Genomic DNA, 72089 nt, shown 5'->3' on the forward strand with positions numbered 1-72089 from the left:
GGGAGACTGTAAACCAATTGGAACACCAATGGTTACAAATTGTAAATTGTCTAAAGAAGATGATTCTGCATCAGTTGATGAAAAGGAGTACAGGTCAATGATAGGTAAACTACATTATGTTGTCCACGACAGACCGAGCATTGCTCATGCAGTAGGATTGGTTGCCAGATTTCAGAAAAAGCCCGAAGGAGACACACATGGTTGCAGCCAAAAGAATTTTTCAGATATCTGAAAGGTACAATTGATTATGGATTATGGTATCCATATGTAGATAACTTTGATCTAAAAGTCTATACAGATGCAAATTGAGCAGGCAATGTTGATGACAGGAAGAGTACAATCGGAGGAGCATTTTCTCTTGGAGGTAGACTAGTGTCATGGAGTAGTAAGAAACAGAGTTGTATCTCTCAATCTACAACAAAAGTTGAATATGTTGCAGCATATATGAATCATACCCAAGCAATATGGATGAAACACATTTTGGAAGGTTTCAAGTTGAAGATATCAGAACCAGTAAGGATTTTCTGTGATTACACAAGTGCAATAAACATTTCAAAGAACCCGATGTTGCATGCTAGGACAAAGCACATTGAGCTGAAGTATCATTTCCTGAGAGAGAAAGTGCAAAGTAAAGATGTGTCACTGGAGCATGTATCTACTAAAGAACGACTAGCAGATATCTTTACCAAACCTCTACCTAAGGCTACATTTGAGTATCTTAGAGGTAAGTTAGGGGTTGTACTTCGACATGAAGTCAATTGCAGCAAATGGGGAAGCCATCAATCCCGAAGCCTATTGAAAATCTTGAAGCAGGATTGGTGAAGAGTGGAGCTACTCCACAGGGGGAGCAACTAGTTGCAGAGTGGTGAAGCATGAAACTGTATGGTTAACCTTCACTTTGGCATTACTGTCAAAGGGGGAGAAGAGTTGTATGATTGAATAGCCAGTTACTAGCTGAAGACATGAAGATACAGTTGAAGGAGAGTATATAGAAAAATGTAAACCAGGATTCCTATACCTGTGTATATGGTTTACTCTCAATCATCATAATCGAGGGTATTGATATTTGTATTGCCATCAATGCCAAAGGGGGAGATTATTAGCATTGCATGAAGATTGCATTGATGAAGTATAGTGTTGTCGTTGATGTTAATAGCAATCGGTAATGAAGATGTGTTGCAACCGATAATGATGCAATAATGCAATCGGTAGTAAAGCAGTGAAGGCAATCGGTATTGGTATTATTATTGAAGCAGAGTGATCAACTAGTAACCCTAACCAGTTGATAAGCAGAACCCTAACTGATGGAGCTTGGAGAATCGGTTGTGATGATCTATGATCGAATGGTGATCGAAGATGAAGATACCACGTATGTATGATGCACGTGATGAGTTTCAAAGTGGTTTTGGCACGTGAAGATAATTGTTTATTTTGAGAATGATCAAATGCATAGCATGAAGTGTAAAACATGTGATGAGTTACAGGATCCAATGTGTGGTGATCCAGGAGCGGTTCAAGTTGTCTAGAACAATGTGTAGCTGATTGCTATGTAATCTAACGGTCGTGTTGGAACCAATATGTTTGTAATCTCTATGAGATTTGTAGGTTTTGTTTTGTGTTACCAACCTATTGTATTTTCTTATATAAGGTCGATGATTTGTTTCAAAGTTGTGTTGGCAAATTTGGTTAAGTGTGATTGTTGCCAAACTAGAAGGTGTGGCAGAATGTTGTGAAGGCAAATAGGAGCAAAATAGGATCTGATTAAGCAAGGATGTGCTATTACCAGATCAACAAAGAACATGTTGTTCTCTAACCATTACAACAGTTAAATCCCCTAACCAGGTAAGCTTTAACAGGGTTCTTGTTTAAATTCTCTAACCAGGTGATCCATTAGCTTGGATTTGAAATCTTCCACAGAGGTTGCCTCTAATAGAGTATTGCCTTTAACAGGGTATTGTAGTCAATCCCTTAACCGGGTGGTCCTTAACCGGATTTGTTCTTAACATGACATTATTGTATAAGCTTCTAACGAGGCTCGACTCCTAACAGGGCGAATTTCAGAAGAGTTCAGAATACTTGTGGGTATTCATCCCCACCGTGGTTTTTCCCATTTGGGTTTCCACATGAAAAATCATAATGTCAAGTGGTGAATGATTTTGTGAATGTGTTTTTGATATGGTTGATATGAATAACTGGTTTAAAGCCACTTAGATATGTTTAGATAATCGGAAATGATCTGAAATGAGTTATTACTAATATTAGTGAAGTGGTTTAATGTTTTGGATAAATGGAATGTGAGTTTCAGATCTGTTACATTGTATCATTGATGTTTTGGTCAACCGGTAAAGTTTTACAGTGCAGTTGCAGTTTTTGATACAGTGACTAAACCGGTTAGTTTAGTGATTGGTTTCTGAGTTGGAATTAAGTTTGGTGAAATTTTAGTTTATTTTCTATCTACTGATTCACCCCCTCTCTCAGTAGTTGACCAAATCCGTATAGTTTCATCATATTATCAGATTCTATAAAAGCAAGCTTAATGGTTGAAGTTGGATAGTTATTAGCTTGGCTCTCATTGTATTGAGCCTACTCTTGAAGAGTGCATATGTAAAGCATAACATGGGACATGCATATACATGGAGGATGCATTGGAGAATCTTATTGTTTTATAAGTATTCATGGAGACTTTGTAAGTGTATTACAATATTTTAATTGTTGAATAATACATTGAATGTGGATGCTTTTGGAGGCTAGGTTTTTCCCTCTTGAGGGTTTTTCAAAGGTATGTCTTGTGTTAACATGTGGTATTTCTTTGAGCTTTGCATATGGTTATTATGTAAGCTTTCATGCATTCTTTTCTCTCATCGAGTAAAGTAGGAAATTGTTTGATCAACCTATATGATTTTTTCAATAGTTTCTTTATGTTAGCCTAACTTTTATAATCAATACAAGATAATATAAGTGGATTTTTTATGAGTCAAAGTGTTACTTAAATTGTTACCTTGTGTTATCTTGTAATTGTCACTATATGTACAAGGTTGTAAAATTTCTAAATTATTCTTAGTTTTGGGTGGGTTGGGGTGATTTCCTTATGTTCTAGATATTGTTGGAGTTTCAAACTTTTGGGTATGTCACTCCTGATATGCCATCTCATTCATATCCACTTCCCGTTTGTCTATTAGTTTGTCAACCTTCATCCTCATGACGTACCCTTCCACCCAATCCCAACAATTTGATCTAGAGCCTTATAAAATTTGTTGACCTATTGGACTTGTCAAAGTTGTCATACTCATTTTCCAAACTCTCAAATTTAATAATTCCTTAGAATATATTTGATCATAACACTTTTGGACATGGTCATCCCATTCTAATGCTTTCATTCATGCCTAAAAAGCTTGATTATTTATTGTTAAAATATTTGTTTTTCAATGACAAATTTTTATCATCCTTTAACTAGTGTACCATCTCCATTGTTCCCCGAAAACTCCAAAGTTAACTATTTGCCTAAAATTCTTTGTAGAACCAAAATGTCACACATGTCCTTCCACAATATCATATATACTCCATAATGTTGGGGCCTATAATTAATTTAAAATATAAATAATATCATAAATAAGAAATATGGGATGAGACATTGGCTTGCAACTTTATTTGAGTATTATGTCATGCAAATTTGATAAATTTGGTCATTGTGAAGAATAATCTTATTGGAGGGGATAATTTCAAGAGTGGTAAGAGAAAGATGAAGTCTACACTTGTGGATCTCCTTGTTGATATTGGTATTAAGGTATACAATTGGAAGAGCTACTAGTAATTTACCACTTTCATGGCATTGTTTAGTATGCATTTTTAATCTATACTAATCTTTGGTTTGTAGTGTAGCCAATCTCCATTGTGAGCTACAATTGTTAGAGAAACAATTATATGATGAATTTTCAAGCTCCACAATATTTCCATTCCAAGGAGATTTCAAAGATCAATGTTGTAGATGACATGGTTTCCACAACACCATTTTGTTTAGGCTTGGTGAGCACCTTGACCATTTGGTGTTCATCAAGGTAAAACTTCAACATTGACTTGCTCACTCTTTCTTAGTTTATTTGAAATTCATTTTATATGTGAAGAAATATTTCTTATTTTTATTTGAAATTATTTTCTTATAAGCTCCTTTCATTTGGGTAAACTATGTGGTTTTTTCTTGGTGATTGACTTATTGGAATACTATTTTTGGAGTTTTCCCCTTCCATTTTGATATAGTTTTAGGATATTCACTCACATCTAGGCCTGCTTAACTTGTTAGAAGTCATTTGCAAAACCTTTGTAGCAAAAATTATACTTTAATAATTATGTAAGAAATGTATTAATTATGCTTTAGGTTAGATTGCCTCTACTGTATTCTATTTATAAGGTAGTAATTGTGCTTGTTCCTCCATAGCTGAAGCTTTGGTATACACTTCTAAAATCAAGAAAGATGTAATTAAATACCAAATTTATCTTCCTCAAGGAATCTAATGTTTGTGTCTGAAATTTGTGTGAAGGGATTTTAAAAATAAAATTATATTTCATGTATAATTTAATATTTACACATGCTTGCCTTGCTCTATACCATACTTTCAAAAACATTTATAAATAATGCATTACAATTGTTGTGTTTGTAAATTTAGACAAGCAATCCTTTCTAATATGAACTTGCAGTTTGGGCACAAATCTATGTACGTTTTAGATATTTGTAGATGTTATTCTAATACACTTCTAGAGGTGATATTTTTTTACAATTATTTTACGTGCAATGCAAGTGTTTAAGATTCTTAGGTTCACCAAAATGTGGACAAGAAAAAGTGGTTTAATTTCCTTTAAATGCTTAAGAATTTAAATAAAGTAGGTATATGGTTGATCAATTAGTATAAGATATTTTGCAACATACAACTTGTCTTGTACAGTGGAAATGCATGTTTGGAAAACTTGGTTGTTTGATGGTGCCTATGGATATGAGATTCTTCATACTAAGAATAAGCAACCATATGTATCTTGGGAAGATCTTACCTTTGTGTCAAGGTAGCCTAGTCAACATCCCCTCAAACTAGCTTCCCTATATATCCTTAGACAAGTCAACCACCTTATTGATTTGCTTACTCTATTAGAATAACCAAAACAATTACTCTTAACAAATATCCTTGATACACGTAGAAGGAAAGCAAGATGATTAATTTCCTCATGTTCTAATCAAAATGGGTCCTTTGTTGAGGGTTGAGAAGGATGATAGATGCTTAGTTTCTTTATGTTACTTCCATAAGAAATGATCATGTTTCTGGATTGACAATTGATATATGCATAAGTAGTGGCAAGCCAATGTTGTAGGAGCTTAAGATTAACTCAACACTCTAAGCTCATCAGCAAAAACAATGATAGCCTTCCAAAAAGAGAGTATACAAGAAAAGAGTTTGCTTAATATTAATATCTATGAGATATGCTATAAAGTGTACAATAGCCATGATTATAAAGGCAAGGTGAGTTATAGGATCAAACAAGATGTCAAAATGTGCTTTAATCCTATAATATGAAACAACTAACTTACACATTGTAGTTACGATTCATGTATGATTTCTATAATGACATGATTGAATTATGAATTATATTTTGTTTTATGTCTAGTTGGGGACCTTTACATCATTTATTATTGTGTAGGTACCTATAGAGAATAGAGCTGGGCCCATGCAGATGTGAAAGCAAGTATGGGAGAATGTGTATTTGGCAACTCATCAAGTTGATTGTAACTTGATTTTATTTCAAATTAAAAACCAATAACTACGCATACAAACGTATATGTATAAACTACTTTGAGTTTTGAAACTTATGCAAGTGGGTGGTTATTGTAAACATAAAAGATTTAATGTAATTATAAAAGTGAAAATTTTGGGGCACCTTGTCCTATATTAGAAATGAACTTGCATGTATTTTGATAATATTTATTGATCAACTACACATCCACAAGAGAACATGTATTAATGCATATGACAATTTTTATTAGATATTGTAAAGCTTTGTATTGGTTATAATGCAAAAGTTCTTTGGTGTTCAAGTGTGGAAGGGATGAGTAGTATTGGAACATGGGTGGCTATTGGATCCTTAAAGAGAATATTATAAAATAAAAAAGATTAAAACTAGTGGTAATTTAATGATCATAATCAAATCACACATCAATTTAGCATGTGAAACCTTTCATTATAGAAGACTCAAAATAATTTATCTACGTTTTTACCTCAATTATTGTTCCTGACTATAAATATATTGACAGAAAACCTAGTAAAAAAAATGAATAATTTTTTATACTTATCATACAGATAGTAGTTCTGAAAATGCCAAAACATATATGCTTACCACTACATTTTTTTTTCAACATGAATGTCTTTCCTCCTAGATCAATGGAGCCCTTTTTATAATAACATTTTGGTTTGAATACTGCATAAGAAAACCCAATAACCCTATTTGAAATATAATACGTTTTGATCGATCTTAATTTGTAAGGATATGCCTGCCTAGAATTACATATGCTCTCAACATTTATATACATTAATATACAAAATGTCAGCTCACCCAATTGTAACCATCAGCATTAATACACATTAGCATGTAATATGTCTTTTCAAGCTTTGAAAAGGAGTTTCTACTGTAAAAGCCCCTAGTAATAATATATTTCTTGACAGTTATATACCAATTTCCAAAATAATAAAAAGAAACAAAATTACGAGTAAAAATTTAGCAGAAGCACCCTCATCCACTCTTATATTAAAATTCATTTTATATATACGCTGATGGTGGAAATCTTTGCATTTGCCGTAAATAAAAACCTAATTGGCAAATATTGTTAAGATTTATGTTATACATTTTTTTGATAAGATCTAAAGTTACCTCTCTTGCTAACTTGATGAGTTTTTTTGAGTTTCAAACATACGGTAGGTTTACAAATGTGAACTTTGTGGCACTAAGATTCAATGGGCATTCCGGACAAGTTTTGGACTTGTGTCACTGCCAGATGCAAGGGCAGCACATTACACTAGACCATGGTGACAGAACTTTACATTTATACATTTAGTTGATTGATGTGGTCACGTTGGCTTTGCTTCTAATATCAGCTTTTCTATTGTCATCCACATATATCTAAAACTTCTTGTATAGCATTTTGCTAATATCAAGATGCATCAGCTTTCAGGTCTTGTATGCTCACTCAACCACAGAAGGGGGCTTTATACGTCAACGTGGATGTAATCAACTTTTCAAACACCATTGCAACCATTGGAGCCCCAAAAAATATTGAACCCTCTATTATGTTAGGGCTTTACATGGTATTTGACGGAGGCCTCTCAAGAGCTATCCAACCGAATTTCCCTTTCCGAAAGTCATATAAGATACGGAAGGCAGCTTGAGTCACATCTCCATTGAACAAACGTTGTGCCAATGCCTTTACATATCTGTAAGAAGGCAGATAAAGAATGCGCAAAAATCAGTGGGTGACATGAAATTAAACTTTAATACATTCTGAAATAGTAATGAAAAACTCACATTTCTCCCGAGCAACAATCTGCATTTATCTTATAGCGATTTTGAAGAACTCCTCCTGCATCAATCATGAGGTTTCTGAAAGTTATTATATTTTTTGTTTCTTTGTGAATCAATAAGGAGATTTAGAGAATCAATAAAATTAGGGAGAGGTTTATTTAAGAGCCAAAAAATGTAACTGGAATGTCTAGAAATGGTACCATAAAAGGAAAATGGCATACTAAATCAGTCAAAGTATGTACATAGCACGTTGAAGAAATTTGGAACAGCTTATTGAAAACTATATGCATTACAAATTAAAGTCCGAAAAATTATTTGCCAAGAAAATTGAGAACCAATGAATGCAATGTTATAAAAATGATGGTAAGTCCGAGGCAATACCATAACCATTTACTTAATTCCTCCCCAAAACTGGGCCAGACACCTCTGAAATTGGCATGGTATCATGATTCATCACATTCCCTAGTGTTGATTGCTAGAAAGATGCAACAAGGATACTTGTGTATATTAAGGGAAAACTAAAATGGGGACTACAGTGCACCTTCAATGACGAATTCAGTTTTTTGGTTAATCGACTCATATTAGATAGAATATCTTACTTCTAGAAAAATGACATAAAATTCTCAATTAAATCCAGGATCTTCAATAATTCTGTACAGAAGCAAATGTCATCACGTGGGATTGTAAATATCAATGCAAATGTCTTTTATCATGATAAGAAACTAACAGTCCCACATGTACATCATTTTTTACGTGTATATCCCACACAGATGAAGACCAACGTCCTGTTGCACAATAGAGAGTTACATAACTGATGCCCTTGATTTGGAATACAGGGAATGAATTGTAAAAACACATTTGTACAGTATTTGGAGTAAGGGCACTTTCTACTTCGCTTGTAATTGCAGTGCGAGAAGCAAGCTTTTCTTCAACTTCTGTATTTTCTTCCTTGTAACTAGGATCCCTAATGCTTCTCCTTGCATGTTACATCTTAAATATATTGGCTTCAAATTGAACTCATTCTATTTTTGACATATTTAGCCTAGGGGTGTTTAATATATTTACTGGGACCATACATGTCACTATCAAACAAACATCTTAAAAATATGAGCAAATGTGTGTGTGAAAGAGAGAGAGAGAGATGAGAGAGAGAGAGAGAAAGAGAGAGAGAGAGACCTGCATCTGGATGCTGCTTCAGAATCTCTACGAGAATTGCAGCCACACCAGCAACAGCATATGATCTTTCTCCTATATCATCACAAATTGCCAATTTGATTGCAGGAGCCTGATCATTAAACCGCATTGGCAATATACCAGGGGAACCTAATAAATCTAGGTCTTGACCAATTCGAACCCACCTTTCAGAAAAAGCAGAGAGTAAGTGCAATGCAAAGAGATCTACTGCTTTCTTTGATAATTCTGTAATCACTTTTCTTTATATGTCATTAATTAAATATTGATTCCCTATTTCTTAGAGGTGAGAAAGGTGAGAACATGTAATATTAATGAAAAACAAAAAAATCTTGCTAATGGGCACTGGTTTAGATGATCAGACATGCATGAGAAGTAACAGAATGCCTATGTGACAAGGAAAAAGGTTAACAAAACACTGATAATGCCAGGATCAGTTAAAAGAAACGCACTTCAATTCCCTGGTAACCCCTGGTCTAGATGCTGTTGCACAGATCTTTCGCTTAAGAAGGCGGTTAATCAATGATGATTTTCCAACATTTGGATACCCAACCACTCCCGCTCGAGTCTGCTTTAATCTAAAACATAAACATGCATAAAGAAACTAATATTAGCACCCTGATTTCTCTGCTCTCCCTAAGCATAATATATTTAACTAGTGAACAAAGATTTATTATGTAACTACCTACACTATTTACAGAAAATGTCCAAGTTGTATATTACTATATTCCATTCCAGTGTTCCACGGAGACGCATCCCCCTCCCCCACCAAAAAAACCCGCAACCCCTATAGGGGGATGTTTCCGAGACTTGGGGTCTTGGGGAAACGTCCCCCACAGCACCACCACCTCTGCCACCTCTGTTGGTGATGCCACTGGGTCACTTGCTATATACTGATTGCCGAGGGTACTAGGAGATGGGTACTTGGAGACTCTGGAGACTTCTACTGATACTGGTAGGGTTAATTTTAAAAAATAGGGGACAATTTTTTCAGGGTTGCAGGGAAACGTACCCTAAACCCTTGGAGACCCGAACCGGATACTGGTTCGCATATCCCGTGTGGGAGTCGCCATTGGAGGCGTTTCCGGTTACAGGAGACGTGGGCGGGAGTCGGCAAGGCGTCTCCCGACGTCTCCAGGCCGAAAATAATAAAAAAATTAAAAAACGCAAAAAAAAAACTAAAAAAAAACCCTAAACGTCGCGCATCATAACACATACGACAACGAAAAAGTCAAAGACAACGCGAGTCGGTTTGCAGCGTCGCGCGAACATATTTCCAATTTCCGGATTTCGTCGGTTTGCAGCCACGGGTTTCATCGATTTGCAAGCAGGGTTTAGTGTTTACCACAAAAACAACAGGTTTTTTTCATTTTGCCTTCCATTTTAGCGTTAAAACATTCAATTTTTTACCCTTTTTTGTGGGTTTCGTCTGCATTTTTGGCATTTGCTAGGTTTCGTCAATTTTATATTTTTCACAGTATAGGCTAAAAAATTTCGAATTTTATTTTTCTGGTTTCAGTCTGTGTTTTTGCCATTTTTAAACTTTATATTTTTATTTTATAATATAATATTAATATATTTAATATTTATTATTTATTATTAAATTATTAATATATTATGAATTATATCAATTACATTTATATTTATAATATTAAATTATTAATAATTAAATTATTAAATTATTAATGTATTATAAATTTATAATTTTATATGCTGTGAATGTGAGTGTATTTGTGTCTGTATCGAACATTCACAGTTAATATTATTAATTTATTAACTATGAATGTCCAATCTTAATATACTGTGAGTGCAATTTTGTTTTCAATTTTACTGAATGTGAATGTGAGTCGCCATTGGATGCAGTATATTTTATTATTTTATTATTTTTCATTTTTTATTTTCAAGTATATACTGTGAGTTCAATTTTGTTTTCATTTTTTAGTGCAATAATAATATTTTTCATTTTTTATTTTCAAGTATATTAAGTATGAACATTGAGCAGTAAGAAAAAAAATTATAATCATATTATTCTTTTGTTTTAATTTTAAACTTTAATTTTCTATTTAGATTGAGCATTCAAAATGTCGGGTGGAGGAAGACAAGGGTTGTACCCGCTATGGAAGTATGTTAATCGTGTTCCGGGGCCGAAAGTGTAATGCCCCGTCAGGAAACCCCGAAGGGATAAGCTAAAATTACAAGAATGGAGTGCAATTTTTTTTTTTTTTAAAAAGTTACAATCACATAAGATGCAACAAGATATCAAAGATTCAGATTACATAGCGGGAGACATCAACTAACACCTAAAGAGTTTCCCAACGAGATTACGTAAGTTTCACGATTCACTTAGCTCACACAATTAATCCAGAAGCTGAATGTCTTAACAACGAGATAATTCATAATCAGGATAATCTCTTTCAAAGATGGGAATATAAATCACAAGCAATGACTCATCATTAAGATCCATTCATAAACTTCATTCAATCCTTTCATTTAAAATTACAAACCATACATCTAACATTCTAAATCACTAGGATTTCATCATAACATGAGAGATCTTTCCAAGCATATTTAAATTCCTTGACAACAACTGAGTATATCCATTACTCTAAGTTACGTTCTTACATATTCTAACTTATTGCATTTCAAAAGACGATTGCATATTAGCATCTACGATAATATCATCTAAACCACTTAAGTATTTGATCAACATGGCACACAAGAAAGAACTGCATAAAAGCATTTATAGTTAATTCCAATTATCCACTTAACCATTCTAACATAAGCTAATCATACATGATAAAGCTGAATAAAGGAAACATAAAAGAATGCATCACATAACACCATAATGATCTCGGAGTTCACCCCTAAAGGGCTACATCTCCGGGTCTGCTCAACTGCAAGACCCCCTCTGATAAATAATAAAGTTAAGAGTACAAGAGGTTACACCAATACAATCCAGCCATCAAGGCGATACATAAACAATATACAACGACCACATCGGTCCATTAATACATAAACGATCCTTAAAAAGAACAGGATCCAGCTGCACATAATCAAAGCTAAAACAAGAGGTCCATGAGAGCATCCATAAAACTGAGCCATCACCACCCAAGGTCTAACAGGAAACCAATACTCACAAGGGCAGCGACAAAAGGACGACTCACAACGGTACTCAAAACAGGACAAATCAACAACACACTAGCGAACGTAGGGACAAGTGTCATCACACAACCTGGTATGGATACCATGGCAAGTCTTCTTAGGCCCCGGCCCATACACTGGTAACCCTGGCAACCTAATCCGAACTTCCGGCCCATCCAAGCCTCATGTGGACCCACACATCCTCTCGTGAAGACAAGGAAGGTAGTTTGCCATTTCAGGCCTTCTCACAGCATGTCGAATCTATGATAGCACTCGTCCCATGTGTGAGGCACAATTATCTTAATTAGAGATTATATTCTAATCTACTTAGGTTATCACTTATTAGACTCACTTTCGACGGGTTATCCAGCAGCCACTTTGGGCGTGGCCCCCAATCGAAAGCCACTTTCCCATACGACACTAGACTATACTCAACGAACTCAAAACCAAGGAATACACATGGTCAGACGAACGGAGTTCAAGAAGAGAGAAACAATCATCTGGTCAAACACAACTCAAGGGTAATCACTTACTGACGGTACTCTAACTAGAGACCTGACAACTAAGGTTAACCACGAATCATCATTTGACTCTCACAAGGAGGATATGACCAAAATGACACTATCACAACCAATAGTCAACTCGGAATCGAGGACTGGAACAGGAACACCAAATCATCCATACGACAGGGTCCTATTTAAACAAAGCAAAACATGCCGTTTCATAATTAAAGGCGAATACAGAAATTAAACTCGCAAGGCAATAATCAGAAAAGACAATATTTCCTCAAATTGATTTAAACATTACAAGGCGATCAAGTTTTCTACAAGATCCAAATCAGATTACAGTTATCTACCTCAACTGGGGATAAGTTGTTCTTGGTCTTCTAACTCCTAAGGTTCAAGCATTGAACAGGCAAATTAAGCCATAAAGAGTTTTAACCAATTCATATTAATCAAATTCAGACAACCATTAAACAATTAAAATAAGATAATTAATCTCCATTCCAAAACGTCATTAACATACTGGTCTAAATTCAATCTCTACAGATTCATAATTTCAATTCTAGTTACATAATACGGATAACGAAAATAAAAATGCTGAAGGAGAATCTAAATGGAGATAGTCACTTCCAAGGCATATCGTTTAAATTCAAACACCCACGATAAATATATCACTTACTTTTCAATTACTCAACTTATATGTTCTTATATAGCATTTAACATCATCAATAGTAATTCCATCGTATTAAAACGATTTCCCAATAACAGATTGTTCTCTATTATGTTTTTAAGCAATAATACCTTAATCGTACTACAATTCTAATTATACCTAACATTAAAATAACTATCATTAAAATGATATAAAATATCATATGTTTTCTTTTTGAATGATAAAAGAAAATACATTTTTAAAAAAATCATTTTATAAACTAATTTAAAACATAAAAAAAAAACGCATTTAAAATAACGTTTAAAACTACTACGGTTTTTTTTAAACTACGTTTAAAACAAAAAATGCATTTTAACCCTTAGCGGCGAGGGCGGGCTATGCCCTAACCCTAACCGCAGGGCATTGCCCAAGCGGCGGTGCCGCTGCGGTGCCCGCAGGCCCGCGGCGCCCTGCGGCCACCGCAGTGAGCCGCGGCCGGAGGCCCTAACACCAACGGAAGGCGGGGGTAAAAACAACGGAAACGGGTGGAGGAGAAGGGGCGAGCGGGGGACGCGCGGGGGAAGGGGAGGGGAGCGGGTGGAGCTCCGCTCCCCGCTCTCCCAAACCCCGACCCACAGTGAAACATACACTCACACGCCCAGCTCGATAACAAGGCAAAAAAACCCTCTTCAAACATACAGTTCGAAATAATATAAAAAGAAAATATATGTTTTCACTTTCCATAAAAACACAGTCCGAACTAGAATGGACGCACAGTTCATAAAAAAAAACGTATAAATTTCTTTTTCCTTTGGAAACACAGTTCGAACTGCCAAAACAAAAACGCCCGAAAAGAGTTTCAAATCGAAAACTTCAGATTAAAAAGGGGCTATGTTCTGGAATAATATTAAACATCCTTCCCAATAACAAGGGTTTCAAATTGACAGCACCCAAGGGAGATTTCCACCAAACAAATTCATCAAGAACAGCCATTTTCCAATTCAAACAAAAACTACAATTGAGAGTTGGATCCTACCTTAACACGCAATCCTGGAGTAGCTGAAGGAGAGCCCCCAATCCTGCCAGGTCCAGCAAACTGCTTCTTCTCCAAAACCCCCAAAAATCTTTCCAACCAAAATCTCCTCCAACAATGTCCATCCTCTCCAAATTTCCCCAAATTTGGGTTATATGGAAGAGTTGACCCAAAATTTCTATTTTTGGAATAAAACTCTTATTTACAAAATAACTCTTCAAAAATTAATTCTTTTCAACTATACAACAATTTAACTTGTTTTTCAAATCAAAAATCGATTTCTCATATAATCAAATTCAACCTTTTTAATTTAATAATCCAACAGAATGCAATTACGTCTATTGCGATAAAATACAAAAATTTCTTTTTTCAACAGCATATATAAAATACATTAAATATTCAAGATCGATCATTTAATCGAATTTACTCCCAATTTAAAACGAGCAACCCAATATCAACGAAAATCACATAACGGAAACCAAATTAATCTAATCCATTAATCATCAATGCACAAACGCATATTTAATCAAGATAATTACTAAGGACTAAATAACCAATTTAACCAAGCACACCAAGCACGCAAATCGAGAAGGTCAACCAAACAGACGACTCGCAAACCCAAACAAAAGAGGGATTACCGACGACGACAGGCGATGCTCACTTGAGCACGACTAAGGTCAACTAGGGTCTTACGACCACCTAATCCGACTCTAAGGATTAAAAAGGTATGCTCAAACCTGCAAAACCAGGTGACGACGAACCTCGCACTCATGCGACTTCGTACCTGAAATCTCCTGCAACCAACGATCATACATGCATACATATATAATAACTTAATGAAATCATTAGTCCGATACTAACATCACGAAATGAGAACTCTGAGAATCTGCATACAACTAGTGTGAGAACCACATCAATAGCTATGCGTTAAATCAAACCTCTGATTGTAACATCGTATTACGATTAACTAATCAAGATTAAACCAAGGTTAGAAATAAACTAGGGTAGGGGTACTACATTCTCCCCCCCTAGGTTCCGACTTACTCCTGGAAGTCGTAAGGCTAGATGGAGAACATGTCGTACGCATCAGCCCTGAAACTCATTCAACAAAGATCAAATCGCACATAGAAATCCTTTCATAAATAAATGAAATATTACTGCAAAATCCTTAACAAATGCCATTATCCATTGGCAAGATACATCTAAAACCATACATTCCTTACAATATTCCAGGAATTATCCACAATCATAGCAGAGAAACAAGAATTTTCTTCCTTTCATTGCACCAAATTAAAACATTACAAGGAGGTAAACAACAATTACCATAATCATCGACCAAAAATGACAAGAAAACGTGCCATAATGATCAATTTCCTTTACCAATCCATCTTAATCATAAAATTTAATATCATAGAACCAGCTCAAAATATCAATTTCTACAGCCAAATTAACTTTCAATAATTAAGAGCAACAAAAATAACTCAATTGGTTACACTTGCCAGGCATAAGAAAACCTTTCCAATGACTATGTCCCATAACATAGCGACAAGTTAACACAATTTACTCCATGATACCAATAATAACCATCCACATAACTGGAATGCATAACACAAAAGGCCACATGTGAGCATGTCTAATGCTCGGTCGAGGATAACATGCACGATCAGCATCTCTATGCCTGATCTCATAACAACAATATGATCATAAATATCCAATATCTCACTCAAAGGCTTGATGGTGCTAGGCACACCATAGCGGTGCTACCTTCCATACAAGACCTTTGTGAATATCCCTTGTTGTGCAAGGTGTTTAGCCTCCAAGAGATAGTCACCACACATAGGTAGGTAGTGGATACTAGCTGCTCTCACAGCCTCACATACCTCCATCCTCAAGGTTCCTTGCGTCTACTTCCTCGCATACACTCATCCAAGCCCGTCTCCTACGTTCTTGGAGAGGAATTCACATTGTAACACAAGACCAGCATATGAAAACAATAATGATAAACCAGTTTAGCCACCAAAGTACCAAAGATTAAAGATAATAAATCCTCAATTCCAACAGTAAGGCAAGAAAATAATCCGGAATCTCAACACCAAATCAAAAGTGCAAAAGATCACAAGATTGTGGCTAAACCTTCACAGTCAAAGTAGAATAAATTGCTGGCCCACAAAGAAATAAAGAAATAAATAAAAGAAATTCATAAGTGCACATTACATCACTACGTGACTAGTAGCTAGCCACCAACGAGGAAGGAAGGAACAATCGTCTAGCTATCCTAGTAGCTCATCATGTGGTGTGGCCAAGTCACACATCCACATGGCATGGCAGTGTGCACCTCGACATCACCCCGCATCACGTCGTCACGTGGCATGGCTCTACCCTATACCTATCAGTAAGCCGCATGGAAATGTCTACTACATCCCGCATCGTGTCTCAGCACGGCATGGCAATACTCCAAGCGGACAAAGCACGCAATGGACGTATCCCGCATGGCAGTGTACCCCGCGGATAAGGCACGCGCTGGTCACACTCCGCATAGCGATGTTCCTAGAAGGATACTCGCCGTAAGCCAGAGGTATACATGGCTAAGGTCTACCCACAAGTCTACCAACACTGGTCAGTTGGCAACTTATGTAAGAACAATAACACGCCTCTCATGAAGACAAGGCAACAGAATCTCCAATAGAATCCAACAATATGCTCCAAAAACTGCCATCTATATGCTCAAATGAAGGATAGGAATAAGGCTGGCACTCATGAACCTTGTAAATAGGTTCATCACAAGGGAAAGTATTGAGTACACCTTGATACAGTTTAGTAGTACAACTATATCATTCCTCGAAGTAGAGAAGCTAAAGTCGCTTCGCGTCGATATTACTCGTACGCCAATCCATACTATTCAAGGAACGGTTACTTCGAATACTACCCCTTAACATACTGAGTTACCCACAACCCGAGGTTTGGTACTCAGCAGGGAAACAAATAAGCAACATCACATAAACAGTACGGTTTCCCATACTCATAAACAACATATCCTCCATGGTTGATTACTTCACCAATCCATGGGCACACATAAAAAGCACTGGTTTCTTACAATACACACAAATACACCAGTACTGGTTTAGTCACATTTACGGGGAATACTTTTCAGTACGCTAACATCTATACAAGGAAGATTCCAATTATGCTTTCTATATAAATAACTGAAATTATTAACAATTCACAATTATGTAAGGAAATAACATCATTCTTATAGCTTTATCAAATTTCACTAAGCATTCATAATTTAAATTACTAGCTACGCAAATTCATTTCTAAAACTTAAGACTTTCATCTATCACTATGAAGCCGAAAGCAAACATACAATTTCACATGTTTTATAGGCATTCTATTTAAATCAATGCACTCTTCAATATCATTTCTAAAAATCTTATGATTAGGCAAAGAGAAGGGAAAGAGAGTTTGATAACCAAACCATTTCCTACAAAACGCAAGATCAAACAAGATCACGCTCCATTAAACATTTTCTCACTATAAGCCTATCATTTCAATTACACGGTTTTCATTTCGCTACCGTTAGAAGGATGACAATCAGCCTAACAAAAACATTTCCAATAATTATGGTTGCAACAAGAGGTTCTAGTTTTCCAAACAAGCAGAGATCAAGAGAGGCAATCTTTTCGATAATGCAAGACCTCATAAGAACACTCACTTATAATAATACAATATAGACACATGTCATACTTTGCAACCTATTAGAAAGATCATATTACGATCAAAGATAAGCAAAGAGCTATTACCCAAATAACACATATTAATGCACGCACATCAAACAAGCTTTCCGTTCGCACTTTCTAAACACATTAAGGTAATTCCACATACCCAAAAGCGAGTTCAATGGAGCATTTGCTAAAATACATCTTCAGTCAAAATGGTTTAATGAGACAAATAAGACAATCTTTCGGAAAACACATTAATATTCTCTCGAAGTTACAATAACATGCTCTTTTTAATACTTCTTCTACAACCGAGCAGTTTCACATAATTCATCTATTCGCATAGAATACACCTTACTAAGGTAGAATTTAATCATGCTACTCCTACAAGATACACATGGAGAATTCTTTAAACGTACTCATACAGTTTTCTCCCATTCACCCAAGATAAATTTTAAACCCATAGCCCTTTAATAATCTAAAAGCATAAGCGACATAAGGCTCGCACAAGGGCTCAAGAAGTCACACCCTTTGCTCTCTTGCAAACAAGAAACTCAAATCAAAGATAATTACACATATCCTAATCATTTAAATTTCCAGAAAGAAGAGAGGAATGGTGATGATCATTTCATTTTCTACAAAATAAGCATTCAATAATTGCCATATCAGTCCCTCAAGTGGACAACACTAAGCTAGATCATAATCTTAAAACAAACACAATTCGCACTTTCAGATTTCAAACAAGCACGGACCAATCCAAATGGATTAGTCTAAAGAGTACAACACTCAATAAGGAAAGGTACATACGACTCTCTTTCCAAATAAGAGTAATCGTAGACCAAGACATCAATAGGCAAACCATGCACATATAAGCACTCAAACACCAACATCAAGAAGGCGAAAACAAGGTGTGAACACACACGTTACACACCCGACAAGGTCTGCTCAATCACTCACATGCAAAAGGAGGACAAGCATACACATAAGGTCGATACACCTCACACAAATAGAGGGCACACGCGACACCAGAGATCCCAATGTTTGCAACATGGGCTCTGATACCAAATGTAATGCCCCGCCAGGAAACCCCGAAGGGATAAGCTAAAATTACAAGAATGGAGTGCAATTTTTTTTTTTTAAAAAAAGTTACAATCACATAAGATGCAACAAGATATCAAAGATTCAGATTACATAGCGGGAGACATCAACTAACACCTAAAGAGTTTCCCAACGAGATTACGTAAGTTTCACGATTCACTTAGCTCACACAATTAATCCAGAAGCTGAATGTCTTAACAACGAGATAATTCATAATCAGGATAATCTCTTTCAAAGATGGGAATATAAATCACAAGCAATGACTCATCATTAAGATCCATTCATAAACTTCATTCAATCCTTTCATTTAAAATTACAAACCATACATCTAACATTCTAAATCACTAGGATTTCATCATAACATGAGAGATCTTTCCAAGCATATTTAAATTCCTTGACAACAACTGAGTATATCCACTACTCTAAGTTACGTTCTTACATATTCTAACTTATTGCATTTCAAAAGACGATTGCATATTAGCATCTACGATAATATCATCTAAACCACTTAAGCATTTGATCAACATGGCACACAAGAAAGAACTGCATAAAAGCATTTATAGTTAATTCCAATTATCCACTTAACCATTCTAACATAAGCTAATCATACATGATAAAGCTGAATAAAGGAAACATAAGAGAATGCATCACATAACACCATAATGATCTCGGAGTTCACCCCTAAAGGGCTACATCTCCGGGTCTGCTCAACTGCAAGACCCCCTCTGATAAATAATAAAGTTAAGAGTACAAGAGGTTACACCAATACAATCCAGCCATCAAGGCGATACATAAACAATATACAACGACCACATCGGTCCATTAATACATAAACGATCCTTAAAAAGAACAGGATCCAGTTGCACATAATCAAAGCTAAAACAAGAGGTCCATGAGAGCATCCATAAAACTGAGCCATCACCACCCAAGGTCTAACAGGAAACCAATACTCACAAGGGCAGCGACAAAAGGACGACTCACAACGGTACTCAAAACAAGACAAATCAACAACACACTAGCGAACGTAGGGACAAGTGTCATCACACAACCTGGTATGGATACCATGGCAAGTCTTCTTAGGCCCCGGCCCATACACTGGTAACCCTGGCAACCTAATCCGAACTTCCGGCCCATCCAAGCCTCATGTGGACCCACACATCCTCTCGTGAAGACAAGGAAGGTAGTTTGCCATTTCAGGCCTTCTCACAGCATGTCGAATCTATGATAGCACTCGTCCCATGTGTGAGGCACAATTATCTTAATTAGAGATTATATTCTAATCTACTTAGGTTATCACTTATTAGACTCACTTTCGACGGGTTATCCAGCAGCCACTTTGGGCGTGGCCCCCAATCGAAAGCCACTTTCCCATACGACACTAGACTATACTCAACGAACTCAAAACCAAGGAATACACATGGTCAGACGAACGGAGTTCAAGAAGAGAGAAACAATCATCTGGTCAAACACGACTCAAGGGTAATCACTTACTGACGGTACTCTAACTAGAGACCTGACAACTAAGGTTAACCACGAATCATCATTTGACTCTCACAAGGAGGATATGACCAAAATGACACTATCACAACCAATAGTCAACTCGGAATCGAGGACTGGAACAGGAACACCAAATCATCCATACGACAGGGTCCTATTTAAACAAAGCAAAACATGCCGTTTCATAATTAAAGGCGAATACAGAAATTAAACTCGCAAGGCAATAATCAGAAAAGACAATATTTCCTCAAATTGATTTAAACATTACAAGGCGATCAAGTTTTCTACAAGATCCAAATCAGATTACAGTTATCTACCTCAACTAGGGATAAGTTGTTCTTGGTCTTCTAACTCCTAAGGTTCAAGCATTGAACAGGCAAATTAAGCCATAAAGAGTTTTAACCAATTCATATTAATCAAATTCAGACAACCATTAAACAATTAAAATAAGATAATTAATCTCCATTCCAAAACGTCATTAACATACTGGTCTAAATTCAATCTCTACAGATTCATAATTTCAATTCCAGTTACATAATACGGATAACGAAAATAAAAATGCTGAAGGAGAATCTAAATGGAGATAGTCACTTCCAAGGCATATCGTTTAAATTCAAACACCCACGATAAATATATCACTTACTTTTCAATTACTCAACTTATATGTTCTTATATAGCATTTAACATCATCAATAGTAATTCCATTGTATTAAAACGATTTCCCAATAACAGATTGTTCTCTATTATGTTTTTAAGCAATAATACCTTAATCGTACTACAATTCTAATTATACCTAACATTAAAATAACTATCATTAAAATGATATAAAATATCATATGTTTTCTTTTTGAATGATAAAAGAAAATACATTTTTAAAAAAATCATTTTATAAACTAATTTAAAACATAAAAAAAAAACGCATTTAAAATAACGTTTAAAACTACTACATTTTTTTTTAAACTACGTTTAAAACAAAAAATGCATTTTAACCCTTAGCGGCGAGGGCGGGCTATGCCCTAACCCTAACCGCAGGGCATTGCCCAAGCGGCGGTGCCGCTGCGGTGCCCGCAGGCCCGCGGCGCCCTGCGGCCACCGCAGTGAGCCGCGGCCGGAGGCCCTAACACCAACGGAAGGCAGGGGTAAAAACAACGGAAACGGGTGGAGGAGAAGGGGCGAGCGGGGGACGCGCGGGGGAAGGGGAGGGGAGCGGGTGGAGCTCCGCTCCCCGCTCTCCCAAACCCCGACCCACAGTGAAACATACACTCACACACCCAGCTCGATAACAAGGCAAAAAAACCCTCTTCGAACATACAGTTCGAAATAATATAAAAAGAAAATATATGTTTTCACTTTCCATAAAAACACAGTCCGAACTAGAATGGACGCACAGTTCATAAAAAAAAACGTATAAATTTCTTTTTCCTTTGGAAACACAGTTCGAACTGCCAAAACAAAAACGCCCGAAAAGAGTTTCAAATCGAAAACTTCAGATTAAAAAGGGGCTATGTTCTGGAATAATATTAAACATCCTTCCCAATAACAAGGGTTTCAAATTGACAGCACCCAAGGGAGATTTCCACCAAACAAATTCATCAAGAACAGCCATTTTCCAATTCAAACAAAAACTACAATTGAGAGTTGGATCCTACCTTAACACGCAATCCTGGAGTAGCTGAAGGAGAGCCCCCAATCCTGCCAGGTCCAGCAAACTGCTTCTTCTCCAAAACCCCCAAAAATCTTTCCAACCAAAATCTCCTCCAACAATGTCCATCCTCTCCAAATTTCCCCAAATTTGGGTTATATGGAAGAGTTGACCCAAAATTTCTATTTTTGGAATAAAACTCTTATTTACAAAATAACTCTTCAAAAATTAATTCTTTTCAACTATACAACAATTTAACTTGTTTTTCAAATCAAAAATCGATTTCTCATATAATCAAATTCAACCTTTTTAATTTAATAATCCAACAGAATGCAATTACGTCTATTGCGATAAAATACAAAAATTTCTTTTTTCAACAGCATATATAAAATACATTAAATATTCAAGATCGGTCATTTAATCGAATTTACTCCCAATTTAAAACGAGCAACCCAATATCAACGAAAATCACATAACGGAAACCAAATTAATCTAATCCATTAATCATCAATGCACAAACGCATATTTAATCAAGATAATTACTAAGGACTAAATAACCAATTTAACCAAGCACACCAAGCACGCAAATCGAGAAGGTCAACCAAACAGACGACTCGCAAACCCAAACAAAAGAGGGATTACCGACGACGACAGGCGATGCTCACTTGAGCACGACTAAGGTCAACTAGGGTCTTACGACCACCTAATCCGACTCTAAGGATTAAAAAGGTATGCTCAAACCTGCAAAACCAGGTGACGACGAACCTCGCACTCATGCGACTTCGTACCTGAAATCTCCTGCAACCAACGATCATACATGCATACATATATAATAACTTAATGAAATCATTAGTCCGATACTAACATCACGAAATGAGAACTCTGAGAATCTGCATACAACTAGTGTGAGAACCACATCAATAGCTATGCGTTAAATCAAACATCTGATTGTAACATCGTATTACGATTAACTAATCAAGATTAAACCAAGGTTAGAAATAAACTAGGGTAGGGGTACTACAGAAAGGATCAGGTGGAACAGCCACTATCAAATGCAAACTTTGTAATTTGGGATGGAAAGGTACCTACACGAGGGTGAAGGCTCATTTCCTCCACTTGCCATGTAATAGTGTTGAAGGTTGTCCAAATGAGTGTGAAAGATATGATGCTGTGAGAGAACAGGAAAGGGCTGATGGGAAAGTTGTTATGCGAAGCTCTCATGCTTCAACAACAGGGGCAGCTACTACAACTTACAGTCATGATATAGAGTCAGAGGTGGATGTGACTTCTAGAGGTTTAGCAACTGAACCGGCTCCCAAAAGACCACACATTGGCAGCGCAAACCCCATTGGAAGATTGTTTGATGTGCAAGGACGAGAAGCAGTTGATGCAGCCATTGGACGATTCTTTTATGCAAATGGAATATCATTCAATGTGGCTCGCTCTCCATTCTATGAAGAGATGGTTCGTGCTATCAATAATGCACCAGCAGGCTATAAACCACCTGGGTATGAGAAGCTTCGCACTACTCTTGTTGATAAAGAAAAAAGTCGATTAGAGGAACAAACTGCACCATTGAAAAGAGTGTGGGCTTAAGAAGGATGTAGTATTGTGATGGATGGGTGGACAGATGCTAGGAATCGTCCACTACTTAATATCATGGTAACATGTAGCAAAGGGCCTTATTTTTTGAAGGCAATAGATTGTTCAGGGCAAGAAAAAAATGCAGAATTTCTTCATAGCCAGCTATGTGATAGCATTGAGGAGGTGGGGGCATCACATGTAGTCCAAGTTGTTACTGATGCTGCCCCTGTTTGTAAAGCAGCAGGCATGTTGGTGCAAAAGAGGTACAGGCAGATATTTTGGACACCATGTTGTGTACATTCATTAAATAATGCTCTCAAGGATATTGGCAAGTTCCAATGGATTTCAGATCTCATAGAGAAGGGCAGAAAGATACAAATGTTCATATGTAACTATCACCACACACAAGCCATTTATCGTAAATTTGCCAAGGTGGAACTTCTCAAACTTGCTGACACACGTTTTGCTTCTTACTTCATTCTTCTTGACCGCCTTTGTGAAGTCAAAGGAGCTTTGTGTTCCACGGTTGTTAGTGATGCATGGGCAGCTTGGAAACAATCTACATCAGATATTGCAATTGAGGTGAGAGCTATGGTCCTTGATGAGCATTTTTGGGCTAATGTTAAGTTTGTTGTGGACTTTATTAAGCCCATATGTGAGGTGATCAAATTTGCAGATTCAGATAAGGCATGTTTGGGAGAGGTTTATGAAGCAATAGATTCCATGTGTGAAAGAGTAAAGAAGATAACTGATGCAAAAGATATTTCTCTATATCCTTTGATAGAAGCAAAGTTACATGGAAGGTGGAACAAACTTAACACACCTCTTCATTGTGCTGCCTATGCCCTTAATCCTAAATGGTATGATATAGAAGTGACCAAAAAGAGAGCTCCACATCAGGATAGAGAGGTAATGAAGGGCTTTTGGGCTGCGGTTAAAAAGATTTATGGCCGAGGTGAGGAAGCTTCAGTTATGAGGACTCAATGGAATAAGTTTTCACGTGGGCAAGGTGATTTTGCTTCTGTGGAAGCTATATATGATATGAAAGTAAAGAAAGACCCTATAGAGTGGTGGTGGAATCATGGAAGTGAAGCCCCTGAATTGCAATCATTTGCAATACGATTACTCTCACAAGTGGCTAGTTCTTCATCTTGTGAGAGAAATTGGAGCACTTATGGGTTCATTCATTCACTGAAGAGGAACCGATTAGGATCAAAGAAAGCAGAGAACCTGGTGTACATTCATAGCTCACTTCGTCTTCTCTCTCATGTAGATCCTGGATACAATGAGGGTCCTTCGGCAAAATGGGATCAAATTTCACCTGATGGAGACGTTGCAGCCATTGTAGATGAAGTGGCTGAAGCAGATGGACTAGCTGATTTACCCCCTGTTATTCTACCATCAGAGGAACCTGAATTCGAGAGTGATGCCTATTTGGAGAGCCTCATAGCTGATGACCTTGATATGGATGATCATGGCGAAGAAGAGTAGATTATAAATATAAAATTTCTGATTTTTGCTTTTAGTTTTTGGTTTGCGTATCAGCTTGCTGTTTATCAAGCTATCTTCAATATGTAATCAGTATCACTAATCAGTTTGAAACCATGACACAATGATTGTATGGCATTTTGATCCTAAACTTCATAGTTAATAGTTAATACTTAATGTTATTTCTTGTTTTGAAAGTCCAATGTCATTAGATTTTCAGATTTTCTATAAATTATTAAATTATATTAAAAAAAAAAAATTGGCGTCTCCAAGTACCCACGTCTCCTATTTTGAAAAAATAGTCGTACCAGTACCAGTACCAGTACCCGACGTCTCCAAGAACCCCCGTACCCATGCAACCTTGAATTTCTTTTAATATAGTTAAACAATTTCCAGAAAATATCATGACAAATAAGCATAGTGGTAATGTTTAACTTTAAAATTGAACAAAATTTGAAATTAAAAGTGCTTACATTGCTGGTATCTGTTGTAACCTAATCACACATAACCCCATCTCAGATAGGGACCCCCTAGCTTTTAGGCCCTTTCGGTCGTTTGGTCTTGGTTTTTTGTGTGTTGGTAGCAATCTTTTCGATCTCTCCGCTTTGCAGATGTTCGGGGGTTAGTTAGAGTTAATCTGCTTCTCTGTCAAACAAATTCTATGAAGTCTAGGGCCTGTTTTGTCCTTTTTTTAGGGTTTCTGCCTTTTGTCCTAGATTTTAGGGGTTCCTGTTAGGGTTTTGGGAAAATTGAACATACAACTGGAATCAGGACCCTTCAAGGGACCTCCCAGTAAAATTTGAGCCCAAACGGAGCAACTTTCTATTTTTAGAAAGTCCCTATTTTTTAGGGATTTTTCCGAGTCCCGGAATGTCGTCATTTTGCCAAAAATCAAACTTACTATTTTTAGTAATTTCTGTTTATAGTAAGTCATTCTTGCACCATGTCTAAGGATCTAACGCTAACACCTTGAAGGTTTCTATTTTTGGAAAGTCATTACTGGCAGGGTCAGTCAGACAAGGCGACGAGGATCAGACGTTCGTAGACATTTCTAATTCCGGAAAGTCGGACAATGGACAAAGAGAGCCAGAAATGGGTCAAGTGTTGGAAATCCATTCCTCAAATGGAAAGCTTGGGAAAACACTTCAAAATCTCAGAAGGTCAAAATATTCTAAGTCTGGGAGATTAAATGATGGAGAAGCCAAGGACATAAGGAAAATCCGCGAATCCATGGCCAAGGCAAAAATCCGCCCAAATGTGGAATTGGGCGCCAAAATGGGATTTCCAAGGACAGAAGGAAAATCCGTGAATCCATGGCCAAGGCAAAAATCCGCCCAAATGTGGAATTGGGCACCAAAATGGGATTTCCAAGGACAAAAGAAAAATCCATGAATCCGTGGCATAAGCAAAAATCCGCCCAAACGTGGGGTCAAGCGCCAAAATAGGATTCCCAAGGACAGGAGGAAAATCCATGAATCTGTGGCATAAGCAAAAATCTGCCCAAATGTGGGGTCAGGCGCCAAAATGGGAGAAGCAAGGAGAGAAGGAAAATTCCATGAATCCTTCTCCTAGTCAAATTTGCGCCCAGGTATGAGCTTGGGCGCCAAAATGAAGATCCCAGGGATTCACAAAGAAATCCATGAATCCTTCACAATAGCAAAATTCCGCCCAACTATGCAGTCAGGCGCCAAATTGGAGGAGGCAAGGACAGATGAAAAATCCATGAATCCCTGGCCAGAGCAAAATTCCGCCCAAGTCTGCAGTCAGGCACCAAAATGAAGGCAAGGACAGAGGAAAAAATCCATGATTCCCTGGCATTAGCAAAATTCTGCCCAAGTCTGCAGTCAGGCGCCAAAATGAAGAAGGCAAGGACAGATGGAAAAATCCATGAATCCCTGGCCAGAGCAAAATTCCGCCCAAGTCTGCAGTTAGGCGCTAAAATGAAGAAGGCAAGGACAGAGGAAAAAATCCATGAATCCCTGACATTAGCAAAATTCCGCCCAAGTCTGCAGTCAGGCGCCAAAATGAAGAAGCCAAGGACAGAGGGAAAAATCCATGAATCCTTGGCATGGTGAAAATTCCGCCCAAGCTAAAAGTTGAAATTTTGCCTAAGGTATGGAATCCAAGGAATCAAAGAGGAATAAAAAGAAAAATTCCCCTCGGGCGATTTTTCGAATTTGCTATTTTAGACACCAAATCTCGACGAAGTGTGGAAAATTTTATAGATTCGGAATTGGGATGAAATTCCCCATCCAATGAACCTGACTCCTAAATTTTAGGAAGATCCCTAAAAAATAGGGATGTTGAGAAGGGACATGAAAATTCCTTCGAAAGCAGGAGACGACAAGTTAGAATGGAATCGAAAAAATCTTGAGAAAATCCTTCAAATTCCCTCCAAAATTGGGAAGAATGAAAATCAACGAGTTGGCAAAGAGAATCTTCCAAGTATGACGCATGACTTGGAGCATTTAAGGAAAATTCTAAATTTGAACTCATTCGAATGGGAAGTTGCCTTTGCATGGCGTAGAGATTGGGGAAAGTACGATGCATCATGAATGCAATTGCTAAATCAATGCCTTTTGAGAATTCTATATAAGTTTGGAAATGCATTTCATTTTTCACGTGCAAGATTCAGGAAAGAAGAAGTGGAAGACTGAAGAATAGTCATCCTTAGTCTTTTTTCATCATTTTCGAGGTGCTTCCAGGATGGCAGAATCAAGCAAGACAACTACTATCTCCAGGCAGGCATTGATCAAGGTGGAGATGATGAGTTTTCTTCCTCATTCTCGGTTGAATTCAAGATGGGATGAAATCAGCGATACTAATTTAGGCACATTCACCTTGGCTGCATTCAAGATCCGAATGTTCGGAATAGCAGGGCACAATCCATCCCCGACAGCTGTCTCCTCCTGCTATTCAGTGCCCAGACTTGGTCTTGGAATGTGCAACACATTACAATCTAGAGCGGAAAACAATCTCAACGTCAGATGGCAAGTTGCTGGCAACATTGACTCCGGAGTCAATTGGTGAGGCTTTCAGAATACCTTCACATTATTCCATGACGTACAGGACCAACAGCGGAGCTCAGGCAGTATATGAAGCAGGTCCTGCTAGGTGTGCTGATTTGATTAATAAGCAGTGGTTGCTGAAGCCTAGAGTGCATGCCTCCAAGATACCCAAAACTCTCACAATCTTCGAGTTCAAGCAGGAGTATGTGGACTTGATAAAGATGCTAAGCAGAGTAATGGGATGCCCACATTCGGTGAACTTTGAGGCTAGATGTTCTTCTACATAGGCGAGATCATGAATTCAAATACGTTGATCGACTGGGCTAGATTGATCAGCCACTACTTGCATGAACAATTGAAGAACCTAAAAGATAAGAGGTCCCAGTCCTTTTTCATGAGCTCCTACCTATTCTATATGCTTGCACGAAGGGGAGGATTCAAGGGGCTGCCAGCAAGAGGAATCATGGGCTGCGGACTAGCTCAATTAAAGGTGCATGAGTGTTATCCCCAACTGCATCTCTCCAATGTTAGTTCTTACAGGTTGGCAAATGACACCTTCACCATGTATTTGACACGGCTTATGCAGAATAAGTTGCACATGAGGTTGTCACCACAAGCAAGTGCCTTGGTCCAGAGGTATGGAGTTGCATTCTTGCAATTTCCTAAATTCACCTACATCTGGATGCAGGGATTCTCCTTCCAATCATACAAATTGCCCAGATATCCGTCAGACAAGCTTGTATTGCTTGAGCTCATGAGGCAGTTAACTACCTATGATCAGCTGCAGAAGAAGAAGAAACAATCAATTGAATTTCCAGTTATCTTGGGGGACTTCATGGAGATATGCCCAGGTTTGGAGGCCGCTGAACGTGCAGCAGGGGAATTGACATTCTATCGCCTGCCATTTTACACATCCAGGGCTCAATATGATCCTTACAACCAGATTAGGAAGGTTGTCGACATCAAATTCATACATAGGTTTCACTTGGAGGATTACTGGGCAAGTGTTGAGGATGACCTTGAGGTCTGAAGAAGAATGCATTCCAGATTGCCCCTCGACACCATCAGAACAAGTGAAATTTATCAGGTGCCAGATCAGGTGAAGGAAGATTCAGATTTGACACAACCTGAATTCGAGAAAGTAAAGGATCAACCTATCCAGTTGCCAGATTGGTCAGAGCCTGAGGTAGATGATTTGAATATCCTAGCTAGACCAGTGCTGAAATTCACTAAGCATTGGATTGACAGGCAGACAAGGAAATTGGTGGAGGAGAACATTCATCTAACATACCAACTAATGGGAAATCTGGGTTCCCACAGTGAGGCAACTGAAAGCTCTTCACAGGTTCAGGCAGGAAGGGAAGCCCAGGTGGACAAAGGGAAAATTGCCCCAAAGAGGCCAAGGGCAACAAAGAAGAAGGATATCCAACAGGAAATCCCACACGAGGTTCAACAGGAAGCCCAGCAAGAGGAACCTCCACAAAAGAGAGCAAGGACAGAAAGGGAGCATTCACCATTTAGTTCCTCGAGCATACGGGAAGTGGAGATGTTTCCACATTCCATAGGTCCACTTCCAGGGAACATTTCAGCACCCGATATACTCAGCATCAATGCTTCACAAGGCCACCATCGACCGAGAAGTCAGAGGAAAGAAAGTCCCCAACACCAAGAAGAGGCTCACCAAGATAGCTTCGTGGAGACTATCCCTGGTGAAATGGAGGAAGAATCTCAAGAACAAGAACATGTAGAAGGTCATAGCCATTCCATCCTCGCTCCAGACTGGTTGATAGGCAGACTGGGGAATGAAGCAGAAGGAGGAACCAATCCTACTCAGGAGTTAGAAGAATTATTGAAGAGGATGGATCGGCCAGCAGAAAGGAAGGCTCCCCAGAAGTTTTCCAAGGTGGTCAGGGAAGAATCTGGATCCCGGACCTTGCACATTGCTGAACCTGCAGTGGATAGAGATAGAAGTGAGATTAGGTAGGAGGATTACGTCATCAGACAAGTTGATCTTGGCCATGCTTCCACCGGTCAAGTAGTGGGAGACTTTGAAGATTCCTCCCTAGCCATAAAGGAGAAGTTGCTGAAATCAAAGGCAAAATATAAGCGACTGAGGGAAGATAATAGATTCCTATGCGAATACGTCAGGAGTTTCAAAATACCCCTTAGGGAAGCAAGTCCTTCATTCACTCCTCCTCCCTCCCTTCCCAAGGAAGTAGTTGATGATGCAGAACTTATTAGAGCAATGCCGCAAAATTCCCAGGAATGGGTAGAGGATGTTTATGCTAAGGCAGGAAAAATTCATTGAGGATCTAGCTCAGCTTCATTTGAAGTTCGTGGCCCTCCTAAACAGATTAGAGACAGCAGAAGGACTATGGGAGGATGTAGACGTTTACCAAGACTTAACCATTTCGCGACTCAGGGCTCTGACGAAGACTCCAAGGCAAACTCTAGTGGACGGGAAAGTGATCCAAGAAAATGAAGCTTATGACTTTCCTCGATGGTTCTACGCCATTTGTTAAGGAAAGAACACCTTTGACAAATTCAACACTGACTTTGTCACCTTGAAGGAGTCTATCAGAGGGATATAGGAAGAAATCCTTAGTGCAAAGGAGGCTTTGTTTGCGAGGAAACTCAGTGACGGAGGAATAATGGTGAACTCCCTGAAATCCCAGTTGCACGACTTCTTCTTCATAGGTTCGTTCCCTAAGGAACATTTTGCAAATGTTTCTTCATTCTCCGATATAATGAAGAAGACGCAGGAAGTCATGGTAGAGTGGGAAAGCTTCTTTTCTAGAAGCGAAGAAGAAATTGCCTTGATGAAGTTTAACATTGAAAATGTGCCAAGTGTCTCCATCAGAGAACTGGAAGCTGTCGTTGGCAGATTCATTGCATACGCCATAAATGAACGAGATAATGGTTGTCCATTTTTGGACGAAAGTCTTTTGATTGAATAGTAGTGGTGTACTTATTGCTGAAGGAATATTGACTAGGCGTGGGTCCAGTCAATGCATGTCACCATCAGATAAGGAATCTTCTTGCATGTCGCCTTCTCATTATGGTTTAATGCAGAGTTCCCAAACTCGCCGAGAGTCAGGCGAGTTTGCCGAGTTGGCGAGTCGAGCCAAGCTCGGCGAGTTTTGCTGACTCGGGACTCGGACTCCGCGAGTTTTGACCATAACTCGCCTAACTCGCGAGTCAGGCGAGTTATGGCAAAACTCGCCGAGTCCAAGCTCCAAAACTCGGCCACCACAGGTCAATGTTTTGACTTGTTTGACAAATTATCGTCTTCGTCAGGATTCATATATGGAATATAACATTTAAGTATAAGTGACATTTCCTTATGTCTTTTCTCTTTCTTATACTTTAAGTTATATTCCATATATATTGTCAAGATGTTTGAGAGTGGTTTCGGACCTCCATGAGTTATAATGCAAAATCTAGTTTTTGGAGGATCCTTCAAATTTCCAGACTTAGTCAAATTTCAGGCCATTTCAGGATCAGGATGACATTCCAGACTTTTAAGGCGAGTTCACTCTGACCTTGATGTAAGGGATGGGACCTAGGAGGACACTATGCATTCAACCAAGGTTTGATTTAGCAACTTGAAGCGTGACCAGATAGTACACAAAAACCCTAGGAATGATCTAAATAACCCCTAATCACTCAACTGACCTAACCTCCTTCACTCCACCTTGAGGAGATCCAGCTGATTTGATGACCTTTGAGAAACTCAATCCCTTCAATGCAAAGGCTAAGACACTAAAACAACCAACAACAAAACTAAAAGAGCTAACCCTAGAAAGCAAAAAGTGGGGGTCTTCATTTGCAATGGGGCGATGTGTGAGTACCTCACAACAGGGATGTTTCTTAAAATTTTGAAAAAAGGGGGTGAGTTGGGGATATTTCCTACCTATCCCCACATGCCAAAAAATCCCCCCATGGGGCACAAGGTTATTTTTGGCAAGGGACATGTCTCTGAGGAGCATATTTCAAACCCTTCTGGCCTCACAATTCCCTCTTCCATCCAACATATATATAGCCTAGAAACTAAGAGGTCCAAGAAAGACCAAGGTCAACTATAGTCCCAAGGTAAAACCTAAGTTCAAAAAGCACACTATTTAATGCTACCATACACAAGCATTCCTTACAGTTTCCAAGTGAAGATGTTCATGATGCCTCATGTTGGTGCTCCCAAAATTTCAATTTGGCCAAAGAAAATACTAAACAGAAGCCCCAAACAAGTAGATACTCTACCAGCATGCCTTTCATGGCATAACAAGCTAGCACACATTATAATTGGGCTTTATTCAATAATGGGTGCATGAAACAAGTTTTAAATTGTTAAAAATCTCTTAATTTCAAGGTTTTTTTAATTTTGCCGAGTCATTGCCGAGTCATAGCCGAGTCACGAGTCGAGTCGGCCTTGCCGAGTCTGAGCCGAGTCCGAGTCTAGGAACTTTGGTTTAATGACATATTCTTTGTGCACGTCGCCATCACTTGGAGAATGATGGGAATTTATGAGGGTGGCGGTTATATTCTGGGCATAATCAACATCATGGGGCACATTTAATGTGCTAGTGGGCGCTATTTTAGGCTCTTTAAATTAATTGTAGATGGTCATAATGGGTTATTAATTGCCGATTCCCACCTTGTTGCACCTTGAGTGGGGAATCTTTAGGGCAAACCCTAATTAGGGTTTTGCATGTAATCATGGTTTGAGGCCTATATAAGGGCACCCCCTCATTTGTAAAGGAGGAGAGACTATCGTCAGAGATTGTTGCTAAGAGTTTATTTGAAACAAACACTTAATACATTGTTCCATGGTTGGTGTGTTCTTGTGTTGTTTTGGAGCTCGCATGGTCTCATTATCTTCAAGTAGATTAGATTTGCTTATATGTTGTTAGAAGAACTGGATTTGATAGGAGAACTTGTTGCAGAATCCGAGCTCATACTTTTGGTGTGTAGCTGATTGTTGTAAGCTGTGCAAAGTTACCCTGACCTGTTGATGTGTATGTGTTTAACTTTGGTTGTTAGTAAAGATTGTTTGATCTGATAGTCTGTATTGATGATCTGAAAAGCCTCCACGCACCCTTTGAAGATTGCACCGCCTTCGTGTAGTTGTGCTCTGTTGGCGAAGCGAAGAGTGGTTTGATTTTGCATAAGTAATCCCGTCTCCTGTTCTTAGGATTAAGTTAGCCTTAGCCTAGTTTTCCTCTACCCTATTCTTATTTACTTTCTGCATAATTCAAAAGATTCAAAATTAGAGCTTTCACTGCAAAATCATCCGTACAAAAAAAATCTTTGAGCTTGCATAAGTTTTCTTCAACATATGTAAGGCCCCTTGGGTTATTGGCAAACCCATCAAACAACTGAGTCACATCCACGCACTGAAGGAACCTTGGAAATTAGCCGTTTGAACTTTAAGTAATCCTAGCATACAGACTAATCTTGATCAAGAGAGGATAAGGTGACCGTTGGTGACTTTATTCTGTGTTAGATGCGGTCATAAAAAACACGTCAACAAAATTGGTGCTAGAAGGAGGGCTGAACGTGAATAGTTCGAGATTGTGTCGATTCATATTTGAGGAGGTAATCTCAAGCCTTTTTTTTTTTACCCTCCTCCCACACGTCAACAGAATTGGCGCTAGGAGGGCTGATTTCATTTGAAGAAGAAATTTTATTGCTCAAAGAAGAAGTTATGACTCAAGATGGTGCTACCTGGCACTAGAAGTTCACCTGCTGTTTTGCAGCCTGGTTTGGGATTTCACGATCATCAGGAGGATATCATTGCCGACATAGCTGATTTTGCTCAGAAGATAAGCACAAGCGAAGAACAGTACAATGAAATTCGGCTGGTGTTGCAAGGAGAATGAGAAAAGGCTATTGAGATTGCTGTTGAGATTGAAAGAGATTTGCTCAACCAAAGGTTTCCACTTCCTCCACGCGCTCCGCACCTTCGGTGATCCAAGAAGCTAGAGCGTATTAATTCATTCTCACCAGAAAGACATCAAAGGATTCTGCGATCTACCCCAAGAGCAAAGGAATTCCAAGAGCTTACATTCAAGCCAAGACGTGGGAAGAAGGAAACCGCATCCTCAAGTAAAGGTTCACCAAGTGTCGAAGATCTTACCCGTTTGTTCCAGACCCCACCATCACAACGGACGATACTAAGAGTAGCTGGTGTGGGTATTCAACAAGGATTCATTCAAGCACCAAGACCACCAGTTGTTCAGCAGCAGCCGATACCTGCAATGGCACACCAGCAACAACAACAACAACAACAAGCCCCAGGACAGAATTGGCGCCCTGTGAATGCCTCACCACTCGCTTCTTTTGCCACATATCATGACATGCCAAATAATCCAGAGCATTTCTGCACCAAGTTCTACATTAATGATGTCAATCATACTACTGAAGAACATATTAAAGTATTTGAAGATACTCTCCAGAATAGAGATATCCAGCACGAGGATGTCGCCTGCCGACTATTTCCATATTCTTTGGGCGAAAAGGCATTCTATTGGTACATCAACCTGCCAGTGGATTCTGTTGGGACTTGGCAACAAATGAAAGACACATTCTTGGCGAAGTTCAGATTGCCGGTCTCCCCAACAAAAGTGTATCGATAATTTATCGAAGTAAGAAGACAAGAACGGGAGCCAATTGGTGCCTTTAACAACAAATTCCAGAGAGCTTACTCCAGGCTACGCTCGCCTTACAATGTGAATGATGAAGCAGTCAGAAATATATACTATGCTACACTGGACTGTTTCACCTCTATGTTTTTCCAGCAAACCAACCCCGCTGATTTGAAGCCGGCCTATGATGAAGCTTTCAAGATTAGCCTACGATCACCGGCGACTGCTGCAGGAACGATGCCTTATAATCCACAAGTTGGTGTAGCAAATTATCTCCCTGCTATCAATCCAGTTCCTGCGCCAGCGAATCAGTTAGTGCCTCATCTAGGGGCCCCAATGTCACAAGCCCCGGCATCACAGCCAGTCTATCTACAAAACACAACCACTCCATCCAGAACTCAAGAAGAAAGGGATGATATGAAAGAACTGATTGAGCAAGTGAAAAAGCTGTCTACTGAAGTGACTTACCTTAGAAATCAGAATAATCAGATGCAAAGCGTGCAGAGAAATTATCAGCGATACCAAGGAGGCAACAGAGGGTATCATAATAACCCTCCAAACCATCAAGGACATAGTACCGGGCATCAAAACAACAATCATGGTTTTCAAAATAACAATAATAATCAAGGTTCCATAAGAAAGCATGGAACACAACGCCAAATAATGGGGGTGTGCCTTCGCCGCTGGACAATCCGCCACCCTTCGACAATAGACCGGTGGATAAAGTATTCCTCGCAAAAGTCGCCTTGTCAACTTGGTGTAGGCTGCACAATACAAGTCAGCATTCTAAGCTGCAGTGTCATGAATTTCAAGTAGCTGCTGATATTTTCCACTAGGAAATGAAGAATTCTGAAGGTCCTGAAAATCCTCCAACAACGGGATATGAGATAGTCCCGACGTAAAGATATGACCAAGCCCTTATTCTAGAGGATTTCAGATTTCCACTTGAATTTGAAGACTATACGCCACCACAAGGATCTTACAAATTCCCACCAGCGTCAGCAAATGGCCCTGTGGAGGCCCCAGGATATCAAGGATCATCAAAAGTCTCGCCTGACAAACCTCAGGTCAAATATGGATACATTTTCCCTTCGTTAAATAATAGTGTTCTAGTGGAAGCGGTTGGCGAGGTTCAAGCATTTCAACAAACAAATAGAAATGCCGCTCCAAGGGCGTATCAGAGAAATTATCGGAACTATGAGCCGCTCACATCTTCTATCCCTCCAAATCCCAACGCTAGCAATGTTCATGGTCCGCTGAGGGATTCGCTAGAGTACAAACAAGCAGTTGCTCCTCAGAGTGAACGAGTCCAACCATCCGCTAAACCTGCAGAAAAGAGACAACAAGATAATCCTCCCAGGGAGGAATTGAAAAGATTGACCTCTTACGTTCTGGAAGAGTTCAAGAAGATTAAGATCACTATAACTTTATGTGGATTTTTGTCTTCCTGCAACGTGGTTTCCTTATTAGTTATTTCCCTATGACTTTGTTTTGCTGCAGGCTTATTTTATTTCTTTGCCTTCTTTTTTTTGCCTTTCATTGCATTTTGCCCTAAGTTTTCGGGTGGGAAACATCAATTTCTAGTTGGGAGACTTTAGAGATGGCAGCCAAAAGCATGCTATGTGTCGGCAAGTTTCCAGAGACGTCTCCTGTATTGGAGATGCGTCTTCGTCTCCGAGATGCGTCTTAGGGGGTAGGAGACGGGTCTCTTGGTAACTATGCTGATTGCAACCTTTAACTTCGTGAAAACTAGTTGGCCTTTCATGGGGCAACCATAGAGGTGTTATTTTGCAGATTTTGCCTTGGAGGTTTCAATTGAATTCTATTTTTATATCAGCACCGCTCCCCCACCACTACTCTGCCGCCATCCCCACCCATTCCCTCACCATCCCCAAATTTAGACCCTTGGTGACCTTGTCCCCAAAACCCGTCTCCACGTTCCCTCGTCCCCTTGTCAAGAAACTTTGTAGAACATTGCTATATTCTGTACTCTCTAAATGTAAGTTTATGTCTCACTTAAATCCAATTTTTTCTCAAGTTCAACAATGAAATTGTCAAATGAGTAATTCAACCCCAACCTCCATAAATGGTGATTCACCAAAACATGTTTATGCTCCATCCAAGGTAGCAATTATTTTGAGAAAGGTTTCAATATGTAAAGTGTAATTCCAATTCCTTCATACATTTCATTGCACATGCTTGCAATTGATTGTAAATAAATAGAGCAAAAAAAACAAAAGAATGCACCCAAAGAGATGAAAGATAAAACATAATCACTTAAAGATTGGTAAGTCCCTACCGCACGAGGAAGAAGTCGTTTAGCCCTCCTCTTGGCATTAAAATTGTTAGCTAATGATTTTGCAACTCTTGCCAACTTCAATGTCCCCTGCACTCTTCCATGTTTTCAGATACATTTAAAATATAAAGTACACAGGTCTAGAAGCCACACTAATGAAGAGAGAGTTTAATTAAATCGTATAATTATATTGCCAAATGTTGTAGAGTGCAAAGAATTGACCAGCATAAGTACATTATAGTAAAAGTTAGATCACTTACCATTCCAAGCTGACCATTTGCAAGGACTACTGTTATCCCCTGTTTAGAGAAATATGTAGCCCATTTATTCTTGTCTTCGGTTGAGATCATGTCTACTTTATTTAAAACTAAAATTTTCTTCTTATCACCAATCCATAAGTCCATCTGTCCAGATTGAAATTTTATTAGTCTGCATCGAAGGAATGATCTATGTGTTATTCTATGCGTTATTTTAAACAAATACCAACCAAATTGATTTCCTAAATTAAGAATTTAAACCTTTTGGAGATTGAAATGCCTACGCAGCCATACTTGTTAACTGACTACTGGCATGCCAATCCAAGTCTAAGAAATAGACTTCACCTCTGGATGTCCAGTTGCCATAGGTATCCTTGCATCACGTGCTTCTATGACAACATCCATCAACTTTAGCTGTTGCTTTAGTTCTCTCTCTGCTTGCGCAATATGACCTGGGTACCACTGTCAGGTTAGAGTCATGTTAGTTGAGTTTATTTCAATGAAATCCACTCATGGAACCTACAAAGTAAGACCATTGACATCATTTGTGCCATGTTGTAAGTCTTGTTATGATAGCTCTACCTGAACTCGTGATGACCTTAGCCAGCGATTGATATCCAGATCGAAGTCTGGCAGTTCAATATCTGACTTAAGAATACGATTTCCATTTGTAGAAACTTTTGAGTCTTCTGATGACAAGCTTGGGACCCTTCCTCCAGGCTGACGGTAGATTTAAACTTTAATTTTCAATGCAATTCTTTGAACATAAAAAAATCAAAGTTACCTCGAGTTTCCAGGATGGGGACGGCAGGGGACGGCGGCAAATTTTTTTGCCAAATTTGGGGATGACGGGGGACGGCAAAGGGGACGGCTATATAAAATATAGGAAAAATTTCAAATATATAGGAAAATTTCAAAATTCTAAATGTTCATATGAAAACATGGATAAAGCATGCATACATACATTATATTCATATGAAAACAATAAAACATGGATATAGCATGTGTATGATACTATGAAAAGTTGAAAACATTTTAGAATGTAAATTCTGAACAGACAACAGTGTTAATACTCAATACACAATATGCAATTATGCATTCATAAATCAGAATTTCAATTCATTCACACTGTCAATATGCATATCAATAGACTCGGAGGTTAAATTTTCCCTACTTCGATCGACACAGTTTCCCCCCATATTTTTCAATGGGGGTTTGGGGGCAGTGCCCCAAGGTGGGGTCAAGGGGCAGCGCCCCTTGTGTGCTCCCTGTAGCGCTCCGCGAGGCCAAAAAAACTTATACTTTAATAAAGGCGTTGGGTGTTATTTTTCTATTGACTCGCCGAGCTTGGCAATTTTCTAATCTCTATGTCAAAATGCCCAAAGGCTACACTGCTGCCATATAGTTTCATTGTCAAAATTATGAATTAAATTAATAAATTTAAAATTTAATTAATGTTATCTTTTATTTTTTTAATTTTTAATAACAATTTGAATTAATAAGGGGCCTATATTAGAAAATTTAAATAAAACATTGAAAATACAACTTTTTAAATTTTTTTAATATTTTTTAAGGGCCTTAGAATGGGGGACGTCTGGCCGTCCCCGGGACGGATTGGGGACGTCCCAGCCGTCCCCAGCCATCCCCGGGACGTACGAACGTCCCCCAGAGCTAGGGCAGGCGTCCCCCTGTTTTGGGGACGTCCCCTCAAAAAATAGGGCAATTTGGGGACGGGGGGAAACGTCCCCTGGTCGTCACCAAGTCCCCGAAACGTCCCCGGGACGAGGACGAGGGTTTTCAGGTCGGGGACGCGTCCCCGGGTAACTCTGAAAAAAATAAATGCAATAAATTAAAATAATCTAAATTTTAAATGCTAATTTGGAAGAAATAAGCAACAAAATCCATAAAACAATATTCAGGTCCCAAGAGAAAGCAAGCAGATATAGGTCTGCACTACAAATACTATTCTATTAAAAATTTCATATGTAACTAAAGATAAATTGCAAATGTAAGATTTAATATTGAGAAAGATTTTTAATCAGACCATTAGACAGAATCCCCAGCCTGCCAACATTGGCATGTCGTGATGTTTAAGTTGTGGTGTTGCTGTTCTTGTCATCAAGTTTCAAACCCCGCAAGGGTACTATAGTTGAATGTTTAAATGGGGATGAGGTCCCCCATTTGTGACCTCAACGGTTCATAGCTCTTGTAAAAAACATTTACCCCTCTTCAAAAAAAATGAAATCCCTAACCTGAGAGATATGAGATCATTGTTCGTTCAAAATTTGACCACCACTTACCCCCTACTTTTTAAAATAGGGGTAACACCTCCAATCTTTCTATTTTCCAGGGAAATTAAAAGCCCTTTTACAACCTTGGGGTCTATATTTTTCAAATATGGGCATACAAAGACATTTGAGTACATTGCCTCACCATGAACAAGCTTTCCAGTCAGGATCACCTGTTAATTCATCATCATAAATAATATAATCCACCTAGCGCCCTGTTTTATGAGAAGGCACTAGAAATTAGTTGTGGTTGATGCATTTGATCCGACAATGATGAGCCAATCTTCTTTGTCCAGACCAACTTCTTAGTTTTTAAGCCATGTTTGGAGGTGTTTGACATGTTATAGCCTTAGGGAGTGATTAGAGTTGGGAGAGATGAAGAGTTTTAGCTTAAAACAAGATTTTCGCTCCTGACCCTTCCAAAGGGTCGAGCGAAATTCTTGAAAACACTCATTTTCTCCTTAGGTAAGGTCAGGACCTTGGTGTGGATGCAAGGAGAGTGATGTATGTTTGCCTCCCAGAGAATATTAGAGTTGGAAGAATCAAGAATCAAGCTCAAAACAAGATTTTCGCTCCTGACCCTTCCAAAGGGTCCAAAGCGAAAATCTCAATAGACCTCATTTTCTTCCTTGTTTGATCAAATTCTTAGTATCCAAGGCATGTTGGAAGAAAGATGGAAATGTTCTTGCTTTAGGGAATTTTTGAAAGCAATGAAAGGTGGAGATTTTGTCCTAGAAAAGGAAAATCACTCCTAACCCTTCCAAAGGGTCCAGAGCGAAATTTCACTAAACCACCTTTTTTCCCAATTTTGTGTCAAGGCAAGTATAGATCAAGATGAATTGAGATTGGAGATGTCCCTAGAAATGACTTTGAGTTTCTATTTATCCATGAATTTGAAGGAATTGAGCTAAACCAAGATTTTCGCTCCTGATCCTTCCAAAGGGTCTAGAGCGAAATTTCTAAAATCACCTTTTTTCCTTGCAGGTCAAGTCAAACTTTGGGTTTTTATAGCTTGGATGGGTGTGAAGAAGTGTATCTTTGCCTTTTGAAGTTGATTGAGGTTGAGAGGATGGAGAAATGAGCTCAAAACAAGATTTTCGCTCCTGACCCTTCCAAAGGGTCCAGAGCGAAGAACCCTAAAACCATCTTTTTCTCCAAAATTTGTGTGAAGTCAGGCCTAGACCAAGGTGAGAAAATCTCTTTGGATTTCCTTTGAATGATTTTTGATCATCAGAAGTGTAAATTTTGAGCTAAGACATGAATTTCGCTCCTGACCCTTCCAAAGGGTCCAGAGCGAAATTCTAGATAGGTCTTGTCCCTGGCTAGGTTTTTGAACGAATTTTCCTTTTCAAGCCTTTTGAAGATCAAGCAAATGTTGTCAAGTTGAGAGATGGATCCAAATGAGGGAGGCAAGGGGAGACAAAGTGAGAAGAATGGAATTGAGTGAGGGAAGACAAGCTAGGAATGAAATTCGCTCCTGACCCTTCCAAAGGGTCCAGAGTGAAATTCTTCAAATCAACTATTTTTTCCCTTGTATGAGGCCAAGACTTTGATTCTTAGGGCGTGGTTGATGATGGAATGATTTTATTTAGCCTTGCAAGATAGATTGGAGTGAAGGAAATGAAATATCAAGTGAAAAACTTGAATTTCGCTCCTGACCCTTCCAAAGGGTCCAGAGCGAAATTCTCAAAATGACATTTTTCCTTCAAGTTTGTGCTAGGCCAGGACAGTAATCAAGGTGAATTGGACTTAAATATGGCCATAGGCATGTGTTTGAATAGGTTATGAGTCCAAGAGGTAAGGATTTTGAGCTAAAAACTTGAATTTCGCTCTTGACCCTTCCAAAGGATCCATAACGAAATTCTCAATATCACCTAGATTGCTCATAATGAAGACCAGGAGATGGATTCCCAGGCCTTGGTGGAGAGAATATTAGTGTATGCTTGCCTTGGAAGACATTTCGGAGTGGAGGAGTGATAGAACTTGAGCCTAAACTAGAATTTTGCTCCTAACCCTTCCAAAGGGTCCAGAGCAAAATCCTCAAAAACTCCTTTTTTCTCCAATTTTGCATCGAGCTTGATGTTGGTTGAGATTAAAGGGATCCTTAGACATGCATTTCAGCAATTTGTGGTCACAAGTTGTGAAGATTTTGTCCTAAAATGCAAATTTCGCTCCTGACCCTTCCAGAGGGTCCAGGGCGAAATCCTTTGAAACTCCTATTTTTCACCTTGTTTGAGCTAGGAAAAGGGCTAGTTGTGAGATTATGATGAGAAGAGGTTTGAAGGCTAGGCCTAAGATTATGAAATGATGAAATGAGGTCTAAATTGGCCAGGAATGCAAATTTCGCTCCTGACCCTTCCAGAGGGTCCGAAGCGAAATTCTAATAGGGCCTGTCCCTAGAGAGGATTTTGAGCAAACTTCATTTTGATGTCTTCTTGTTGATGATTTAAGGTAGAAAATGCTATGTTAGAATGAATTTATTATGTGTCCTTAATCATCTTTTGGTTTATTTTGCAGATGAAGAAGACCAGGCCAAGGCAAGGATGGCCTCTTCCAATCCATCGTCATCAAGGACGTTCCACAGGCAAAAGGGAAGACTCAAGGTGCTTTGAAGCATTAGAAGACTAGGGGTGTTCAAGGAGTTCGAGTTAACCTCAAGACTTCATTCTTTCACAGGATGACAAAGAAAGGGCTTTGCTAACACTTCCAGGCCGAGGTGTGCTACCAGAGGAGAAAGACTTAACAATAAGGAAGCCTGGTCAAACAAAGGAAGTACATCATTCATCATGTCAAAAGACTGAAGAGGATCAACACAGTCACAAGCGTTAGACAAGGTGGCATCCCAGCCATCATTCTTCCAGTCGGATTGGTCCACCTCAGCATGACCAGATTCAATGTACCTAATTTATCGGAGGCAGCACAAATTTCGATGTACCTACCCCTGCTTCTTATTGGTCCTCACCCTTGGAATGTAATTTTCTAATTGGCTAAGGAAGTTTGTTGTAACAAACCCTAATTAGGGTTTCTATCTTGTAATCTAGCCATTGGTTCTAAGTCAATCAAAGTCGTCTGTTTGTAAAGGGTTCTCTATATAAAGCTCTGGCTCCTCATTTGTAAAGGTTAATAGTCGGTAAATAGTTAGAAATAGTGAATAGTCAGCTGATAGAATAGCAATTAGAGTAGATTAGGAGGACAAGGCAAGAAATTGTTGCCATTGATTGTAAATAAACTCCATTTTCATTGAAGTTATGGTGAAGTGTGTTGTTTCTTTGCAATATGCATGGTCTCTTGTTGAATCTTCATTTTAGATGATAGGTAATTAAATTGAATGAAAGAAGTTATTGAATGCACTCACGTGGAATCTACCTAGTCCAAACCACTAGCCTTTTGTTGACTGTAAGAGCGCCTTGCGTGGTCAACTGGCATAGAACGAGCTTAATCCCGAGTCATAACACCTTTGTTGTTCACACATTATCTTGAATGGTGATCAATATTTGGTGGTGTACGATTTGGACATATTTGAAACATCCCTTAGAAGATCGCACTGAGTTGGTGTTGAATTGTTCAACCTGATGGTGAGACCCAGCCTAGTAGGACTCCACCTAGTGTAGACTCCCTGAACCTTATATCTTTTGCTATTTCTTTATCTTCCAGTTAGTAAATAGGACTTGTGATTCCAACAAATCAGACATTCAGGTCATCGAATGTAAGTCCCCTTGTGATTCCAGCAAAACCACATCATACCACAAAGAGCTTATCCACAGGTAGAGAACCTACATATCAAAACATTGGAGTTACTCCGACTGATCCTTCGGTGAGATCTTCAGCAATTGGAAACTTTGTTCAAGAGAGGATAAGGTATCTTTAGGTATTTTATTCTGTGCTTGGTCATGTACAAAAGACACATCAACAGGGCCCCATGGTGCACGCATAATTTTTGAAATCATTAAAACTTTTGATGGAAGAGTACTTCACAATTATTACTCCATAACTACCATTGAACCATGGCACAAAGACACTTTGATATCCATCATATTTGACTTTTAATCTGTGAATTGGCAAGCATTCTCACTTGACATCTTATTGATACAAGAGGGATGCACTATCAGAATACTGTTTGGCTTAGAAGCCACGTACTAGTAGTATTTACTACTACAAAATTCACTTGGACCTTGCACATAAGCTAGTCCAAATTGTCTCACATTACTACATCTGCATCATGAAAGGAAATATGCCCACTGGAAAATGAGCTCAGGTCATTATAATGGAAACCGTTCTGCCTTAGGAGTAGGAAAATGTTCTGACCTATAAAATATGCCATTGAATGAAATATGGTTGAGTTCACTGCTCTGAGTGCTAAGAAATCTTCTGTTTGACAGGTGGCATCAGTGAGGTTCACTGCAACATCCGAATGATAATTCATTGCTATTTCGAGCTGTTGATTATATGTTGACCATATTGAAAGCTCTGTGAATATTTATTTCTTGCATTGGTTATCTGAAATTCTATGGAAATTGAACATCTAACTATCATGTAATGCTGCTAGAGTTTTTTGAGATTGGAAACTACCATTTCCTTGTTTAAGATAGAATCGGACTCTAGTATTGAGCCTCTTTCTCTACAATACACCAATCCTCTGATACTAAGCCTCCTTATCTGAGATGGAAGAGGCTCTAGTACTAGCCCTCCTGCATAAGATGGAACCAAAATCTGTGTTGAGCATTATTTCTCTGTGTATTCATTTGTTTATTGATTGCTAGTTGGATTTTTCAAAGAGATCCCATATTAGTGATTACTTCAAACTTCAATGCAATGAACATCAAGTACAACTTATAGGTATTCAGACATAGTTTGGTTGGTAATGGCCTCCCTCCACAATAGTCTTTGAGAGTTGCTTGCTGAAGTATCTACACTTCAATACTATCTAGTAACTTGTCTTCTTGAGCAGCATGTTGGCTGGTGATGACCACAACATTCATTCAACAGTGTATATGATTGATTTGGTTATAACATAAATAAGAACGACAGGTTTGATAATTAAAAGATTCCTGTAGAAGATAGAGGATGAGACACAGTCTGAAAGAAGATAGATTCCAATTCTTCATGGAAATAACAGGCACAAAAATCTGCATCAAAATTTTGCAAGCAAAAGGAATATTTTTCTCTGTTTAAAATACCAACATTTATTGTTGTTCACTATCCATCTTCAGTGACATACGGCCAAGTTATAGTACTTTTGACTCCCCAAGCAATTGGTTTGATTGCAATAAGAGAAAAGCAATAATCATGTATCCTTCATATGAAATAAGAGGCTCACCTTGGGAAAAGGGTATCCTGCTTGTGATTTGGCAACATCATCTTTTTCCAGTAACATTGTCATTTAAACTGCTACAAATCAAGATTGTCTATAAAACTTCACTTGGTTATGGAGTATTAGTAATATTTTTGTGTCTTTCTTGATGGATGTCAAATTTATATTGAATTATAAAACAATAGTGATCTTTGGCTACAAAATTCTTGTAAATTTATTTTAAATTTACATTTACCTACCTTAGATTGATATAGAAAATCAAATAAGAGAAAAGGGAAGCACGCTATGCAGTGCTCCACAGACACTTTGACAACTGAGACTACAGTTAATTGACAGGAGTAACCCATAGCTCTGTAATCAGGTAAAGTAAATGAAATTGGAGACTGAATCTGGAAAAACTGATTTTCATCAAACCCCTAATATAAAAAAGCACAATAACATTTGTATAGAACACATTAAAAGAAAAAAAATTATATAGGAAGAATCCATAAACATCCCAAACATTTCTGAGATGTTTATGGATTACGCTGGCCCGATCAGGTGTTTTGAAATGTTTCCGGGTATTTCCATTATGGAACTGGCAAAATGTCAATACGGGCTCCCTATGATGTTTCCTGCAAACTTAGGTCCATAATATACTAACAAGTCTACGAAATATTGAAAAAGTTACCCAGACATAGCATAAACTGGGTGGATTCAAAGAAACAGCCTTGATTTATATAAATATTTTAATTTATATAAGTTAACAAATTAAAGTTTTACTCCTGCTGCTTCTAATCAGTAATCTCTAAAGTGGCTGTCAAACTTTCATTTCGTACCACAATTAAATTATTAATTAAACAATACATATACAGTCCATGCCTCTCAAACGTAGATTTTCAATAGGGAAAGAGGATATACCAAGCCAAAGAAACAAAGAAATAAGACCAAGAGCCAATAAACCATAAGTCATTTGAGACATGGAACATACCATTTTTCTCTGAAGATTCAGAAATACATGTGATCAATCTGTATCTTTTGAACAGAATAGGTGCCTTTGCCGAGCTAAATCTGGAACTGTAATACAAAGCATTACATTTAAACGATACATTCAATTCTGGAAATATATTTCAACAAGTTCATTCCAACTTTGTAACTGTTAAAACTTAAAAGTACCATCTTAGAGTAACTTCAGGTCAGTCACAAAATAATTTGTTCGATCGCATCTAATATCTCTGAGCATCCCCAAAAAGAACAAAAAGAATTCAGACATGCTCTAATTAATTAAATATTAGCTAGTGCATGAGATCTATTCATGCCCAATTTATAACCATCCACTAACAGTTAAGCTACATAAAAGGCAACTAAAATGGTATCCCAACATTACAACTTGATTGATGAAACACAGATACAAATTGGATACCTACAGAATATGAATGACAAATTACGGCAAAATTGGCAAATGAACTTCTCCACAAATCCTTCCTTTGAAAGTTGAGAATGTAAATATCAGCATTTCTTAAATTGAGAAGGAAAATAATTACATTGTGAAGAATTATTTACTAGAACAACAAAAACTAGACTTGAGGGCACTAATCTTAAGAAAATAAAGCAAGATAATCAAATGCTACCAAGCATAATCAAATAAGATTGTAGTCTAATGATTGAGGTTGGGAGTGTTGCCACACAAAAGAACCAGGTTCAACCCCAAATAGATGTAAAATTTGGGTTGACTCAACATGTAGGGAACACTGTAAAGGACTTGAGAGAAAAATTTCATCAGCACGCAGAACTCTTATCATCACCTGCAAGTAATTATTCACCTCACAAATCTGGTTAGAAATGCATTGTCTACAACAGAGTGCACTCCAGATTCCAACAACAACAAGTAACATGTCAAAATGACAACCTATAAATCGTACCCTTTAATATCACTTCTGGTCTGTTTGGAGAAGTCAGAGCTGTAATATGAGAATAAATTCATAGAGAAATGCAAAGGTAAGCTGACTACATCAAGTGCTGAACACTAATAAAAAAGAGTAAATGAATTCAAACTATTATAAAATAGCTTCCTAGAAACTTCCAAGATATCGCAGTTTAATGTTAATGGGGGATATTTGATCAAGTCCCATGTTGAAATCACCATTGCAAAGCAGCTCATAACTTCTATGAACATGTGGTAAGGTTGTAAAGAAATGATAACAAATCATTTCCTATCTTAAAAGGAAATATTTTGTAATTCTCACAACTTACAGTTTGATAATCCCAAGTCTGTCAATAAAGAGATCATTCGATTGTATCATTATCTGTAACTAATTTATTTTTCTAATACTAATTGATTTGGCTTCATTGGCAACTGCCGCTGCATACCAGGCGTTTAGAAATATGGTTCCTATAGTCTGATGCATGAGCATCCTTGGGTAAAACAGCAATCTTCCATCATCCCCAAATTTGGTGATTTACAAGCACAGGTAGGCAAGAACAAAATGGTTACTCTTTGATTATTTGATCACAAATGAACTCAACTTAGGCTTATGAGCCACCATAATGAGGATGAGATGGTTAAAACATGTCTGCAAATAGATTCAAGCAATGCAAGATTGTGTAAAAACAGCTAAGGGAGACACTCTTCCACAGTAGCTACATAATTGCTGCACAAGTCATTCCACAACAGTCATACAGTTGCTGTAGAAGTTGTTCCACAACAATCACACAGTTGCATCAGAAGTCATTCCACAACAGTCACAAAGTTGCTGCAGAAGATGTTCCATAGCAATTTTGTAGCGGCCACAATGTGGACCTGGAGAAAAGCAATGTTCTTATTGTGGATCTACTTGTTGCAGCAGACTCCTAGTAACCAGAAACGCGACGGGAGACTTCCGTTTCGCGTTTTGACGGCAGAAACGGGTTTCCCGTTGCGGACGGCCGTTTCAGCAATGATTTTTGTTTTTCTAGCAGTTGCCCTTAAAATTTAAATAAAAGCTTAGATATTTTTATCTCCGTTTCAGCAATGAATTTTGTTTTTCTAGCAGTTGCCATTAAAATTTAAATAAAAACTTAGATATTTTTATCTTTTCCTTAATTTAGAGGTGGAGTTTATAAATGCCAATAAAGCTCAAGCTGGAGTTAACATTAATTTGCAATTTTTGTAAGTCAGAATTAAGTATCACACAAATTTATTTTTGTCCTCCTGATTTTATTATACTTGTTGTGTGAAATATTTTATACAAATTATTTTAAAATGAAAGAATGAAATCAAAGAATGTTTAAAATTTTTATAGAGATATGTTTTATAATTTTTATTTTTAAAATTAATTTTATTATATTATTTATATATATATATATAATCCATTTCTTATACGCAACCTTTAAACTTCTGTTTCTCGTTACGTTGCGGTTACCGTTGCTTTTCTCATTTCTCGTTTCTGGTAACATATAGCAGCAGAGTATGTCGACGTCCATCTTGTTTAAGCATCTCAGGGCTGCCAAGTTCAATGTTGAAGCAGCTCCATACAGCATTGATTGATATTGATGACATTGATAAGCTCACGAAGAAGGCAGAAAACCTGAACGTTTTAGATGTATCTGGAGAAGTGATTCGGTTGGTATTGTTAAAAAATGCTTGAAGGAATGGTTATACATAATATAGAAGGGGTCTCGTAAGAATCCCCACATTGAAAAGATTCAAATTGATACAAATTATATACTGTTCATTTGTGGCAGGGCCCAGAAAGACAACCAATTCCTTCCATTAGCTCTGGAGCACGTGGGCATCATCATTAAGCCCAATGACGTGACAATACAACAGTTCCATCATCTTTTTAGGAGTTGAAATGCCATTGTTGTTTATACATAAGCGGTAGAATAAGTTTCAGAGTCAAGTCAAAGAGTTAGAACTACCCTGGAAATCAATCTCTAGAGTTAGTTTTCCTGTAGTAACTCAAGGGCCTCTTTTCAAGGGGAAGTGCGTTTAAATAAATAAAGATACTAGTAATCTACCTGTCACGTCTTCTGATTTGTAGCAGTTTAAGAGTCTGAAGTTGGTATTGTGTCTGTCTAATTGTATAAACCTAAATAACTGAATAACTTCATGTCTTCGAACTCGGAAGATGTCTTACTGAGGGAACTTGGAGCTTGGCTGCGAGGACAAGTCTGTCATTTGTTTTAAGGCGGCACAGAAAACTTATGAAGCATTGAAATCCTGGTGAGTTCTTTTCAATGTCAACTTTTAGTTTCTAAAATTTGATGGTGTAATAATAAATTTTTTTGTTTCCTTGAAAAGAATATAAGTGGTTTTATGTTGAAACAATCCAGATTCTGAACCACATGGAGCGCTAGGGAGTAGGTGTTGAAGTTATATAGCTGCGAGAGAGTCTTCTCTTGCATTGGTAATTTATTTCATATCCGTTTTGTTGACGTGATTTTTATGACAGCGTCAAACATAGAATAAAGTTGTCTAACGGTCACTTCACTCTGTCTTGATCAAAGTGCGATTGCATGCTAAGATTGCAAGAAGTTCAAACAATCGACTCCAAGGTTCGTTTATGCTATGGACGTGACTCAGTTGGCTAATGTGATTGCTAGTAATCCAAGGGGCCTTACGTTTGCATCATTCTTTCACTTCTTTGTTGTGGCTGAAACTCCATCATCGGATATGGCAATTCTGCAATGTTGCTGCTTCGAACGGACTAAAATGAACTGAAAGTAAAAGGGAAAGGGTTTAGAAGGATCTAAATCTACTCCCAAGGGCAGTGATAACAATGAATAGTGCTTTGGTGGACAAATTCCAAATAAACCAAGCTCTGCTTCACCAAGATCAACTACAACTCCGCAAGAACCGGTGCAATCTTCTGAGGATGTTGAAGGATTTTCAAATCAAGAAAGTGCATTTGAATACCCAACACGACGCAATCCAAATGACTATTCACAATCGAACTTAGCATAAATTTGGGGGTTCCGGCTAACTTTACATTGCAACTTACAATCAGCAAGATGCAAAAAGTATGAACCATGGAAATTCATCAGACACCATTACATTCTCCATTGAAATCAAAGCACTTTATCTAACAACTTCTTGTGATGTTCACACATCGCCCCATTGCAAATGGGGACCCCCACTCTTTCGCTTTCTAGGTTAATTGTCTTAGCTTAAGTTGGTTGTTGTCAAATCTTTGCTATTAACCTTTTGTTTCTACTTACTCAAGAGCCGATCAAGTATCTTTCTTGGAGATGAAGTAAGGTTCGACACTCCCTTTGCTCAGCAAGACATAAGCATTTCCAAATCTCCCAGCACTACCCGTGGGTGCCCAAACTTGACCACATCCATTTCCATTCCACCTCTCCATCATTCATCGCTCCCATTTTCCTTTACCTTAACCTCCACTACCACTTCCATCTCCTTCCACATCACTTATCCCTCCATCTCCTTTCATCACCTACCCTTTTGCCTCACCCTCACCCTCAACCTCACCTTCGCCTTCACCTTCACCTTCACCCTCACCTGCCTAACCCTCCTCCCATCCCAGAATACTCATCCACTACCCTTCCATCCTACATTCTAACCTACTCATAATTCACCTACCTATACTCATCTACTACCTTTATTCCCCAACCCCCATTTTCCTAACCCATAACTCACTCTTTCCCACCTTTCCTTAAGCTTACCTCTATCCCTATCCCTAACCTTCTTATCCATCTATCCCACCTTTCCTTAAGCTTACCTCTACCTCTACCCCTACCCCTAATCTTCTTACTCATCTATCCCACCTTCCTTCCCCTAGTCTAAACCCCATCCCATTATAACCTACACCCCTACCCTAATCTTCTTACCCATCTATCCCACCTTCCTTCCCCTAGTCTAAACCCCATCCCATTATAACCTACACCCCTCTGCCCTTTCATTACCCCTTTATACCTCCCATTGCAGATTACTCCCTAACCTTCCCTAACTCCATCCACTACCACTTATAGCTCCTAACCCCACGCATCTCCTACTTCCATCATTTGTATCCCTTATGTCCCCCTTTCTTCACACATCCCATTCCCCCCTCTTTCTCCATGTAGCAGCTACCCTTAACATTTCCTACCACTCCCCCCTCATATTTCTCTCCACCGTATCACATCATCCTTTTGGGCCCCACACATTAAAAAATGGAGAATCAAATAAGATTTTTAAGGACCTTCCTTGCTGGGACCCACCGAGCTTTAGCCTGGGGATTTTAAGTGTTTTTAATTACCATGGCACATATTGCTTGGACCCCACAAAATCTGAAATGGAGATTTTAAAAGCTTGTTTTAAGGCATAGTATTTCCTTTGACTTCCTTTACCACCGTAGCTTTGATTGGGCCCCACCAAACTTATTTTTGGGAAAGAGAAAAAAGTTTTTAAGGCATATTTAGAAAAAAAAAGTATCGACCTCATCAGTCTTTGCAAGGTGTGGTAACACAAAATAAGGAGCTGGCCCTTCACGAAGATGTGTCACTTTAGTGAAGATAAAAGAAAACAGACCCTTTAACCTCCACCGGCTATATAAGAAGACACTCATCCTCATTCTAAGGCATCGATCAAAGCAATTTATACAATCTGCTCTGGATAAAATGATTGATCATTTCATTGATCAAACATACGTTGACAAGGAGAATTGGAACAAATTTGAGTTTAAGGCAAGTTGCAGCAGACAGAGAGGCGGAGCTACAAATTTGAGGATCAAAATTCAGATCAGAACTGATTGTTATTTCCCAAATTTCTGATTGTTATTTCCCAAATTTGAATTAATGATGCATTAAGGGTGTGAAGAATTGTTTTGTTTGCATGTTTCTTGATTCATTATATGTCTTTTAGGTTTTGATAGGAGGATCGGAAGCTAATAAAGAGATGGTTTCAGACTACACTCAGGCAAATTGAATTCAAGGACTCACACATCAATATTCACATTTGAAAAGGGACAATATCAAAATTCAATCACATGAAGAAGATGGATTAGACCATTACTATGCACTTACAGAGCTGAATGCAGGATATTCAACACCTTAAACAGAATTGGAGTTTGATACAAAGGCAAAGGGGCAGATTTCAAAGGAATTCCAGATCATTTTCCAAGGTTCTGATTTGATGTTTGATATGAAGATAGAAGAAAGAGAAAGATGAGCACCTAAGGAAGCATGGAGGACAAGTCACGACAACATCAATCTGGAAGATAATTATTCAGAAATAACTTCCTCCACCATTCAAGAGATCTGATTACACTTACATTGAGAAGCAGGTTGAAAGGAAGTGCTCCCTGATTGGAGTAAAATCTGCTTCCATTGCTCATAGTTGGGAGCGATGTAGGCACTTGAATGGATGAAATGAAAGGAGTGGGCAAAGGATGTATTAAATTTCAAGTTTGGATTTCAACTTCATTTGAACACTTGAGTGAATTTCCTAATTCGCTCCCGTACCTTCCGACATGAGCAAAGTTATTCAAGCTCATGTACCTTGATGTAATGCCCCCACTTTGAAATATATTTTAATAATAAATAATTATAATAATATTAAAATACAAAAGAATTAAAAATATAATTTAAATATAATAATATTAAAATACAAAAGAATTAAAATATAATTTAAATTAAAATATAAAATAATATAGTTAAATATAATTAAAATTTAATTAAGTTAATGAATGGTCAAAAGACATGAAATGAAAAGTTGCGACTCCCTCAAATATGAGATATAAAAGGAAGAAGATAACCTTATGAGATATAAAACAAGGCGGTTTGATGCATTAATAAACCAATCTCACCTTTGGCGCTAAGAGCAAATTTGAATTTCTAATGAAGAAGTCGGCCAGCTTGGGGAAGATACAATTAATTTTATTTATTCAGACAAAGTTGGCTTATCAAGAGAGAGGTGAAGGCACCTATATAAGAAAGAACACATCTTAGTCATTCATCATTCAAACACATTCTTCTCTAGAGCGAACTTAAGAAGCAAACTTAGGAGGCAAATTTCATCAACAGATTTCATCAAGTATTAAAGAAGCCAATTTCAGATCTTAAGAAGGAAGGTTAATAATCTTCATGAGCCGAATTCTACAAAGAACAAATTGGAAAGAGCAAACTACAACAGCTGATTTGAAGGCGAATTTCAAAACTTAATAAGGCAGGTCAAGAAAAATTCAACAATCTTCAAGCCTAGACTTGATTCTCCAAAGTGCAAATTTAAGCAGCAATGAATATAATTGATGATTGAGGAGGCGAAATTAGGATTTAAAATGCAATCTTGCAGAACAACGATCCTCCAAAGGTGAATTTGGTATACTTAAGATCAACAAGACCAAGTTGGAAGAAGATCAGGCAAGGACAAGGACGACCTTTTCAAACCTCATCATCATCAAGGACACCTTAAGTGCAAGGAAGAAGACTAAAAGTGTTAAAGACTTCAAGTGTTCAAGGAATTGCAAGCAATGGAGCTAACCATCCTCAAGAACCTCATTCTATCACATGGAGAAATCACAAGATGATAGAGAAGAAGGAATGACTTGATTCTGAAGAAGCCTCATCAAACACAAGAAAGTCAAAGAAAATATACCCCATTCATCAAGTATAAGGACGAAAGAGGATAAACCAAGGTCAGTGCAAGGGTACGTTGAAGAAGAAGATAGTTCCAGAAGAGTTAATCAAAGTTAGATTCTCATTATCACCACATTGAGTATCAAAAGAGATACAATATTCTTTGACCAAGCAAATGCTAGACAAAGTGGCATCCCATTCACTATTCCTCCAATCAGAAGGCTCCACCTTAGAGTGTTCAGATTCAGTGAATCACGCTTATGCATGGACGCACAAACTTCGATATACCTACCCCAGTTTCCTATTGGCTCACAAACATTGAATGTAATTTTTTCATTGGCTAAGGGAGTTTGTTGTAACGAAACCTAATTAGGGTTTTCATCCTGAAATCCTAGCCATTCATTGTAAATCATTCAGAGCCATTGAGATGTAAAGAGCTCTCTATATAAAGCTCCGACTCTTCATTTGTAAAGGTTAATAGTGGGCTAATAGTAAATATCTAATAGCAGTAGTTAATAGTCAATAGATAGTCTTAAGAGAATAAAATAGCAATTAGAATAGAGTAGGAGGAGAAGACAAGATTGTTGCCCAAAATTGTAAATAAACTCCATTTTCATTGAAGTTATGATGAAATGTGTTGTCTCTTGCAATATGCATGGTTTCTTGTTGGATCTTCAAGTTAGATGGTAGATAATTAAAGTGAATGGAGAAATTTTTTGAATGCACTCGTGTGGATTCCGCCTAGTCCATACCACTAGCCTTTTACTGATTGTAAGTGCGCCCTGCGTGGTCAACTGGCATTGAATGAGCTTAACTTCAAATTGTTATGCGTTCATTGTTTATGCATTAACTTGAATGGTGATCAATGTTTGATGGTGATGATTTTAACATCTTTAAAACATCCTTAGAAGATTGCACTGAGCTGGTGTCGAATTGTTTAGTTTGATGGTGAGACCTAGCCCAATAGGGTTCCATATAGTCATTCATCTATATTCTTACATTCTAGGTCCTAGAATAGATTCTCTAAACCCTATGCTTTTGATATTTCTTTATCTCCCAGTGAGTAGTTAGGACTCAAGTTCCAGCTAATTAAGCATTCAAGCATTCAAATGTAAGTCCCCTTGTGATTCCAACATAATTACATCAAACCAACTGTACTTATCCACACGTAGAGACCCTACATATAAGAACCTTGGAGTTATTTCCATTGATCCTTAGGCAAATCTTCAACATACAAATAACTTTGTTCAAGAGAGGATAAGATACTCAAGGTATTTTATTCTGTGTTCGCATGTGCATAAGAAACACATCAACACAATTGAGAAAATAAAATTCTACTCTAAGTGAGGAAGGTGAAACCATGCAAGTCTTGAAAAAATAACTTAAGTGGACACCATCAAAAAACAATGTTTCACAATTATTATCTCAAAACTTATCGCAACAATTTCATACAAGTCCCCCTCCTATTACAAATGAGGGGGGTCACCCCTTTATATAGGCTTCAAGCCCTAGCTACATGCAAAACCCTAATTAGGGTTTCTCCCTAAAAGATTCCCCACACATGATGGAACCAACAATTAATAACCCATCATGCCCATATAAAAATAATTCAAAAGTACCCAAAATAGCATCCATTGCGCATTAAATGCACCACCTCTTTCAAATTCGCCCAATATGTGTTGAATATTCATCCATGCAAAAATCACCCCATTATGTCATAAATGCTCCATCATTTCCACATGTGGCAGCTACATGCAAAAAGAAGTTGCCATAAATAGATATGCAATGATCGGGTCGCCATTTGGTCAAATATTTCGGCAATGAATGCGCCACCATACTGCCATGCGTTCAATAGATCCTCGCTATGCAAGTGGACCCGACCGTCGTATATCCGCCCCTGCACATCTTGAATTGTTGGAGAGAGAAAATTTGATTCAAGAAGAATTTTTTGAAGTCTCTTCAACTTTCCTTGTTTGAAGAAGGCTTTTCATCAATTCTGCACATTTCTTATTTTTTAGGAAAATTTCCAAATTAGGGTTCCACGGTCTAGGAGAGAGAAAATTCTCCTACGAATCCAAATCTGTAAAAAAAATTGAAATTTGGATGTGATTTGATGCTTGAGAATAGATTTTTAAAAGCTTTTCCTAGGGGAATTTCTTGTTCAGTTCATCCCCGATTCCTTCCTTGCGAAGAAATTGTTTTTCCACCTTCAATTCATCCCAGCGTGGAATTCATGTTGTGAAGGAATTCTCCTTTGAAAATAAATTTGTTCCTTACCCCTAACGAAGGAAATTCTTCATGCCTTAGCCAATTTTCATGATTTCCTAGAGCTATGTTGTGAAGGCAAGAATTTCCATCACTTCGTCAATTTTTTTTTTGTCTTTAGAATTTCTTCTTCTTGGGTGCAATTCTTTCTCGAGGAAGGAATTTTTTTTGTGCTCTTTGAATTCATCACATTCATAGGGAGCTTTTTGACCAATTTGCCACATTTCCTATTTTTCAGGAATTTTCCTAAAATTTAGGACCCAGGTCCAGGAGATAGAGAATTATCTCACGAGTCAAAATCTACAAAACTTTCCGGATTCTGATAAGATTTGGTGTCTAAAAATGGAAATTTCAAAAAAATTCTCGAGGGGATGTTTTTGCTTTTCATTCCTCCTTGACCCTTTGACTTTCATGCCTTCGACAAATTTTCAATTTTCAAGCTTAAGCATGGAATTCACCATGTCTTGGAATTTGATCATTTTCCATGCCTCCAAGCACCCCTCAATTTGGCGCTTTCCATTAGTCTAGGGCGCTATTTCCATGTGCAGAGGAATGCACACTTTGTTTGGAATCTTCCATCACTTCCTTGTTTTGGCACCTTCACCATGCCTTGGGCGGAATTTCACTGTGGACGAGAAATTTCATCAAATGCTGAATCCTCCATGACCCCTCCATTTTGGCGCCCCGTGGAGTGCTTGGGCAAAATTTCATTGTGGAGGAGGAATTTCATCAAATGTTGAATCCTCCATGACCCCTCCATTTTGGTGCCCTACTAAGTGTTTGGGCGGAATTTCACTGTGGAGGAGGAATTTCATCAAATGCTGAATCCTACATGACCCCTCCATTTTGGCGCCTTGCTGAGTGTTTGGGCGGAATTTCACCGTGGAAGAGGAATTTCATCAAATATTGAATCCTCCATGACCCCTCCATTTTGGCACTCAGTTGAGTGTTTGGGCAGAATTTCACTGTGGAGGAGGAATTTCATCAAATGCTGAATCCTCCATGACCCCTCCATTTTGGCGCCCTGCTAAGTGTTTGGGCAGAATTTCACTAAGTGGTGGAATTCACAATTTTCCATGCTTTCCATGTCAACTTCACTTTGGCGCCTTGGGTGAAGTATGCGCGCTAAAACCACCTAGTTAAGGATTTTCACGTTCTCCATGGACTCCTTTGTTTGGCGCCCTTGGCCAAACTTGGGCATTGAATTGACTTGGGGAAGGATTTTCATGATTTTTCCTCATTCTCTTCATCAGGATATATATGTAATATAACATTTAAGTATAAGTGGCATCTTATATATGTCTTTTTCATTTCTTATAATTTAAGTTATATTTCATATATATTGTTAGGATGTTTGAGAGTGGTTTCAGGTCCCTAGGAATCATAATGCAAATTCTGGATTTTGGAAGATCTTTCAAATCTTCAGAATTAGTCAAATTTCAGGGCATTTCCGGATCAGGATGACATTGGTGGATTGATGTGAATTTCCAGACTTGGATGATTTTGCATGCTTTCCTCTTCTAGAATAAGAGTTCCAAACTTAACCATTTCTTTGATCCAACTTGTCTGCCTTCTGACTCTTCCGGATTTAGAAATGATCTTCATGCTTTCCTCTTCTAGAATAGGAGTTCCAAACTTAACCATTTCTTTGATCCAACTTGTCTGCCTTCTAACTCTTCTAGATTTAGAAATGATCTTTAGGAGCGTTCAGTCTTCAATGTCTTCAAGGATGTTTAGTTTTTAGTGTTTTCCTATGAAGAACCTGCCTAGAATAGATTTTCCCAAATAATAAGTGTTTAAAAATGTTAGGGTTTGGACAAAATAGGTCAGGAAAGGACTTACTAAAAATAGTAAGTTTGATTTTCTTGGTAAAATTAGACCAATTCGAGAGGCAATGAAACTTACTAAAAATAGTAAGTGCTCAGAATTCACTCAAATTTTACTGGGAGGTTCCTTGAAGGGTCCCGATTCTAGTTCTAAAATTAGTTTTTCCAAATCCCTAAAAGAAACCCCTAAAATCTAGGACTGAAGGCAGAAACCCTAAAATCAACAAAACGAGTCCTAGACTTAACCAAATTTGCTCAAACGAAAAGCAAACTTGATCAATATGACCCCCAAACATTTGCAAAGCAGAGAGATTGACGAGATTGCTGCGAAAAGACCCAAGAACAAAGCCAAAAGACCAAAAAGGCCTAAAAAGTAGGGGGTCTCCATTTGCAATGGGGCGATGTGTGAAAACGTCACAACATCTAGCCCCCACCCGAATAAATGTTCCTGAACATTTCAAAGACAAAATCCAATCCCTGGGTGAAGTGTTGAAAAACACTTTAGGGCAAGAAACCGGATTAAAGCACATTCATCAAAGATTGCTTAAGTGTGTGCATGTGCATTAATTCCTTCTCCCAAGACCATCCAGACTCCTAGAATTAGTCATGGCAGGCTAAAGGTATCTATACTTCAATAGCAATCTAGACGTTGCCTCACTGCTAGTCAAGTGTCCATAGCTCCGACAAGGTTGTCTCTAAAATTCCCACGAATATTTCTCCATTGCCAACCAGGCATCCATAGCCCCAATGGAGTTATCTGCATGCTCCCAAAGCCACTATTTTGATATTTCTTTTCATTTTTTCATCTTTTTTTTTTTGATGTTTCATTTCATTTCCGTCAATTCCTTTGGCTCGTAAGCAATGAAGCTTACTAAGGGTTTGGAAATTTGAATGGCGCTGAAGCAAGATTTAGGATTTTCACCAGCCATAACTTCTCCCAAGAGATCTAAATGACTTAGAGCAATTGATAACATAAGTGGAATACAACATCATCACCCCATCCACAAATAGGAACTCCAAACAATTTAGGCCACTCTAAAACCCTAAACCTAAGCAAAACCACTTGAGAAGACAAGCTCAAGGGAAACTAGCACCAAAGGCTGAAAACCAAAAACCAAAAAAACAAAACCAACGGGGAAACAAACAAGAAAGAAAAACAAAACAAAACAAGCCAAAACCCCAAAAACCAACAGGAAAACAAACAAAGCAAACAAAAAGGAAACCTACTCTAATAAGAACAAAAATTTCGAACAAACAATACTCACAAGACCTAAATATATACAACTCCTAACATGATTTCTCAAGATGTGCAGGAGCAACATGACATTAGTCATGGTTCGAAGCCTTGCAAATTCATCTTTAAACTGAGAAAAGTAATCTTTCACAATACAAATCTCAAACTCAAGAAAAACTTTAGGAAAGATTATCAATCGTGGCAACTCATCGGGACCATGATCAATCCATAAGCAAGTTCTTCTTCCTAAATCTCCATAATCAAATTCATAGCTTTCAAATTCAGGAGCAAGGAAAGAGACAACTTGATGGTTTTCGTGCATGGGCAAGAATTCTAGCGTGTCATCCACTACTTCATCAGGAGGTCGAAGTTGGTGGTGTATCATCCCACTTGCATCTGAAATATCCAAATTGGGATCACATGCAATGGAAAGCAAGCAGTGGTGTGAGCTGGATTTGAATGGGAACTTGGAAATAGAGGACATTTCTCCAGCTAACTCCTTTTGAATATTTGATAACGAGTTGAGCCCCAACCCGAATTGCTCTTCATTCTTCACTTCTATCATGGCAACTTGTTCCTCAATCGACATCTCACGTATCTCACTTTCTTTTAACAATTCTTCTTGGATCTTGAGTAGAGGTTCAAGCACCGACTTGACCTGCATTCCATACTCTACTTCCGTCTCAGCGGCCCACTGACTGTCACATGTCCCTTCTTGCCTCAAGCTTCTTATCATTTCTTCCATCTTGAGCATTCATGAAAGGACCTCTTCATCAAGGAGCATCTCTTCTTGCTTGATTGTGAAATCATTGCTTGCATTTGATTGAACGTCTTCCATTTCTTTGTCAACCTCCACTTCAACGGGTGTTCCTTTCTTTGGCCTGAGGTACACAAATTTTCTCTTGACTGAATTGTGTTGATTGTCCCGCTCAGTTGTGCTTTCTTCACTACAAGATGCTGTAGTAATACCTTCTTCATTTGATGCTAAGTCAATTGGTTGAAAGTGAGCATTCCGCCACTTTTCTATAGTGTACATCTTTGCCAATTCTTCCAACTTTACCTACATCTTAGCTTGGTGAATAGCTTCCCTGCATGATGGACATGTGACTTCAGAATGAGTGGTATTGTAGATCCTACACCAACACGGGAGCAAGATGCCTTCTATGCACAAGTCTTTCTCAATACTTAAGCCTTCCTTAACCATCTTCTTGAACCTCATGAAAAATTCATTTTCAGCAATTGAAGCTTCGGGTTCCACTTTCACCGGTACAACAGGCTCATGTACTTCTGAAATGAAAACTTTCCCTTGCAAGGCTAATTCCTTCCTTGATAGAAATGTTAAACAATGCATCTCATTGTGTCCACCAGTGTTATGAATTCTACAACTATTCCTTGATGTGAATTCAGTCAAACTCCGTGGATGTAACTATGCATTCAGTCTCCACCATAGTTGAAGAATGTCAACTTCTTGCTCCATTGAGAAATCTTTTTTTTTAATTTTCAATTTTCTGATTTTTTGGGATTTTTCTGACATATAAGAGATCTAACATATCTCTGATTTTGCACTTGAAAGCTCATACTCATTCCGACCAACTTGAATTTCTTCATTTGTGAAAATGAATGATTTGATGTTCATGCCGCCCTCCTTCTAGCGCCAATTATGTTGGCTGCGGAGGAGGGTAAAATAAGATTGAGATTACCTCCTCAAATATGAATCGACAAGATCTGGAACTATTCACATTCAGCCCTCCTTCTAGCGCCAATTCTATTGGTTGCGGGAGGAGGGTGAAAAAAGTCCTTAAGATTACTCCTCACAAATATGAATTGATATGATTTGGAGTTTAGCTGTTCAGGAATTCATCGCAATCAGGCCCTCCTTCTAGCGCCAAGTCTGTTGGCTACAGAGGGGGGTAGAATAAGATTGAGATTACCTCCTCAAATATGAATCGACAAGATCTGGAACTATTCATGTTCGACCCTCCTTCTAGCGCCAATTCTGTTGGTTGCGGGAGGAGGGTGAAAAAAGTCCTTAAGATTACTCCTCGCAAATATGAATTGATATGATTTGGAGTTCAACTGTTCAAGAATTCATCGTGATGAGGCCCTCCTTCTAGTGCCAATTCTGTTGGCTGTGGAGGAGGGTAAAATAAGATTGAGATTACCTCCTCAAATATGAATCGACAAGATCTGGAACTATTCACGTTCGACCCTCATTCTAGCGCCAATTATGTTGGTTGTGGGAGGAGGGTGAAAAAAGTCCTTAAAATTACTCATTGCAAACATGAATTGATATGATTTGGAGTTCAGTTGTTCAGGAATTCATTGTGATCAGGCCCTCCTTCTAGCGCCAATTTTGTTGGCTGTGGAGGAGGGTAAAATAAGATTGAGATTACCTCCTCAAATATGAATCGACAAGATCTGGAACTATTCACGTTCGGCCCTCCTATCGCCAATTTTGTTGACGTGTTTTTTATGATAGCGTCAAACACAGAATAAAGTTGCCTAACGGTCACTTCACTCTCTCTTGATCAAAGTGTGATTGCAATTGCAATAAGTTCAAACAATCGACTCCAAGGTTCCTTTATGCTACGGACGTGACTCAGTTGGCTAATGTGATTGCTGGTAATCCAAGGGGCCTTACGTTTGTATCATTCTTTCACTTCTTTGTTGTGGCTGGAACTCCATAATTGGATATGGCAATTCTGCGATAATGCTGCTTCGAACAGACTAAAATGAACTGGAAGTAAAAGGGAAAGGGTTTATAAGGATCTAAATCTACTCCTAAGGGCAGTGATAACAATGAATAGTGCTTTAGTGGACAAATTCCAAATAAACCAAGCTCTACTTCACCAAGATCAACTACAACTCTGCAAGAACTGGTGCAATCTTCTGAGGATGTTGAAGGATTTTCAAATCAAGAAACTGCATTTGAATACCCAACACATCACAATCCAAACAACTATTCACAATCGAACTTAGCATAAATTTGGGGGTTCCAGCAAACTTTACATTGCAACTTACAATCAGCAAGAAGCAAAAAGTATGAACCATGGAAATTCATCAAACACCATTACATTCTCCAATGAAATCAAAGCACTTTATCTAACAACTGAGAAAATAAAATTCTACTCTAAGTGAGGAAGGTGAAACCGTGCAAGTCTTGAAAAAATAACTTAAGTGGACACCATCAAAGAACAATGTTTCACTATTATTATCTCAAAACTTATCGCAACAATTTCATACAAGTCTCCCTCCTGTTACAAATGAGGGGGGTCACCCCTTTATATAGGCTTCAAGCCCTGGCTACATGCAAAACCATAATTATTGTTTCTCCCTAAAAGATTCTCCCCACATGATGCAACAAGGTGGGAATCAACAATTAATAACCCATCATGCCCATATACAATTAATTCAAAAGTACCCAAAATAGCATCCATTGCGCATTAAATGCACCACCTCTTTCAAATTCGCCCAACATGCGTTGAATATTCATCCATGCAAAAATCACCCCATTATGTCATAAATGCTCCATCATTTCCACATGCGGGGGCTGCATGCAAAAAGAATCTACCATAAATAGATATGCAATGACCGGGTCGCCATTTGGTCAAATATTTCAGCAATGAATGTGCCACCATACTGCCATGCGTTCAATAGATCCTCGCCATGCAAGTGGACCCGAACGTCGTATATCTGCTCCTACACATCCCGAATTGTTGGAGAGAGAAAATTTGATTCAGGAAGAATTTTCTGAAGTCTCTTCAACTTTCCTTGCTTGAAGAAGGTTTTTCATCAATTCTGCACATTTCCTATTTTTTAGGAAAAATTCCAAATTAGGGTTCCACAGTCCAAAAGAGAGAAAATTCTCCTATGATTCCAAATCTGTAAAAAAATTTGAAATTTGGATGTGATTTGATGCCCGAGAATTGATTTTTAAAAACTTTTCCTGGGGGAAATTTCTTGTTCAGTTCATCCCTGATTCCTTCCTTGCCAAGAAATTGTTTTTCCACCTTCAATTCATCCTAGCGTGGAATTCTCCTTTGAAAAGAAATTTGTTCCTTACCCCTGAGGAAGGAAATTCTTCATGCCTTAGCCAATTTTCATGATTTCCAAGAACTATGTCATGAAGGAAGGAATTTCCATCACTTAGTCAATTTTTTTTTTCAGAATTTCTTCTTCTTAGGCGCAATTCTTTCTAGAGGAAGGAATTTTTTTTGTGCTCTTTGAATTCATCACATTCGCAGGGAGCTTTTTGACCAATTTGCCACATTTCATATGTTTTAGGAATTTTCCTAAAATTTAGGACCCGGGTCCAGGAGATAGAGAATTATCTCATGAGTCCAAATCTGCAAAACTTTCCGGATTCTGATAAGATTTGGTGTCTAAAAATGGAAATTTCAAAAAATTTCTCGAGGGGATTTTTTTGCTTTTCATTCCTCCTTGACCCTTTGACTTTCATACCTTAGACAAATTTTCAATTTTCAAGCTTAAGCATGGAATTCACCATGTCTTGGAATTTGATCATTTTCCATGCCTCCAAGCACCCCTCAATTTGGCTCTTTCCATTAGTCTAGGGCGCTATTTCCATGTGCAGAGGAATTCACACTTTGTTTGGAATCTTCCATCACTTCCTTGTTTTGGCGCCTTCACCATGCCTTGGGCAAAATTTCATTGTGGACGAGGAATTTCATCAAATACCGAATCCTCCATGACCCCTCCATTTTGGCACCCTGCTGAGTGCTTGGGTGGAATTTCATTGTGGAGGAGGAATTTCATCAAATGTTGAATCCTCCATGACCCCTCCATTTTGGCGCCCTACTGAGTGTTTGGGTGGAATTTCACTGTGGAGGAAAAATTTCATCAAATGTCGAATCCTCCATGACCCCTCCATTTTGGCGCCCTGCTGAGTGTTTGGGCGAAATTTTACTGTGGAGGAGAAATTTCATAAAATGTTGAATCCTCCATGACCCCTCCATTTTGGTGCCCAGTTGAGTGTTTGGGTGGAATTTCTCTGTGGAGGAGGAATTTCATCAAACACTGAATCCTCCATGACCCCTCCATTTTGGCGTCCTGCTGAGTGTTTGGACAAGAATTTCACTAAGTGGTGGAATTCACAATTTTCCATGCTTTCCATGTCAACTTCACTTTGGCGTCCTGGGTGAAGTATGGGTGCTAAAACCACCTAGGCAAGGATTTTCATGTTCTCCATGGACTCCTTTGTTTGGCGCCCTTGGCCAAACTTGGGCGTTGAATTGACTTGGGGAAGGATTTTCATGATTTTTCCTCATACTCTTCATCAAGATATATATGTAATATAACATTTAAGTATAAGAGGTTCTTATACTTTAATTTATATTTCATATATATTGTCAGGATGTTTGAGAGTGGTTTCAGGTCCCTAGGAATCATAATGCAAATTCTAGATTTTGGAAGATCTTTCAAATCTTAAGAATTAGTCAAATTTCAGGCCATTTCCGGATCAAGATGACATTGGTGGATTGATGTGAATTTCCAGACTTGGATGATTTTGCATGCTTTCCTCTTCTAGAATAGGAGTTCTAAACTTAACCATTTCTTTGATCCAACTCGTCTGCCTTCTAACTCTTTCAGATTTAGAAATGATCTTCATGCTTTCCTCTTCTAGAATAGGAGTTCCAAACTTAACCATTTCTTTGATCCAACTTGTCTGCCTTCTGACTGTTCCGGATTTAGAAATGATCTTCAAGAGCGTCCAGTCTTCAACGTCTTCAAGGATGTTTAGTTTTCAGTGTTTTCCTATGAAGAACCTGCCCAAATAGATTTTCCCAAATAATAAGTGTTTCAAAATGTTAGGGTTTGGACAAAATAGGTCAGGAAAGCACTTACTAAAAATAGAAACTTAGTAAAAATAGAAATTACTAAAAATAGTAAATTTGATTTTTGGCAAAATTAGACCAATCCGAGAGGCAGTGAAACTTACTAAAAATAGTAAGTGCTCAGAATTCACTCAAATTTTACTAGGAGGTTCCTTGAAGGGTCCGGATTCCAGTTCTAAGTTCAGTTTTTCCAAAACCCTAAAAGAAACCCCTAAAATCTAGGACTGAAGGAAGAAACCCTAAAATTAACAAAACGAGTCCTAGACTTAACCAAATTTGCTCAAACGAAAAGAAGACTTGATCAAATATGACCCCAAAACATTTGCAAAGCAGAGAGACTGACGAGACTGCTACGAAAAAACCCAAGAACAAAGCCAAAAGACCGGAAAGGCCTAAAAAGTAGGGGGTCTCCATTTGCAATGGGACGATGTGTGAAAATGTCACAATACGTTTTTATTCAGCATGGCTAGCTCCTTCGTAACCATCCTTCTAGCATGGCAAGCGTGGCTTGTTCTTTCATCTTCCTTCCTTTTGTTGTCGGTGAAGTTCATTGTTTTCTATCTAGATTGCTGTCGGTGTATGGCCTGTCTTCCTCCATTCGTACTGTCTCTCCGCCTACCTTCTTCATGAGTTATGGCGGATGTGTTACCATTTTCTTTTGGCGCAAATGTCTTTTGTCTTCCCGCGACAGCTATACGTTTGGACATTCCAAAAGATATGATGTTCGCTTCAGAATTATTTTTATTCTTATTGATGCATTCTCAGATTCGACTACAACGATATTTGTTTTGTATTGGGCAGGTTGCTAGAGTTTGATAGATAGTCATTTGTGTGCTTCATCTCATTGTCATCATGATACTTTTCAGTATTATTTTTATATCAAAATTCTGAGAATTTCAGTATTCATTGTTTTATGAAGAACAATTGATATGTGTAATCATTATGTTTTGAGAAGAGGAGTATATCAATAGTTATTATTCTGTTAAGGAGTTGTATCTGATAAGAAAGCGATTCAGACTTGTGAAAGTCAATTGAAGATTTCAATATTTGTATTGATCATCTGAAGTTTTCAATAAAGAAATTATTTTTGCCGGCTGGGTTTTTCACCTTCAAGTGGAAGGTTTTCCCAGGATAAGGTTTTGTGTTGTTCTCTTGTTTAGTATCTGTTCTTTGTTCTATTTCTTTTATTCCGGTTCATACTCAACACTAGGGACTACGATTGTGCACCCCAGAGGTCCTATAGGTTCAAATCCTAGCCATCCATGAAAAATTCAGCACGATATCATAACTAGACTATGAACCTCATCCATAGAAATATGGCTTAGTGGTAACAATATAGTTCTAAAAGTTGTCTGGAACTCACAGAACAAGCGCACAAAAAGTGACCAACAAGTAACTAATCAAGTATGTTTCTGATCCAAGTCCTATTGAACTTCTGGCAAGTACTCACCAAATTTTGCCAAACTTGCGGTGAGTACTTGCCAAGTCTGTACCAAAAACTAGCCATCAAATAGAATTTTATTTCAAATTCCTTTTTTTTCCTTGCTTTGGATTCAAGCAAATTGTCAACATTCCTAACTCACAAACAACACCCATTGCAGACCAGACAGGTCCTTCATTCAATTTCCAGCCACGAGATGGAAAATAGACATTTTACCCAAAACCCAAATTTCTCTGGAACTGTGAAAGGAAAAACTTTATATGATGGAAATTGAAGCCAATTTTCAGCTTTACAAAACAAAATGATTAGGAAAATTTTGACAAACAGAACCACTTAGCAAAAAAATAGCCACTAAAATTAATTGCCTATAACCACTTTTTAACTAACGGGCCTAAAAAAACAAGAAAAAACGGGTGAATTCATAAAATTTAAGACCAATGTTCATTTTCAAATGGCTAAGATTTTTTCAAGAAAATTTGACGGAAACTAAACATATCTTGATCATAACTTCGAGTGGATTTTTTTTTGTTAACTCAGAGGTGTCAAGCTCAGCACTCAAAAGGCAATCTGTTTAATCCTCTGGGCCGCATGAACACCCAAGAATGCCTATTCTCAATGAGACTGACTGAATTGGGTTTCCAACCTGCATTGTTTGTTCGTGTCTTTGAACGACTCAACCAATTAGTCTACACCCCGGGGCTGACCTCGAATTGATTTTACCAGCTTCAAAAAAGAAACAGAAAAATTCCAGTTATCGAGAATCCAAATTGTAAAAGACTAGCAAAAGGCGAGTTTAACATTAGGGTTTTGAGGTTTTGTAGAGATTTTTATCAGTTATTCGAAAATGTTTATTTCAACCTAGTTTTGTTTCTTCTGGCTTTTTTATTTTAGCGGATAAAAGCAGGAGAAGTTATTTTACATTCTCCGTTCCTCCGCAACTTTTTTCTTAATCCGATAAAAAAAGGTATTTTGCATTATTGGTAATTTGAAATACGAAATTTAAAAATAAAAATAAAAAACATTGATTCGGTTTGAGAAATGCCTGCGAAATTCCCCGAATTGAGTATTAGTTGCAGGAATCATAGGGGTCGGCAAGAAACACAAGACATATTTGAGACCGCCATTGATTTTTCTTATTTGTTTCGTTGGTTGCACCAGTAATGATATTAACGATCCATTGAAAGACGGGAGACTTTGTTCTTACATCATCCATGTTTTTAATTATTTAATTTTAGATTATTATTCCTATGTGAAGTAAGCCCAAATTATCATGTTTGTGTATTACGCTTAACATTCAATATTATTCCGCTTAATAATATATTATATTAATCTATTTTAATTTATATTAAATTATTATTATATTATGGTATTGGAATTAATATTTAATATTGAATTAAAACTAGCAATTGTACTTTGGTGTGCAATGGTTACATCAAAGAAGTTTAGAAGTTTAATCAGGAAAAAGATTAATCATTTTTTATTGCATAGATGTGTTGTACACGATGTTGGTAGGGAGAGAGATAGGGGTAGAGTGAGATGGATAGATAATGAGCCAGAGATACTGAATGAGATGGAAGAATAAATATGGAGAGATAGATATATAGAGGCAAATAGATATATATAGATGTCTAGGAAGATGGAGAGGGAGAGAGAGATGGATAGGTAGAGAGAGGGAGACATGTCTAGATATAAAGAGAGAGGAAAATAGAGGTAGAGATAATAATAAAGTGAGACGAGAAGAGGGAGATAAATGGATAGGTATATTTTTTCCTCCTTTTTCTATTGCACTTTCTTTTTTTGGATATGTGTGTGTGTGTGTGTGTGTGTGTAATAACCCGCTATACTTAACTCAACAAAAATTTGACCTCTTTTTTTGCGTGTTTAATTTAATCATTTGTGTTTCATTCAATCGCATACTTTGGGCATCCATCCATTTGGATTAGGCATCCATCCATCCGGGATGAGCATCTAACCATACGGGTTAGGCATTTGTCCATACAGAACAAAAGGTTTCATCTATCCAATACGGGATAGGCATCTATCCAATACGGGGTAGGCATCTATCCAATTGGGATAGGAGGTGCTCTAGCCAGAGACTTAGACTCATCGGGACCATTCGGGTCCTGAGTCACTCACTAAGTACTACACTCCTCTAATAGGAGTGCACCAAGGTCGTTGTCCTTAGGAGAAATCAAAATAACATAATGCAAGCTTGAATTCTGCCTCGGGATTTGGCTTAAAGCCTTGGGAAGTCAAGTGAATCCATACGAGATTCCTTCCGAGTATGCATTGAATTACTTTTTCTTTTATTACACTTATCTTTCAAATTAGGATTCTTCGCAATCCTTCTTCTTACCAAAACCTAGACCCCATCCATGAACGCTTGAGTACTAGGGACAACTTCGTCCCTAAACTGCCTACATACCCGTTTCGGCACGAGATCAAGCTGTAAAGTATGTAGTTCTATTTTCTAATCTATGGTTTAATGTAAACCGTTTGATAGGTACGCAACCCTTTCTAGGGTCAATGTTCCAGACAGTTTCTCTGTGGTTTCTACCCACGATGGTAGCACTTAAGCAAAGGCTCAAGTTGGCCTTTTGCTTGTGGCCTAAAACAACTAGATCCTAATCCTATCATAAGTGTCACCCTTGACCTAATTGTCAATCGTCAACAACTCTTTCGAGATTAAGTCAATTTCATAAAAGCATTTCACTCAATCAACCCTAAAGGGGGTTTACTATGGTTTAACTCAGCGGATGTAAAATCATTTAAGGATTATCTTATTAGATTATCGATCCAAGGGGGATTACCCGCCCCTTGGATTTTAACTTCTAAGTGTCCCTTATTACTCCCCGACTATTTATAGGGACGATGCCACAAACATCGTTGATGTAGCTTTATTAGGCATTAAGTGCAGTAGTTCAACACGATGACATTACCCGTAAGCGTGACCCAGAGGCACCGTAAATACCGAACACTGCTAGATTTTGGTTTTTCGACTTCCTTTGTTTAGTTTTCTAACTAAGAAGCTATGAAAAACTTTTTAATTAACATCATGCTTGAAATAATTATGAAATGAATGTGCATAATTAGACATTGCAAAGTTTAATTAATTGAAATAACTACTTCTATGGGATTCATGTACCACTTGATAAAAATACCATCCTTCTACAACTAAACTATTTAATATTTCAAACTTGAAATATAACTTGCACAATAATGACAATTATGAAACTCACATATTGATAATTAAAACGTGTAACTTGCATGAAGATGATGAAAATGTAACTTGCTCATCAATAAATGCAAATAATGTATAAGTAATTCGCATGATGCAAAAATAGTGTAACTTACATGCAAGATTAAGCAATGTTTTATTCCTACCACGAGAATAATTTATTATAGAGTCACTAGTTCAAAAATAGCAATTAGTTTAGACATTAGACAAATTTTTGGATCAAATCATAATAATATAATTTAATTACTTTTAATGAATCTAAAAATACCAACTAAGTAACCCAATAAATCTCAAATAGATTGAGAGATTCCAATCATAAAATTTGATATACTTTAATTTACAATTATAAATTTACTAAACAATGATCCCAATTATTTATAAATTTTTCTAAGTTTAGTTTTACTAACTAAAATTTAAATTAAAGAAGATATTAGCAATTTCCTTTGCAAATTAATATAAAAAAAATAAATCTAAAAAGAATACGACATTAAGTTTTAATTGTCAAATGGGGAGTGGGGGCCACGAGTCCCATCACCCCTGTGGGCAGGGATGAGGGGACGTCATGGGCCCCTCCGCTCCCTCTGCGACCACTGTCGTAACAGTGACCGCAGGGGTAGTGGAGGGTACCACTCCTCGACGGTTACATATATTGCTTAAACTATAAAAGTTTTAGAACCGAAGAGCAGATAGACATTCTGCGACACTATGGGGTCACGCCCCTACTATGTCAAGGAACCTGACAAGATACCATCCCACCATGGCCAACAACCACAAAAAAACCACTTACATACACAAAAACCCACCAAAGAGGCCCCGAACAACCCATAAAACCTATCTACTAAACCACCCCAATGCCTCTTCTCTTGAAAAATTGGGGATACCCCTACTGGGTCCTGCCTCCTGCGTCACGCTCCCTCCGCCTGGCACCGTTCTTGGCCTGCTACCACACAGAGACCCATGCTCCACCACCTTCACCTATTTCTTTGGAATCTGGTGTCGAACCAAAGGCATCCCATCCTCATCCTGAGGGGCCTCAAACCAAATGGGAGTCACCTTCCCACGGATCTTCACTCGCTCGGTCAGCCCCAATTTATGCACAAAATCCACAATCTCACTCCATCCTTTCCTTGCATCCTCGTCCTGAAATGAAATTGGTCAGGAAGCCGACCAGATGACAAAAGGTTGCAATGCCCCAACATCCACTCCAATCCTCCTCCGTGAGCCTTCCACCAACTTAAGCCCCTCGCCAATGATAGCTCGGGCCACCACTTCCTGCAAACCACCTACCCATTTGGGTCTCAACACCAGAGAGGTAACCCATTGCACTTCTTCCACCGACTTTCCCACCTGCAAGGCCAAGGCAACAAAAAGCAACGAAATGTCAAGGTTTGTTCTCGGCCGCCAATCTAGAGTTAGGAATTCCTCTCCAAACAACAACCTCACTGCCCTCCAGAAATCATCTCTATCCACTCTGAAGACGTTCGTCAACCTATTCCTCGAGATTAGCCCATGAAACGCAGTCAATTTCCCATCCGACATCAAAGAAAAATTTGCTTCCATCCTTTCTCACTACTGCACAAAAGAAACCCTGAACACACCACCTACCACCAAGCATCCACCACCAAATGCCAGGAATCGAAACTCAAAGGCCTTTAAAAGCCACCACCATCACATGCCATGATTTCTCCACACACCTCGTAGAAAACTAAGCATCATCGCTAGTCACTCACACTGATCGCCTCCATCATCATCCATCACCGCAAGGCCACTTGCAGTAACATTGTAGATCACACACGACGAGGATATTTAATTCCCATAGGACCATGGCTACAAATGGTCACTTCAAATCAATCTCGGGTTCACTTTTCTATGATAAGCCAACTAACCAAATTCAAAATCAAGAGGACTAAAATTTCTAAAGTCCTCGAACAAACTAAACTTATTTTCCAAGGAGCCATTCGCTCCCACATTTGAAAGTTTGTCAGCTTCCAAGTTTGCTTCCTGGAGGACATGAGTCACCTTAAAATCTTCAAAACTACCCAACAGAAGTTGCATTCTTCGAACCTGCTTGTCTAAGTGCCACGCCTCCATTCAGCCTCAAGCTATCCCATTCACCACAACCTGAGAGTCTCCTTCCAAATGGAGTTTCTTCACTCCTAGTTTCCCAGCCATTAGGATAGCTTCTAATGCTTCTTGACACTCAACAATGTTGTTCGATCCATCCACCAATCTTTTAGCACCAATGGCCAGAGTGTTGCCCTGATCGTTGCGAGCAATCACCCCAACACCAGAAACCCCTGGGTTGCCTCTCGATGTGTCATCGAAATTAATCTTAATCCACCCCTTTTCTGGCGGAGTCCTCTTAAGTATTGATTGACCCCGACTCTGAAGATTAGCCCTCAGTAGCCCATTAACAGGCCTAAACTTAACCAAAGGCCAGCTTGACAAAATACCAACATCAAACTGAGTGAAAGGAACCTTAGCTAAGTTCACATGAGAGGCAGCATTAGAAACTAGTTCTGAAATGGCCCTCTCCAATCCGATCAAAAAGTGCTTACTATTTTCCACTTTTCCTTCAAACACTCTTTGATTCCGTTCCTTCCAAAGTTCCCATAAAATGGTAGAGGGCAAAATATTCCATATGGCGGCAAAGATAGAAGTCTTACCCAAAGCCGACCAAGATTCCAACCATTCAATCAAGTTCCCTGCCATGGGGCCCTTCCAATTCAATCTCTGCAACCCAACGAGCCATGCTTCCTGAGGAAACTCACAGTTGAGCAGAAGATGGTCCACATCTTCCT

At 38.2% G+C, this 72089-nt stretch overlaps 1 protein-coding gene across 1 annotated transcript; it reads right to left on the bottom strand.

Annotated features, from left to right (window-relative positions):
- Nucleotides 1-6752: 6752 nt before the first annotated feature.
- Nucleotides 6753-59499, bottom strand: LOC131859994 (DAR GTPase 3, chloroplastic-like). The gene is made up of 9 exons (XM_059214329.1): nt 58813-59499; nt 37881-38030; nt 37644-37760; nt 37302-37445; nt 37045-37131; nt 9198-9313; nt 8731-8912; nt 7558-7612; nt 6753-7466 (listed from the first exon to the last, which is right to left on the bottom strand). The coding sequence occupies exons 1-9, from the start codon at nt 59497-59499 to the stop codon at nt 7334-7336; spliced, it is 1671 nt and encodes a 556-aa protein (XP_059070312.1). The 3' UTR covers nt 6753-7333.
- Between the last annotated feature and the right edge of the window lie 12590 nt (nt 59500-72089).

The sequence above is a fragment of the Cryptomeria japonica genome, chromosome 11 (genome assembly GCF_030272615.1).
Source record: "Cryptomeria japonica chromosome 11, Sugi_1.0, whole genome shotgun sequence".
Taxonomy (NCBI): Eukaryota; Viridiplantae; Streptophyta; class Pinopsida; order Cupressales; family Cupressaceae; genus Cryptomeria; species Cryptomeria japonica.

Coding starts and splice junctions, on each gene's coding strand:
- LOC131859994 (XM_059214329.1), bottom strand. CDS start 59,499: ATGGAAGAAATGATAAGAAGCTTGAGGCAAGAAGGGACATGTGACAGT. Junction 37,446..37,643: donor TGGCAACTGGACATCCAGAG/GTGAAGTCTATT, acceptor CAATCTGGACAG/ATGGACTTATGGATTGGTGA. Junction 7,613..8,730: donor GAAGCAGCATCCAGATGCAG/GTCTCTCTCTCT, acceptor TGATTGATGCAG/GAGGAGTTCTTCAAAATCGC.